We start from the raw sequence: 72,089 nt of genomic DNA, 5'->3' as shown, positions 1-72,089 counted from the left end.
TCAAAGACATAGGATTTGGTTGGAAAAGCCACAAATGCACTTCAGGATGAACTGAGGATGAACCCCTACTGGAGAAACCATCATTCTCTGTCATCTCAGAAGTGTTGGTCATCATTCTATAATTTCCTCTGCTCAAGTAATTATTTACATCTTGGTTAAAAAGAGCTACAGAGGGAAAATATAGGAAATAATCAAATATATTAGGCTGGACTGTGACATACATGTTAATTATGGGAGTTTAACACTTTCTAGATCTTTGTAGCATTATTTTTTCATTGTTCATGGAATAATTTAAAATGTTGTTTTCTCCATGAAAGAATAATCATAATTACTAAACACACATTTTTTTGAGAATATATCTTACTCTTAAATCATGACTTATTTTTGTTATCACCAGGATTATCACAGACACTGCCACTCCTGGTAGCCATTTCTTTTCTTTCTTTTTAATAAAGACAGAGAGATATTGAGAAGGATAGAGTAAGAAAGGGAGAGGAGAGACACTTGTAGCACTTCTCCACCTCTCATGAAGCTTTCTTCTTGCAGGAGATGACCTAGGGCTTGAACCTTGTTCCTTGTGATAGTATCTAGTATCTTTCTGTCTTTCCATCTTGAGAAAAAAAAGCCTGGAGTTATGGAGGCCCAGTGACTACGAAAAGAAAAAAAGGCATCCAAGAAGAGATGTGTGAATATTATTTAGGCCACTAAATTCAGATGGGAGATAACATGTAGAGTGTTCACATATGTGTGTAACTCCAGAAGCTGCAAAACCCGGTGTGCCTTGCATCTCCACAAGAACCTTGGGGCTAGGGCCTCCTGAGGCAAAAAAAGACCCAAGGCTAGGGGGTTCGGGCACAGTCCTTTGGTAGTGGGAATGGTGTTGACCTTTGTTAGCCGTGGACTTGAGTAAGTGCATGTAGGTGAAACCACTCTACCTCCTCTGCTGTTGGGGAGCTTACAAAGAAATCTTGTGGGGATAATGGATTGTTTTTGTCCAATGGCAACAAAAGAACCAACAAAAAAGAAAGAAGGCCCCTTATAGTGGGAAACAGCTATTTGCCAGTTGTCTCCATGACTCTGAATGTAAGCTCTGGGGTAATGTGATGTGATCCTTGTGTATGTTTCATGGCGGTTTCATGGAGGCCATGGGGTTAGGGAAAACTACCCAGATTATGTTTCTGTGTGAGTGTTTGAGCATGTTTGGATTATGTGGCTGGGTGGACCCACAGGCCCCAAGAGATAGAACTTCATGACCAGGGAAGCCCTCTGGACAAGGCTGCCAGTAGCAGTGCCTTCTGCTGAACATAAGGGAAATTTTCATTCTTCATGGTGTCAGCTGAGATCATTGAAATGATAATTTCTCAACATAAATCCTGCTAGGTATAAATGACCTACAAAAGCCTTTTCTTCTAGATTCTCCTCTCTCTCTCTCTCTCTCTCTCTCTCTCTCTCCCTCTCTCCCTCTCTCTCTCCCTCTCTCTCTCCCTCTCTCTCTCCCTCTCTCTCTCCTTCTCTCTTAGGAAGTAGAGTTTCTATGGTACTTATAGACCATTAGCATATTATTGTCTTTGAAAATACTCCTGTTTATTCAGGTTGTATGGCTTTTTTCTCCTTCTTCAGGTATATCAGTCTATAGTTTTCTTTTTTAGTTATTTCCCTGTCTTATTTTGGTATCAGAGTGATGTTGACTTCATAGAAGGTGTTAGGGAGTATTCTTGTGTCTTTAATACTTTGGAAGAGCTTGAGGAGTATAAGTATGGGCTCCAGATCAAATCGATGGGGTTTACAGTCAACAATATTTATAAACCTTTCCCTAATTTGGGAACTACTCTCTTCCCTGATCCAGCTTTATAGCTACTATACCAGCCATGACATCATCTCCCCAGACAATAACTTGGATCCACCTGCATATCAGACTTCAGGCTCAGGAAAAAAAAACTAGTATAGTCATGGGATCTTGGAATATAACTAAAATAGGACTTCTATCTACAAAACAGAGGACCCCCCAACTCTTCATCTGAACTATTCCAGCCTTTAGGTTCATGATTAGTCAACAACTTGTTTGGCTCTATATGCTAACTCTTTTTTCAGCCACCAGGTTCCAGATGCTACCATGATGCCAACCAGACTTCCCTGGGCAGACAACCCCACCAATATGTCCTGGAGCCCCACTTCCCCAGAACCCCGCCCACTAGGGAAAGAGAGAGACAGGCTGGGAGTATGGATCAACCTGTCAATGCCCATGTTCAGTGGGGAAGCAATTACAGAAGCCAGACCTTCCACCTTCTGCATCCCATAATGACTCTGGATCCATGCTCCCAGAGGGATAAAGAATAGGAAAGCTATCAGGGGAGGGGATGGGATATGGAGTTTTGGTGGTGGGAATTGTATAGAGTTGTACCCCTCTTATCCTATGTTTTTTGTCAGTGTTTCCTTTTTGTAAATAAAATTTTTTTAAGTTTTTTAAAATTCATTTATATAACCACCTGGGATGAACTTCTGTTACTGGGAGGTTTTTGATTACTATTTTCATTTCTTTATCTGTAATCAGTCTATTCATGCTTTGCAGTTCCTCCTGGTTTAGTCCCAGAATGGTGTATGTTTCTAAAAATTTGTCTCCTCTAGGTCCTCCAGTTTGGTGGCATATACTTATTCATAGAACCTAGCATGATACTTTGGATTTATATGCTATCTGTTGTGATCTTTCCCCTTTCATTTATGGTATGATTTATGTGGGTCATATCCCCTTTTCTTTTAGTGAGTCTGGTTCAGCAGACTGTCAATTTTGTTTACCACAAAGGATATTTTTCTATAACTTAAGATTTTTATGCAGCACTAGGGAATGAACCTAGGGCTTCTCATATGTCCTCTGTGCTGGGCTACCTCCCTGGTTCAATTTTCTCTTACTGTTTAGGAAGGACGAAGGAGTTACAGACCCATAGAGTTGCCCCACCATCCATAAATCTCCCTTACTTTCACCCATGTTGCCTTATAGGGCTTGAACCCAGGGCCTCACACACAACAGGTACATGCTGTACCAGGTGAGTGATCTCCCAGACTTTATAACTCTAGGTATTATTGTTTTCTGGGGATAAGTGCAAAAATTTAGCAATTTATTGTGTTTGCTTTCTTGTATACTTAGCAATCACTTTATAACAATTATGATGTGATAAAACAGGTCTAAAAGACTAATACTAACTCATTTCATCCTCTCAAGAATCTGTGAGAAAGGAGTTAGTATCATCACCCCTATTTTTCATTTTTACTTTTGATTTATTTAATAATGATTGACAAGACCATAGGATAAGAAGGGTACAATTCCACACAATTCTTACCACCAGAGTTCTGTATCCCCCAGCCCCTCCATTGGAAATTTCCAACCTTATTTTAAATAACACATGGATCCAGTCTATAGTAGTCTAATTACCTTCCTCTGTTATGCTCTTAGCTTCTTCTGGTTGTTTCCCAATATCTGAGATGCTCCTGTTGTCTTTGGTAACATCAAAATTTCCTATTTGGCAGGTCTGTGGCACTATTCTTTTAAAATATTCTATTTATTAGTTAAAGATAAAGAGAAATTAAGAGTGATGGGAGATACAGAGAGGGAGAGAAAGAGAGACCTGCAGCACTGCTTCACCACTTGTAAAGCTTGCCCCTTGCAAATGGGAACCTGGTGCTTGAACTCAGATCCTCATACATAGCAACATGTTTACTCTACTGGGTGAAGCAGCACCCAACTCCCATCTAGAGCTTCACATGAGTGCTGACTACATTATCCAGTCAGAATGATCTGCTGCCATTATACCACTTGTGAGCCTCCAGGGTGATGTTTTCAAGAGCTGAAGAAGTAGGTCTTTAGTTACATGTGTAAGCTATTGACTTCTGAGACCATCTGTCCCCAGACATTTGAAGAAGAGGTAAACATTTACAAATGGCATGAGCTTCTTTGGCAGTCAGAGGAAGAAAAGCATCTCCTGCTAAGGGTTTCTATCTGGGAAGAGGATGAGAACATCTCACAGAAACAAGGAACAACTAGTACAAGCTCAGGGCCATAAGACACATTACTGACCCCAGGAGAAAGCCTCATGTGACTAGTCAAGGTGTGTGTGTGTGTGTGTGTGTTCACACAGACAGACATATGGGGATACATTATAATTATGTTCTGCCTCAGGGTTCAATTTTAGGCAATTTTTAATTATGGCTAAACACATCTTAACTAAGATATACTACTTAATAGTATATTTATATTTGGTATAACTGATTTTCAGAACTTTTCCAATTTTTTAGTTTTTACATATATATATATATATATATATACAAATATATATATATGTATGTATGTATGCATGCAGAGCAATGTTCAGCTCTGGCTTGTGGTGGGGCAGGAGATTAAACCTGTTAATCCTGGGACCTTGAGGCCTCAGGCATTAAAGTCTTTTTGCATATTCATCATGCCATCTTCTCTACCCCTCCCTTTTTAAAAACTGAATCCCTATACCCAAAAACAAAACAAATAAAAAAAAAACACACCAGCAATTATTCATTTCCCACTCCACTCAGTTCCTGGTAACCACCATTCAGCTTTCTGTTCACATGAGATTATTTTTTACTATTCTAGGTACTGTATGTGATGTCTTCTCTTGACTGGCTTGTTTCACTTAGCATAATGTCCTCTGGGTTTATCCATGGATTAGTATGTATCAGAATATTAAAAATATTTGTTTATTTATTATGGGAAAGAGAAAGAGAGAGCAGACACCGGAGGATCACTCTGGCACTTGTTATACTGAGAAATTCAGAACTTCATGCTTCTAAATCTAGCTATCTAGTGACCATACTACCTTCTAGGCCACAACACCCATCCTTTAAAGGCTGAAAAATACTTCACTGTGTGTGTAAATTATGTTTTATTTATGTATTCAGACATTAATGGATTGGGGGCTTCCATCTTCTAACTATTGTGAATAATATTGCCATGAGTATGGGCATACAAATATATCCTTAAGGATTTGCTTTAAATTATTACTATTATTTTTAGACATTTTATTTATTTTCTCTTTTGTTCCCCTTGTTGTTTAACATTGTTGTGGTTATTTATGTTGTTGTTGCTGGATAGGACAGAGAGAAATAGAGAGAGGAGGGGAAGACAGAGAGGAGGAGAGAAAGATAGACACCTGCAGACCTGCTTCACCGATTGTGAAGCGACTCCCCTGCAGGTGTGGAGCCTGGGGCTCGAACCAGGATCCTTTAAGCTGGACCTTGCACTTTGCACCACGTGCGCTTAACACACTGCACCACCGCCCAACTCCCTGCTTTAAATTATTTTAGTGCAGTTACTGGATCATATTTTAATACCATTTGTAATTTATAGAGATGCTGTTATACTGATTTCCATAGTAGTTATAATGTTTTACAGTACTATCAAAGTTGCACAAGGCTTTTAATTTTTCCCTATCCTTGCTAACATTTCCTTTCTTTTTAAAAAAAATAATATTTGTGGGGGTCAGGTGGTAGTGCAGTGGGTTATGCACACATGGCGCAAAGCACAGGGACTGGCAGAGATCCTGGTTTGAGCCCCCAGCTCCCCACCTGCAGGGGAGTTCTTTCACAGGCGGTGAAATGGGTCTGCAGGCGTCTCTTTCTATTGTTTTTTTATAGTAAGTTTTGAAATCAAGAAGTTGAAACTTACAGATTTGTTCTCCATTTTCAAGACTTTTTTGAATTTTGGTGCCTCCAGTATGAAAGTCTTTTAGCATGAACTTTATGCTATCTCCCTGGGCCCGGCAAACTTTTAAAACAAAGATGAGATTGCTCACATCTTAAAAGCATTCAGATGACATGTAAAACCCAAAATGTGTGCCGAGAAGATCTATAGCCTCCACAACTCACTATGTCTCACTATGTCTCACCTTGCCTATAGTTCCCCAGTCACACTGAAAGCCTGTTGACTTTCCAGGCTTATTTTTCTGCTCCCAGTGTGTTATGCTTACTTGTCCATTCACTCTTTATGCACATATTTACAATGGTCCTACTATGTGTTAGGTTCAGTTATAAGCACTGTGAGAGGTCTTATTCCGCTCCCTGTTTAAATTATTCCTCTCAGGGGCTTGGAGGTGGCACATCCGATTAAGTGTACACGACACCATGTGCAAGTACTAGGCTTGAGCCCATGCACCACATCTGCAGGGGTCTACTTCAGGAGCAGTGAAGCAGGTCTGCAGGTGTCTATCTTTCTCTCCCCATCACTATCTCCCCTCCCTTATCAATTTCTTTCTGTCCTGTCTTATAAAAATAGAAAGGAAGGAAGGAAGGAAGGAAGGAAGGAAGGAAGGAAGGAAGGAAGGAAGGAAGGGAGGGAAGGAGGAAGGAAGGGAGGGAGGAAAGGAGGAAGGAAGGGAGGGAGGGAAGGAGGGAGGGAGGAAGGGAGGGAGGGAAGGAGGAAGGAAGGGAGGGAGGGAAGGAGGTAGGGAGGAAGTAACAAAAAAGAAAAAATGGCTGCCAGGAGCAGTGGATTTGTAGTGCAGGCACCGAGCCCCAGTGATAACCCTGCTGGGGGAAAAAAGAATTCCTTTCTTCCCCACCGTAGTCTCCAACCAACTGCTTTCATAGACTTATCCTCAATTCTTCACTCTGTTTCCCTGTATGTTATGTGTCTCCCCAGCAGGTTTTTGTCCCAATAATCCAGAGAGCTAGAATACATATGTGGGAGAGGGCAGTCAGTACACATTTGTTGACGGGATAAACTGAGAGAAGTTGGCAATTTTCTGAGAGAACAGTCAAGCTAAGTAGCAAAGGCTTTATTTTATTTATTTAAGAACCTAGAATAGCACTTTGCCAATTATGGTGTTCACTTTTTTATCTTTTATTGTTCCTATGCAGTTCAGGGTAGAGGGACAGAGGCATAGGTTCTCCTTTATTTATTAAGAAAGGGGGAGAAGAAGGGAGAGAGAAGAAAGATACCAGGAGCACTGCTCCACCACTCATGAAGCTTTCCCCTTGTAGGTGGGGAGTGCAGGCTGGTCCTTACACATAGTAATGTGCCTGCTCCATCAGGTGTGCCACTCTCAACCCCATGACTCCCTTTTAGAAGACTGAGTGGTCCATCACCTTTCTAAGCCCTGAACCTTGTGTAAAATAGGACATCACCAACATACCACTTAGAAGTTTACTTTCAACATATAGTAGAAACAGAATAAGATAGTCATAATAATAATTTCAGTGTTTAAACTGAGAAAGACGTCTTTATTTTAATATTTTATGATTTATTGATTTATTTGTTTTGGATAGAGACAGAGAGAAATTGAGAGGGAAGAAGGAGATAGAGAAGAAGACAAAGAGATACCTTCAGCACTGCTTCACCACTTGTAAAGTTTCTTCCCTGCAGGTAGGGACTGGGGGGTTGAACCCAGGTCCTTGAGCAGTGTGTGTGTGTGTGTGTGTGTGTGTGTGTGTGTGTGTGTGTGTATTTAACCAGGTGTGCCAGAACTTGCCCTCGTAAGCAGAACTTTAAGGTCCCTTTACTTGTTTTTCTCATTTTCAGAGCTTTTTAAAAAAAATTATAGAAACAACACTTCCTTGTGTCACCTAGGAACAAGAATATTTTTGTTTGTTTGTTTTTGAAAAGAAAATAAATAGTTTCCTCTGAAGAACTAGTTTGCAGTATTTTTTAAATTGTGATGCTGAGGAGTGAACCCAGCAACTTGCACATACATGATACTGTTGAGTGACCTCCCTAATAGATTTTTCTCGGGCAGTAACACAATGAGTTAAGCGCAAAGCACAAAGATGGGTGTAAGGATCCCCCCAGCTCCCCACCTACAGGGGAGTTGCTTCACAGGCGTGAAGCAGGTCTGCAGGTGTCTATCTTTCTCTGCCCCTTTCTGTGTTCCTCTCCTCGCTCCATTTCTCTCTGTCCTATCCAACAATGTTGACATCAACAACAATAACTACAACAACAATAAAAAAGTGCAACAAAAGGGAAAATAAATAAATAAATAGAATTTTCTATAGTTTATTGTGTGTGTGTGAGAGAGAGAGACAGAGACACAGAGAAAGAAATAGAGGAGAGAAAGAAAGAGACAAAGAGGTACTCCCCCCAGTACTATCTATGGTGTTCACATGTGATGGCAGAGCTTAAACCCAGCAGTTCACACAGGTTAAGGCATCACTATCATTGTATAATCTATCTGATTTTTTTTAAAAATAATTTTATTAATTATTGGATAGAGACAGAGAGAAATCAAGAGGGGACTGGGGAGATAGAGAGGGAAAGAGACAGAGAGACACCTGCAGCCCTGCTTCACCACTTGTGAAGCTTTCCCAGGTGGAGACTATGAGCTTGAACTCCTAGTGCTGCAATGTGTGCACTTAACCAGGTGTGTTACCACCTGGCCTGATTTTTAAAATATGATTGATAGTGAGATAGATAGAAAAGGAAAGAATATGAATCAGAGTATCATTCTGGTACATGAGATGCCAGGAGTTGAACTTGGAACCTCATGCTTTAGAGTCTTTATCTATCGTGCCATATCCTGTAGTGTTTTTGTTTCTTGTTCATTTTCCGGTTAGTAATGGGCACGTACTGAATGATTCAAAAGTTACTGACTTGAAATAGAGAACTATTAGGTGCCTCCACTCTTCTGGACAAAAATGTATGATGAGAATGTGAGTCAATCTAGGTTTATCCAGAAAGAATTAGAATCTCCTTCCAAATAATCCCATTTCTGATGGTCATTTGCTCAAATGCTGCCACTAATATTAGAATGCCTTAAATTACCAATGGACCTCCATCACAGTTATGTTATCCCAATAAACTAAAATTCATGAGACCTTTTTACCCCTCTCTTCCTTTGGGTTCACAATCCAAACATATTTGCTCATAGTAGATGACTGTAACATGGACACATATTTGCAAGTTTACCTCATAGTTAACCACAGTGTAAATGGATCCTTCCCTATTATAAACCCCAAATACCATATTATAATTTCACACTGCTAAATCTGCCCGTATTCCATTTTATATCCTTCCTTAATATATAATACTACATTACTATTTCTTAAACAAAATGAGGAAGAATCTCAGACTTGGCTCTCCCATGTAAGACAAATCATCTGAATTCTATTATCCTATCAGACTTTGTTTTCATTCAGACAGTTTCAGTCTCCCACAACACATCCAAGCAATACTATTTGCTTAGGCCATTCTCCTGGACTATTACTCATGAAAGAATCAGATACTCTAGTGATTATCTTGTGGAGGCTCACTCATTGCTTTTGGAAAGAGGTCACAGATGAAGTAACAATTACCACACTGACAGAGAGAGAGAGAGAGAGAGAGACCAGAAATATTGTATTATGACAACAGATCACATTTTGATTTGAAAAAGCAGAAGTGGCCTTCTGGCTTTTAGACTTTATATTCACATATCATTTCCCTTGACATTCTGACCTTATCTACCAACAATAAATCGTCATCCCAGAGAGATAGTGTAAATTTCCCCCCAAGGACCTTCAGGAATTGACTAGCTAAGTAAAGCTGCATGAGAAATTTCATTCCAAAACTAAATATTTCTATTGTACTTTCTGAAAGAAAACATAAGGTCAGAATAAGTTATAAACTTTTGCTTCACAGCATACTTTTTTTTATTGCCACCAGGTTTATCACTGGGGCTTGGGTTCCTGCCTGAGAAATCCACCATTCCTAGAATCCTTTTTTCTTCTCCTTCTTCTCCTTCTTCTTCTTCTTCTTCTTCTTCTTCTTCTTCTTCTTCTTCTTCTTCTTCTTCTTCTTCTCCTTCTCTTTCTCCTTCTCCTTCTCCTCCTTCTCCTTCTCCTCCTCCTTCTTCTCCTTCTCCTTCTTCTCCTCCTTCTCCTCCTTCTTATTTTTTGGAATCAGAGGCGACGGAAATTGAGTGGAAAGGGTGAGGCAGAGTGGGAGAAAGAAAGAGATAGGGCTGCATCACTGTTCCACTGCTTGTAAAGCTTCCCTCCTATAGCTGGGGACTTGAAACCAGCTTCTTGGACATGGTACTGTATGCACCCTACTGGATGTGTCACTATCTGGCCCATATAGCACACATTTCACCATCACTATTTCTTTTCCATAAACAGTTCAGAATCCTTGTAGTAATGCTTCTAACAAGATTTCCTAGAGTAACTAAAAGTGAAAAGCAATACAAACATCCAACACCAGGGAATTGGTTGACAAGAACAGGATCTATCCATATTAGCATAGTATGATGTAAAAATGTATTTACTAATGTGAAGTATTCATTCTACATTGTTCACTGAAAAGAACATATTTTATATTATTTATATTAAAATGTACATAAGGATATTAGAATTATTTTTATAACATGTGAAATCATTTTGTGTATTCTATTGTCTGAAACATATTTTTAATGTACAACTAGCATTATAACATACATTTATCAGGTTATTTCTTTAGGAATGTTTTTGTCTGACCCCACGCTACATTATGCCTTCTGATTAGGCATTCTCCTAGCATAATATATGCCCCTTAGTAGTTCTGATCAGAATTTCAAATAAACAATTAATTGCTTCACAGCTGTTTGATTCTGTCTTCCCACTAGAATATAATCTCCTTGAGGGATGCATCCCAGCCAGCAGAAAGGGAGAAGATACAATGGATATTTACAAGCAGTCCTTTTTAGATCTATGTTTGGATGCACCACTCTCAACATCTCATTTCCAGAACAAAAAACACAATGAAGTCTAGCTTCAAAGAGGGCTAAGACTTTGACTAGAGAAAAATTCTTTGTGCCCAAGAAAAATTCTAGTCCACTAGAAGGAGGAGATGGTGGAGGAGGAGATGGAGGAAGAGGAGGAGATGGAGGAGGAGAAGGAGAAGAGGAGGAGGATAGACACTGGGAGAAGTTGACTGTCACGTCATATATATATATATATCCCTGTAAAAACTCACTTTCTCTTAAATCTGTAAAACAATTGTTATTACTTTGGGGGGATTTTTTACCCAATACAATTTATTAAAAGGTTCTACAATGCAAATTTTCTTTTTTAACTTCCATGATGAAATAAACACTACTTTACCAAGGAGGTACTCCTAATACATGGAAGCCTTCAACGGAAGAGGTAGGGCCTGGACATAGCTCTGGAATGCTTCAGTGACATCTTCTAATTATTACTATTATTGTAATTATTATTGTCTTTTTATTCTAGTCCATTCCTGGATATGCCTGAGTACCAGATTGTAGGAACTTACAGACCCTGGAAAGGGTTTAGTTTTAGCTGAGTACTAACTCAATGTATTATCAAGCCAGGCTAAGTATATTAATAAGATTGATAAGAAAAAAGAAATATGGTGGGTGAGTCAGGCGGTAACCCAGTGGGTTAAGCGTAAGGACCAGTGTTAAGGACCCGGGTTTGAGCCTCGGCTCCCCACGTGAGGGGAGTTGCTTCACAAGTGGTGAAGCAGGTCTGCAGGTGTCTATTTTTCTCTCCTCCTCTCTGTCTTTTCCCCCTTCTCCATTCCTCTCTGTCCTATCCAATAACAACATCAATAACAACAATAATAACTACAACAACAATAAAAAACAAGGGCAACAAAAGGGAAAATAAATTTAAAAAAAGAAAAAAGAAATATGGGGAGTCTGGCAATAGCGCCGCGGGTTAAGCGCACATGGCGCAAAGTGCAAGGCCGACATAAGGATCCTAGTTCGAGCCCCCGCCACCTGCAGGAGAAGCAGGTCTGCAGGTGTTTATCTTTCTCTCCTCCTCTCTGTCTTCCCCATCTCTGTCCATTTCTCTCTGTCCTATCCAACAACAACAACAGCTATGACAACAATAACAACTACAACAAGCACAACAACAACAAGGGCAACAAAATGGGGAAAATAGCTTCTAGTAGCAGTGGATTCGTAGTGCAGGCACCGAGAAGAAAAATGACATACGAGCCTAGAAATATGCATTGTAGATCTCCTTCCATAAAATAAACAGAATTTATAACTTCATAGAATTACATGCTGGTGAGTACTGAGTTAATCTTATGCACTGCTGGCTGGAATAAAATTGTTTAACCCATAGGAAGAAAATCTGTGGGCCAGGTAGTGGTGTACCTGATTAAGAGCACACACTACAGTGTGCAAGGACCTGGGTTCAAGCCCCTGGTCCCCACCCACCTGCAGGGGGACAGCTTCACAGGCGGTGAAGTACTGTTATAGGTATCTCTCCCTCTCTGTCTCCCCTTCCCCTCTCAACTTCTCTCTGTCTAGACCAATAATAAATGAAAATATAAAAAAAGTAAAAAGAAGAAATAAAAACTCAGCAGAAGCTACGAAAGTTTAAAATTTCATATACCTTTTGTTTTACTGTATCTATCCCACAATGACAATCACATAAGAAATGTATTTCTTATGATAGTAGGGGTAGCCCCATTATCCAAAGGGAGAGTAGGGGTATGCTGCCCTGCCACTTAAAAAAGACTGGTCCTGAAATAAATGTAGCTTGCAATATCCCCAGTTGTGACCATGAGCTGTAAGCTCAGACCAGTAAGGACTTAGAGGTGACACAGGCTCTGGTGCTAAATATATATATATGCCCTGGAACAGATAGATGGAGGTAAATAGTTAATTTTATTCACAGAATTTTTTTTTCAAGAGCAGGAGCTACTCCCTGCCCTAATCCAACTTTCTAGCCCTTTTCTCTACTCTGACACCATTCCCTCAGACGATATTCTTATCCAACCTCAGGCCAGCTACCAAACTCAAGCAAAACTGCCATAGTTGTGTGCCCCTAGGAACATGCCTAAAATGGATTTCCTAGATTTCTTCATTAAAATCCCTAATCCCATCCACTATAATCCTACTTTTTGGTTCTTGTTCATTAACCATTTCATTTCAACTTAGGTCATGTCACCTTCCATACACCAAGTAACAGATGTTACCATGACTCCATCCTGAGTTCTCTGGGACGATAACTTCACCAATGTGTCCTGGACACTCGCATCTCCAGATCTCTGGTCCACTAGGGAAATATAGAAACAGGCTGAGGGTTTGGATCAACCTGTCAACACCCATGCTTAGTGGAGAAGCAATTACAGAAGCCAGAACTCCTACCTTTTGCTCCCCCAAAATAACCTTGATTCATACTTCCAGTGGGGGAGAAGTGATAGGATAAAGATAAGAGGGTTCTGAACTCCAGCTCCATCAGCACCCAGAGAGAGAGAAGAAACAGGAGAGGGACATATGGAGGTAGTTATATTGTCATGAGTGGCTTGGAGAGGAAGAGAAAATTGAATCAGAAAAAAGGGCAACTATGTATAAATGTGGACAGATAGTTGTAGAGATGATGGTTGGCCCATGTCTACAACCTTAGGGGAAATATGGTGGATTGCAGTGGGGAGGCTGAAGATTCAGAACTCTGGCAGTGAGAATGGTGTGGATTCAAACCCCTGTCAATTTGTAATTCTGTAATATAAAAATAAATAAATAATTTAAAAATATGCATTGCTTTAATATTACTTTTCTAAATTGCTAAAGGGGAGAAGAAAGAAAAACAACCTCTCTATCTTTGTTAAATACAATATATCAGCATAGTGAAATATTACAGTTTTAGTTGAAGATTCAATAGTAAATGATTTTTAATTATTTTAAATGAAAATAGTAAGGTCAGGTGAGATGTACTATTGGAAGCAGAATTTGCTTTCCGGGGATTTTGTCTCTATAGCTAAATCAGTAGAGGCCACCCAGGATTTCCCCAGATCTACATGGTTGGCTCTCACAATGTATGCAAAAGTGGAGTCTAGCTTGCAGTCCTCTGGATGTGAAGCTTCAAACTCCACCTGGTCACATACTGGAGCCACTATGAGGTGCCTTAAAATGGTTTCTGGCACAAGAGTGGCAAGAACAAGATGAACTAGCTTCCTTTCAGTCTGTGTTCAATCAGTGGTGAATCCTTATACTTGCTTACTGACTCACTCCTGTGTATCCTATAACCATATCAAAAAAATGTTGAAATTCTCTCTGAAGAGGGAACTTCTGAATGGATTTTATTATTTTTTTTACTACTAATTTACTTTACTTGGTAAGACAGAGGGAAATTAAGAGAAAAATTGCTCTAGGTCACTGATTGTCGAGAAATGCAAATGAAGACAACATTTAGATTCCACTTCACCCCTATGAGAATGGCATACATCAAAAATGACAGCAGCAACAAATGCTGGAGAGGTTGTGGGGGGGAAAGGAACCCTTCTGCACTGCTGGTAGGAATGTAAATTGGTCCAACATCTGTGGAGAGCAGTCTGGAGGACTCTCATAAGGCTAAACATGGGCCTTTCATAACCTAGTAATTCCTCTCCTAGGGATAAACCCCAAGGACACCATAACACCCAAACAAAAAAAAGATATCTGTACACTTAAGTTCATAGCAGCACAATTTGTAATAACTAAAACCTAAAGCAAACCAGGTGCCCAACAACAGATGAGTGGCTGAGAGAAGCTGTGGTATATATACACAATGGAATATTACGCAGCTATGAAGAACAATAAACCCACCTTCTCTGACCCATCTTGGATAGAACTAGAAGGAATTATGTTAAGTGAGCTAAGTCAGAAAGACAAAGATGAGTATGGGATGATCCCACTCATCAACAGAAGTCGAAAAAGAAGAACAGAAAGGGAAACTCAAAGTTGTACCCCTCTTTTCCTATGGTTTTGTCAGTGCTTCCTTATTTTAAATAAAAAATTTAAAAATGAAATAAATGGTGGTCTAGGAGATGGCTCAGTGGATAAAGCACTGAACTCTCAAGCATGAGGTCCTGAATTCAAACCCCAGCAGCACATGTACCAGGGTGATATCTGGTTATTTCCCTCTCCTCCTATCTTTCTCATTAATAAACAAAATCTTTAAAAACATGAAATAAATGCCTATTGTTTCCTACCTGCAGGGTGGATGCTTCACAAACATCAAAGTAGATCTGCAGAAGTCTATCTCTTTCCCTATCTCTAACTCTCTGTCCTATTAAATAAAAAATAAAAAATAGAATTGGAAGACCTAAACTTGCAAAAAAAAAAAAAAAAGGAGTCATCTTGTTTCTAAGACCTTAGGAGAACTATGGTGATTATCCTTGGGAGGTGGGTCGGTGGGTGGGGGTACAGAATACTGAACTGGTGGTGGTTTGTGGTGTGGAATTATACCCCAGTTATCTTACAATCTTGTAAGTCATCAATAAAAATTTTCACAAAAATAAGAGATCATTAAAAAAATAGAAAAAATGGACAAGTATATGAAAAGGATTTAATTTCCATTCTCATTGTGCCCTCAAGATCCACACTAGTGCCCAGGAGAAAAAAAATTCAATTTATTTATGTATTCCCTTTTGTTGCCCTTGTTGTAGTTATTATTATTGTTGTTATTGATGTCATCATGTTGGATAGGAAAGAGAGAAATGGAGATAGGAGGGTAAGACAGAGAGGAGGAGAGAAAGAAAGACATCTACAGACCTGCTTCACTGCTTGTGAGGTGACTCCCCTGCACGTGGAGAGCCGGAGGTTCGAACCGGGATCCTTATGCCAGTCCTTGTGCTTTGTGCCACATGTGCTTAATCTGCTGTGCTACTGCCTGACCCCTTCAATTAGTGTTTTTTTAATGAATAAATAAGGTACCATACAGGTAAGGAAATCAAGAAGGTGACTTGGTAAAGTCACTTATCCATTCACTCGTATTTTCTTTAAACAAACAACAACAACAACAAAAAAAAACACTACTATAGTCATGGGCCCTTTGGAATATAACTAAAATAGGTCTACTATCTATAAAATAGAGACCCCCAAATCTTCATCTGCACTATTCCAGCCTTTAGGTTCATGATTAGTCAACAGTTTGTTTGACTTTGTATGTTAACTCTTCTTTCAGCCACCAGGTTCCAGATGCTAATGATGCTGATCAGACTTCCCTGGACAGACAACCCCATCATGTGTCCTGAAGCCCCGCTTTCCCAGAGCCCCACCCCACTAGGGTAAGAGAGAGACAGGATGGGAGTATGGATGGACCTGTCAACACCCATATTCAGCAGGGAAGCAATTACAGAAGCCAGACCTTCCACCTTTTTCATTCCACAATGACCTTGGGTCCATACTCCCAGAGGGATAAAGAATAGGGAAGCTATCAGGGAGGGGATGGGATATGGAATTCTGGTGGTGTGTGTTGTGTGAAGTTGTACCCCTCTTATCCTATGGCTTTTGTCAGTGTTCCTTTTTATAAATAAAAATTATTTAAAAAATAAAAAATACTTCCATATGTACTGAATCTGTTAAAAAAATAGGAGTAAGAAGGAATCAAAAATAAATTGAAAACATGTAAAGAACTCAGCTTATAGTTGTTGTTCTGAGGTCCACAGTCCAGCTTTCTGACAAGCACAATGTTGTTCTGGGCTCTGACCAATTGTGTAAATGTGCAATCCGTGTTGACTGACAGAGGTTTATGTCTTATTTATTGTTTAGGTGACTTCAATCTTCAGGGCTGACCCATAATACACTTGGGGCAGCATGGTTTCCCACCAATATTTTGCTACAGACCCAGCCATGAGACCCATGGCATCTGTCCAGATAACCTCTCTAGTTACCACAATTGCACAATGAGGTAAATGCAGCATGCAAACAAAACAATTTCAAACACAAAGCCAAGGACAGAGAATGTACAGGCACATATAGCAGCAAGACACTTGAGTGAGCAAGTCCCCCGATGCTGTTCAGAGCAAGTGGATACATCCAGTGTCTTCCACTGGTGACCACTTGGCTCCTGAGAGTGGCTCCAAACACGACTTGACATTGTCCTTGGTCCTGGCGGTACCCGGCAGAGTGCCAGCCATCACCCTCTGCATCTGAGACAACAGGGCAAGGTGCCCAAGGGTTACAGACAAAAACATCTGCTGGAGTCACAGAGTTGCTGGTTGCATGAGTACACCCACAGAGAACACCGAGGGAGCCAGCTGCCAGACAGGACTTTTCCAGGATATGTCCTGTCCCTATGAAGGACACTGCAAGTCCAGAACTCTGGCCCAAAGGTCAGCCAACAAGGAAATGACAGCAAAAGCCTCCTAAAGCATCAGCAAGGGGCAAGAGTTGGGGTTAGAAGCCAAACCCCTCACAATTCAGGTTAAGATGAAGTCTTCTATAGGAAATACAGCCAAGCAACTAGTGGAAAACAAAGGAAAAATTCATCATAATGTCTTTTTGTTGTTGTTGTTGTTGTTGTTGGATAGGACAGAGAGAAACGGAGAGGAGGGGAAGACAGAGAGGAGGAGAGAAAGATAAGACACCTGCAGACCTGCTTCACCGCCTGTGAAGCGACCCCCCGGCAGGTGGAGAGCCAGGGGCTTGAACCAGGATCCTTACGCTGGTCCTTGCGCTTTGCGCCATGTGCACTTAATCCGCTGCACTACCACCCAACTCCCATGTGGCATCTTTCTTGACAAAAGAAAACATGCAAGTCCTGTTTGCTAACACAAAGTGTTACTATAGCCCCCCAGTACTTTCATCTGTGAGTGTGAATGTGTGTGTACATGTACCTGGCAGGGTAATGTCTTTCTAATTTAGTTTTTCTGCCCTTGCAAGAAAGCAAATAATGATTAGTGATTTCTTTCCAGAAAATACAAGCTCTAAGAGCAAGAATTTCCTATTTTGTTTTATCTTTCTGTTGTTTTGAGGATTTAGGATCTTCCAGGGACATGAGAGTCCCTGAATAACATCTCCTCCAATCCTCTGCCCCACAAAACAGCCTTGGTCTGGTTTATGTCCAGAATTCCCTGTTCTCCTTCATAATAGAGTCAGCTCCCCTCACTAGAAGGAACTAAAGGATCATAATCACAGTCCCAACCAGTGAACCATTCAAAAGCATTTCCAATCACTATGCCATTCATTGCATTATTTTACTTTTAAAATTTGAATTAATTCTCCTCTCACAGGATGTTTAGATTATGATCTGTGATAAAGAATGTGGTCATTTGGAAGTAATGGCTCTGACCAATTTATTTCCAAAATACAATAATTCTAAATACTTGATATTATGATCTGCCGTAGACTGTATTCTATGTCCAATCAAATAACCTAAATGTCTACTATATATGGAATGCTGTCTTGCTCATATTTGAACTGCTACAACAGGAAACTGACTAATAGGCTTATAAAACACAGAAGTTATATCTCACAGTACTGAGGCTGGGAAGTTCAAGATCAACATGTTGGAATATTCATTATCTAGTAAGAACCCACGTCCTCATTTATAGACAGTTGTTCTTAGACTCTGTCTTTACATGGCAGAAGAGGTAAAGGTGTTGTATAAGGGCATTAATCCTGTTCAAATGGGATCGACCCTCAAGGCCTAGACCTTCCAAAAGACCCCTACTACTATAATCACATTGGGGACTAGATTTCAGCATAGAATCTCAGGGAACACATTCAACCCAGAGTACCATGCCTTGCTCTAGTGACAAGGTGCTGAGTAAGAAGCAGCAAATAACAGACTCACAAAATGAAAGTTTTTGGTGACAGATTTATCATCCATCAAACCCTAATTGATTTCATGTGGAGAAGATACAGAAACCCTAATTGGATGAAATCTAAAGGTAGCAGAGTGGCCCCCATAACCATAGCTACACTGGCTTTCAAGAAAGTCCAACACCTACTTCAGATAAATCAGTTTTCTACTTTTCATCTCACTAATTCTCAACTGGACTATAAATTCTTGAAAATTAAAAGGGTTATCCATCAATCACAATGCAATAACTGGGTTTTACTTATTGGATAATTAAAAGTTGTAAACCATCTCAAAAGAAAAGTAACATATGCAAGGAACACCCTGACATAAGGAGCCAAGTCTGGACCATAAGCCTGAGGCAGGATGTAACTTGTAGTTGGTAGCAGCAAATGTTAATACTAGAACTGTGATGGGAGCCTAAAAAGAGATTCAGGTAGGTCAGACTTTTGAGTGCTTTCCAGTTCAGTGTCCTCTGTATGAGCTCCATAATACTTAGCAAATCTTTTTTCTCTTGTTTAAAAATACTATCAACAGTGTTTTCATTTATGAACATTCATCAGGGAATGATGCTCAAAGTCAGCGATATCATGTCTGACCATAAGTTGCTTGAGATTTCATTAATGAAACTAGAGTGGTGTTTCTCATTTTACTCTTAAAGGACAACAAATGATTTGGGGATAATGCTGCCCTATAGTGTCATCATAATTCACATTTTTAAAAATTCTTTTTATTGGGGATTAATATTTCACATTCAACAGTAAATATAGTTGTTGGTCCATAACTCGGAATTTTGTATATGGCACTTTTATTAATAAATTATGTCTACTGCTTTGTGGAAGTATAAAACTCTGAGGAACTAGTAGAAGAACATTGGTAGGTTTGACTGGAAAATATAACTCCATTTAACTTGGCACCATCATTTTCTATAGCATCAGGATATATTTTTGTAATGAGTGTTTTTTTGGCTGGGTAATACCTACATGCATAGCTAAAATGGTGAAAGTATGCTGGAAAGTCTACATGTAGGCTATGGGGATGTCCTACTCAGATCTAAGGGTTTCATAGGAAGCTAGCTGTTGTGTTAAGAAAACATATAGACTAAGCATACAATGACATCAGCCTTCCTTCTCTGACGCCAGCTGGACTTTGATGTGGTGATATTCTGAATCCATGTGATGCTAACTCCAATTGCATGATTCACATTGTTAACCTTTAGAAATGCTGAACATAAGTGAATGACCCTAAATTCTATCCAGCTGTATGAGAAGCATTACTTGTAAATACTATCCTCTCTGTTTAGTGTTCTGACTTGAAGACTATCATTTGGTAATTTAGGCAGTGAGTTCAATAGTCTATAAAATAATTATGGCCACACCATACAAGGGGTATTAGCTTCTTACCTCTTTTGCAACTAATGGACCACAAAAAAGCATCCATCCCAAAGTATTAGTACCCTCACATACCCCCTTCCCAGAGCACTGTTCATCTCTAGCTTATTGTGGATCTGGGGACTGAACCTGAGAATTTTGGCACCTCAGGCATGAAAGGATTTTTGCACTATCACTATAATATCTTTCCAGTCCACATATCTCTTAAAAATAGTGAATCAAGAGCAAACTATGAAGCAACAGCTTCATAGTTTGGATGCCAAGTTCCCTTTTTGTTATCAGCCTATCACCAAGCTCGAAGAAATCTTTAAGAGTCCATATAATTTGATATTTGAATTCTTATACACCCTGATCATGGACGATTACAACTAAAGAAAATATTTGTAAAGAGAGATCAGAATTATCCTGAAATCGTTTGTTGTCTTTTCAGAATAAAATACAAGAAACACTACCCAAGTTCCAATGCTGATTAGATTTCCGGTGTCCTGCATTCATAAGTCTCAAGATAGCACTTATATTGGAAGTGATTCTCTAGTGCAGATTTATAAAGTAAACTAGTGTTTCTAGTATGTATTTTAGTTTTATCCAGTAAAATAGAAAAAATTAATAGGCAAACAGCTATGCAACACTTCAAGAGTGTTCAATAAATCATTTTAACAGAAATGGCAGCAGGTCAACTTTTATAACAATTCTTTTGAGAGTCAACTTTTATAACAACTCTTTTGTGGTTTGATTCTATTAAACACCTCAAGTCACAGTTCCAGAACAAGCAATACAGTGATAACTTGCCCAAATTACATCTTTATTGCATTTACACATATTGTTCTCAAAAAAAAAAACCAAGTATTTGATACTTAATGTCTCCCACTCTGAGATGCTTTTAATCTCAGGTTTCAAAAGTATTTGCTTTAAGCATACAGTAAATTTCATATGCAGTTACAACAAAATAAGTAATCTCCTACACTGTGTGCTTTCTGTACCACTATGTGCTTAAAGAACTACCAGATCTTTTATTTTTTAATTTTAAACATCCACTTTATTTTATTAATTAGTAATTTAATAGTGACTAACAAACTGTAAGATGACAGGGGTATAATTTCATACAGTTCCCACCACCAGAGTTCTGTATCCCATCCCCTCCATTTTATTGGGTAGAACAGAGAAATTGAGAGAGGAGAAGGAGACAGAGAGGGAGAGAGAAAGACACCTGCAGATCTGTTTCACACTTGTGAAGCATTCTCCCTACAAGTGGGGAGCCAGAGGCTTGAACCCAGATCCTTGTGTGGGTCCTTGCACATCATATTATGTGAACTTAACTGGTATGCCACTGCCAGCCCCCGGACCAAAATTCTTTATGGGGTGAAGAAGGTGGAAGGTCTGGCTTCTGTAATTGCTTCTTTGCTGGACATGGACATTGGCAGGTTGACCCATACCATGGCCTGTTTCTATCTTTACTCGTGTGGTAGGACTCTGAGAAGGTGAGACTTCTGGACACATTACTACCAGATCTTCTAACCTCACACCTCTTTTAACTTCTTATTTTATATACTATTCTCTCACATATTATATTGTATTAGGTTGTTAATCTATTGACATTTGCTTCTCAGATAATGAAACTGAATCATTACTTTAATAAGTTCTTCACTGTCCAAGAGTAAAACTATGTGAATACCTAGTTTTAAGTAGTTGTGAAATGTCCAAACATTCAACCCTTGCTGTGTATGACCTGCTGGTCACACATTTATGACCCTCACATTTCTTCTGACGCAAAGAAAATCATGTACTATTTAATTTCTTTCATTTTGGCCCAGAGATTGCAATCTGATAGAGAAGAAAACAGTAGCTAATTGGACAGTGGCACCTTTAAATTGAGAAAGTTGAGCTGGTACTGCTTCCATGGTAACTGACCAAAAGAGCTTCCTGACATTTAAGAAATTACTGGAGCTAGAAAGAGGTCTCCTGCCCCTCCCCCCCCCCAGGGGTTAGCAGTCATGTTAAAATGAAGTGAGACCTTTTTTTAAAGTCACAGAGTTGTTATCACATCCTAAACAAAGACATGCTTCTCAATGTGTTTGAGAGTTTAATGTGTCCTGAATTTCATTACCTCATCCAGGAGGTAAACTGAGAGGTTATAGGAAACTAAATAATCAGTATGACTACATTTTTAAAGAGGCTATCTCTTATTATCCAGATAAGAAACAAGGAAGAAGAGTGTGGCAATAAATAGTGTTGACCAGTAAGTGTTGCAACATGGACGTAATTAACATATGTCTGACGTCAGCCTGATGAGCATACAATGAATTGACACAAACGCACAAGGGATTGTGGGTGTATAGGTAATTAATTAAGTGACTGTCTGGTGGAAATCATTTTCTGTTCCTACTGTCCTTGCCTGCTCTCTTTCTCCCTGGTACCTGCTATACTGCTTTCCCCAGGACCTGACAACAGCAACTAGCTTAAAGACTCATGGCTCCCTGCCAGCATGACTAGCTGATCTTTACCCCTTTACCTGTTTTGCTGCCATGGTTTTTATATACCTAAACACCCTGCATGTAATAAACCTTCTGTTTGTTAAGCCCCAGCCCAACCACATACAAGTCTTTTATTTTTTAATTATTATTTTTTAAATTTTATTTATTTATTTTCCCTTTTGTTGCCCTTATTGTCTTTTTGTTGTTGTTGTTGTTGTTGTTGTTGATGATGATGTCATCATTGTTAGGACAGAGAGAAATGGAGAGAGGAGGGGAAGACAGAGAGGGGGAGAGAAAGATAGACACCTGCAGACCTGTTTCACCACTTGTGAAGAAACTCCCCTGAAGGTGGGGAGCTGGGGGTATTTTTTAATTATTATAAGTAAAGGGTAACAAAGGCAACACTTAGGCCAAAAGACAGTTAATTATTTTAGGGAAATAAGGTCTTGAAACAGTGCTTTCTTGAGTCAAGGATCTTCCAAAAACACAACACCACTTCCCTAGCAATGTCACAACAGAACAGTTCCGAGTAATCTTTGCTCCCCCCAAAACAAGGAGAACAATGCAACATGGAAAATTTTCACCAGAGCACCTGGTTGACATGGAAGACACACTCTGAAGGTGTGAGAATGTGCAGAATGATGAGTGACTGGATAAACTGGTCCAACTGTATTAGTGTGGCATTCACCAGTCACCATTGTTGCCATTAGCAAGACCAGGTTCAGAAGAGAGTTTATACTGAGGACTATTGAGCACTAGCTTCACAAAACCTCCAAAGGAGGCAAAAGTACTGAATTGACATAAGGATTCATTTCTGAGGCTGCAAAGAAAGCTGGTAGCTGAGCCCCATAGAGTTAGTCTAACTAAGTTTCTTTACTCCAATGGAGAACCATTTGCATGAAAACATTCCAGATAGGAGGCTGGGTGGTGGTGCACCTGGTTAAGCTCATGTCATACTAAGCAAAAAGGCCCTATGTAAGAATCCATGTTTGAGCCCCCAGCTCCCTACCTTTAGCAGGGATGCTTCACAAGTGGTGAATCAGGTCTATAGGTGTCTATTTTCCTCTTTTCTATCTCCCCCTCCCCTCTCAATTTCTCTCTGTCTTATACAATAAAATGGAAAAAAAAAAAAAGGGCACCAGGAGCAGTGCATTCATAGGGCAGCCACTGAGACCAGTAATAACCTCAGTGGCAAAAGAAAAAAAAAAGGAAGAAAGGGAGAAAGAAAGAAAATAAGACAGTCCAGACAGACAGGTCTGAATGACTGCTAGCATACACAGTCATAAAATCATATATTATCAGCCAATGAGAAGCCATCTAAATATGTCAAACATCTACTGAAAGAGTTACATCAATGTATTATCAGCAACACAGTAATAGTAGGGGATTTCAACACCCTTTAGATGTTAGACTAGAAACTATCAAATACTTAGAGGAAAATATTGGCAGAACTCTTTTCCATCTAAATTTTAAGGGCATCTTCAATGAAACTAATCCAATCACAAAAAATAATAATAAAGTTGAACAATAAACAGAAAGCAGAACTCGGACTGGGTCTGATGTATTGCAGCAAAGTAAAGGACTCTAGGGTGTGGGGGTGGTTCAGATCCTGGAACAAGATGGCAGAGGAGGATCTAGATGGGGGGTTAATTGTTAAGTGGAAAATTGAGAAATGTGAACAGGGGTATATGGCATAATGTTATGCAGAGACTCTTTTCCTTACGCTCCAAAGCTTCAGGGTCATGGTAAATTCACCGTCTTTACCCCCTCTTGGATGGAGCTCGAAGATATTGTGTTAAGTGAGATAAGTCAGAAACACAAGGATGAATATGGGTTGATCTCACTCATAGACAGAAGTTGAAAAACAAGATCAGAAGGGAAAACTCTAAGCAGAATTTGAACTGGAGTTGGTGTATTGCACCAAAGTAGAAGACTCTGGGGTGGGGGGAGGGGGTTTTGGGTCCTGAAACATAATAGTAGAGGAGGACCTAGTGGGGGTTGTAGTATTGTTATGTGGAAATGTTATGCATGTACAAACTATTGTATTTTACTGTTGACTATAAACCATTAATCCGCAATAAAGAAAATTTTTTTAAAGTCATGCATTATCCTAAAGCTGAACTAAAAGGTAAGCAGAATAGTTCTAACAGCACAATCACTGGTGCAGAAATTGAATCAACAGTGAAAAATCTCCCCCTACAAACAAAATCCCAGATCTATATGAGTTCACTAATGAGTTCTACAAAACTTCATAGAAGAACTAGCATTTGCTCTACTCAAATTCTTCCCCCCAAATTGAAGGAATAGAGAGAAAAAGGGTTTTTTGTTTATTTGTTTGTTTTTGCCTCCAGAGTTATTGCTGGAGTAGAAGGAACATGCCTAAACATAATAAAGGACATAAATGGCAACCCAAGACTAGTTAGCATTATGTTCAATGGAGAAAAATTAAAGTTCTTTTCCCAAATCTGGAATAAAAAAAGATTCCTCTCAGCATGAATTCTCAACATAGTAGGATGTCCTACCCAGTGCAATTCAGCATAGAAAAAGAAAGGAATGTAAACTGGAAGAGAAGTTAAGCTATTATTATTTGCTACTGATATGACAATCTGCATAGCAAATCCTAAATGACTCCACCAAAAACTATTAGAAACAAACATTAAATTCATTAAAGTGGACAGATACAAAATAAATAAACAAAAATATGTTTACAAACAATGAATCTGAGGAGAGGGGAATCAACAAAACAATTTAATTTACAACTTCAACCAAAAAGATAAAATACCTTGGAATAAATCTAACCAAGGAGGTGAAAGACAAAGACCTTTGCAATGAAGACTATAGGACACTGTCAAAAGAAATAAAAAGAAATGGAAGTATATCCAACGTTAATATATTGAAGAGCAAATATTGTTAAGTGGGCCATCTTGTCTAAAGCTATTTGCAGATTCAATGAAATCCCTATCAAAATCTCTACAAAGGGCCCAGGTGGTAGCACACTGGGTTAAGCACAATGACAGTACAAGGATCCCAGTTCGAGCCCCTGGATCCCCACCTGCAAGGGAGTTGCTTCACACACAGTGAAGCAGGTCTGCAGGTCTCTCTATCTTTCTCTCCCACTCCCTGTCTTTCCCCCCTCTCTTGATTTCTCTATGTCTTACCCAACATCAGCATTAACAACAGTAATAGCAACAACAACTATGGAAAAAGAATGCCCGCCAGGAGCAATGGATTTGAAGTGCCAGCACTGAGACCCAGTGATATCCCTGGAGGCAAAAAAAAAGCCTCCACATTTTTCAAGGTAATAAAACAAGCAATACTAAACCACAAAAGACTATATATAGCCAGAGCAATTCTGAGATAAAAGGAAAAAAGGTGTATGTGGAAGGGGCGGGGTATCACACTCACCGATCTGCACTATATACACTACAAGGTAATTAAACATTTGAAAAAACAGAACAAAATAGGCTTTCAGACTAATGGAACAGAATACAGAACCCAGACATAAACCCACACTTATATAGATAGATATGTAATATGTGATGAAGGAGCTAAAGCCACAAAAGTGAAAATAATGTTGGAAAAATCAGACTATTTGTAAAATATGAAACTAGACTATCACTTAACACCACAAACAAAACTAACTCTAAATTAAGCACTTAAATAGTACCTCAAACCAAAAAATACTTAGAGGAAAGTGTTACTGATACACTCTGAACCTTAATATCAGAGATGTATTTGGAGACACTGTCCCACTGGCAAGGGCAAGTAAGGAAAAAAAAAAATAAACAAATAGCACTATATCAAATTTAAAAGCTTTTATATATCAAAAGGAACTACAACAAAGATTTTAAAAAAGGCAACAACAAAACAGGGAGATTTTTGCACATCACACATCTAACAAGAAATTGATAACTGAAATAGATAAAGAAATCACACAACTTGACAGTATATATTCTTATATTCAAAGGACACAGAAACACTAATTCAAAAGAACATATACCTCCAATGTTCATAGATATATTACTCATAATAGCAAAAATGTGGAATGATTCAAATCCCCACTGACAGATGACTAGATCAGGAAGTTATGGATACATACATATTTAGTGGAATACTGCTCTGCAACTAAAAGCAGATGACGTTGCATCTGTATCATTTGGGACAAAAATGGATGGAACTGGAGGTGATTTCTCACAATGAAATAAGATGTGAGATACAACTACTGGATGGCTTCACTCATATGTGTAGAATAAATAACTGAAGCAAATAAATTTGCAAAAAAAATACATGTAGAATACATAGTAACCAGTCTGTCTCTTAGACTTTGTGAATACTGCAGCTGTTATCAGATTGAAGGCCCTTGAGGGGTCACAGGAACTCTGGTGGGGGTGTGGTGAGTTGCATATTTACATATGTAAGTGTGAAACTATTACCTTGAAATTCTATATTTTTGTAAACCAGTGCTAATCAATACTACTAATTTAAAAAATAACAATAGTAAGTAAGGCCTAATAACCATTTGTGTGATTTTCCCCCCCCTATCATAGGGCTGCAGGGCTGTAAGTACACATTGCAGAGCATGTTTGAGAACTTCTTAGGGCTAAATATTCAAACCATCTGGAATTGATCATTCAACCATGTACTCACTTACCATCACCTGTGTTCAAGACTTGGTGCTAAATAGTGCAGGCGAAGTAGTGGACAGTACTGCACCGTCCTGGCCTTCAAGGAGTTCATATTTGGGGTAGAGGAAAGGAAAAGAGTCCAGTAAGTGTACATGTTGTCATGAAAGATGTTTTTTGTCTCTCTAGTGAAAGTAACATTTGACTTAGGATGATAAGACAGAGATAGGACAATACTCCTTCCTCTCTTTACCTCAAACATGCTCACCAGGTCCCAGCAATTTCATCGTTAAAGTTTAAATTCTTCCGGGTCCTGAAAATATTTTAGATTTTAAGAATTTTCTAGTAAAAGACAAACCAACCTGACTTCCCTGGGCAGATGACCCCACCAATGTGTCCTGGAGCTCAGCTTCCCCAGAGCCCTGCCCCACTAGGGAAAGAGAGAGACAGGCTGGGAGTATGAATCAACCTGACAATGCCCATGTTCAGCGGAGAAGCAATTACAGAAGCCAGACCTTCCAGCTTCTGCACCCCATTTATGACCCTGGGTTCACTCCCAGAAGGATAAAGAATAGGAAAGCTTCCAATTGAGGGGGTGGGATATGGTGGTGGGAATTGTGTGGAATTCTACCCCTCTTATCCTATGGTCTTGTCAATATTTCCATGTTATAAATAACAATTTAAAAAAAAAAGAAAAAGACAAGTTCTCTCCCCCCCAAAAAAAAACACCCTGAATTTTCAACCTTTGCCAATTACCTGAATCACTGAAATAGTGTGATAGAAGAGGTTGTGAGCGTACTGAATAGAGAAACTGAAATATGCTGAGAAGACATTTGAGCAACGACAAGTTCACTTCATTCTGACTCGGCAGGTAACCCTGAATCTGATCACTGGTAACAGCAGATGTATATATACTTAATTGTTTTCTCACCAGGTTTATCATGGGGGCTTAAGTGTCTGCATGACAGCTCAACAGATCTCAGAGGCCATTTTTCTCTTCTTTAAAAAATATTACTGGAGTCGGGCGGTAGCGCAGCAGGTTAAGTGCACGTGGCACAAAGCACAAGGACAGGCGCAAGGATCCCAGTTCGAGCCCCCGCTCCCCACCTGCAGGGGAGTTGCTTCACAGGCGGTGAAGGAGGTCTGCAGGTGTCTATCTTTCTCTCCCCCTCTCTGTCTCCCCTCCTCTCTCAATTTCTCTCTGACCTATCCAACAACAAGAACAGCAATAAAACAACAAGGGCAACAAAAAGGAATAAATAAATAAAATAAATATTTAAAAATATATATATTACATATATAATATATATATTATATAGGGGGTGATCAGTTAAGCACAATTAATATGATGTGCATGGACCTGCTCAAGAATCCAGGTTTGAGCCCCTGCTCCCCACTTATAGCAGGAATGCTTCACAAGTGGCAAAGCAGGTCTGCAGGTATCTTTCTCTCTCCCCATCTCCCCCTTCCTCTCAGTTTCTCTTTGTCCTATCATATAAATTGGGGGGGGGGGAGGAAAAATTGGCCAGCAGGAGTGGTGGATTTATTCTGTCACTGAGTCCCAGCAATAACCCTGGAGATTATATATATATAACTCTCAGTGATCATTTTTTCCTTTTTCTCTTTTATATTTGATAGGACATGGAGAAATTGGGGAGGCAGACAGAGAGAAATACACCTGTGGCACTACTCCACCACTCATTAAGTTTCCCCCTCTAGATGGGGAAGGGGTGGGCTGGAGGTGGGGGTGGGGCTTGAGCCCAGGTCCTCACACATGGTAATGTATGCTCTCTACTGGTCGAGCCACTTCCAGGCTCCAATTTTATTATAATATTTGTTTTAGAACAAAAGCAATACGTTGTCAAGGCTGCACATGAATGGATTTATATAACCAGTGTCTCACAGCTAGACATTTAGTGGTTTCCAGTTTTTCAATACTAACAAACAATACTGCTCAGAGTTTTGTTTTTGTATATTTGTTTGGCTTTACAATTGGACACATATCCACAATTGGATGGTGTTTTATACACTGCTTAAATCACTCATAGTATATTATAACTGTCCCTCCAAATTAGTGAGCGTGGTCTACAACATTGAGTTCAAATCTCTCACAGTTGCATTCACTAGCTGACATTGCACAAAGTTCACTGAAGTTGGGATTTTCAAGAAATCATGAAAGAACACAACTCAATATCAGGAATTAAGTGCAGTTTACTCTCAGATGAACTTAAGAATTAACATTAAACAATCTACAAGCAGAGCACTTAATTTAATTACAATGGAACACATTATTTTTTTTTAAGTATGTTTTATTTTAGTGAGAGAAAGAGATTGAAGGAGGAGACTATGACCAGAGCACTACTCATCGTTGGTTTATGGAGGAGGGTGGGTTTGAACCTGGGACCTTGGAACCTCAGGCATAAAAGTCTTTTTGTATAACCATTATGCTGTGTCTCCCCCTGCCCTCCCCACCTGCCCCCAACGCTCTTCTTTTTTTTTTTTTTTCTCTCCAGGGTTATTGCTGGGCTCGGTGCCTGCACCATGAATCCACCGCTCCTGGAGGCCATTTTTCCCCCTTTTGTTGCCCTTGTTGTTGTAGCCTCCTTGTGGGTATTATTATTACCATTGTTGATGTTGTTCATTGTTGGATAGGACAGAGAGAAATGGAGAGAGGAGGGGAAGAAAGAGAGGAGGAGAGAAAGATAGACACCTGCAGACCTGCTTCACCGCCTGTGAAGCGACTCCCCTGCAGGTGGGGAGCCGGGGGCTGGAACCGGGATCCTTATGCCGGTCCTTGCACTTTGCACCACGTGCGCTTAACCTACTGCGCCACCGCCAGATGCCCCCCAACTCTCTTCTTAGCCTAATATTTCCCCATGGAGAGAGGTGACCAGGAGGGAGCCCTAATTCTGGGTCTGTTTTTTGCTCCCATCTCCTGATCCTGTTTCCCTTCACTGGTCTATAAACCACACTGAACAATGACAAGTTTAAATGAATTTCTAGCATTTCTGCAATTAGTTCAAGGGTGATTTAAAAAAAGCACAGACTCTTGAGTTCCTAGATTCTAACCGTGTTTATTTTTATTTCCCACTTCCTTGATTCTAACCACATCATTTCCTTGGTTCTAACCACATCTGTTTTTATTTGCTGCTTCACAAATTTCAATTATATAATGAGATAAGCTACACAGAGCATCCACTACACACAGCAATTGCTTCATAAATGTTACTGGTTACTATTAACATACACATGCTGGAAACACAAGTTTCCTAGGGTCTAAAGAATAACTACACTAACAAAAAAAAAATGTCACAAAGCCTCTCTCTCCTAGCCCCTAGCTTTTTGGCAGCAAAGAATCAATCTCTGCTCTGTGTAGTTACTTCTTCAATTTGTTGATGGCAGTTACATGCATTTTTCATCAATCATATTATCACCTCCAGCATCTTTAATTATAGTTAAAAAGCAACCTTTTGGGAGTTGGGCATTAGCGCAGCAGGTTAAGCACATGTGGCCCCCGGCATCCCACCTGCAGGGGAGTCGTTTCACAGGCAATGAATCAGGTCTGCAGGTGTCTATCTTTCTACCCCTCTCTGTCTTCCCCTCCTCTCTCCATTTCTCTGTCCTATTCAACAACAACGACATCAATAACAACAACAATGATAACTACAACAATAATAAAAAGGACAACAAAAGGGAAAATAAATATAAAAAAAATTTTAAAAGTGAAAAGCAACCATTTATGCCCCACCACTACACTTTGGTGGAACACTAATTATCATGATATGCTCATGTTATCTGCATATCTGAACAGTAAGCTGGATTTCAGACCTATGGACATATGAGCAATGCCAGCTACACAGGCCATAATCCAGCTGAGCCTTCACTATCCCACTCATGACCTGGGAATTACAAATGATTGACATGGCAACCTGGGAAATATTGAGATAACAGTAATGAAGCTCTGTGAATAAAGAACCTTCAAAACCAAGTACTATAGTATGTGGGCCTCACCTATAAACATAGTGTGACTAAGTATTTAGAAACTACAGTTAAAATATAAAAAGGACTATCTCTGCAGAATAAGCTGTTTCTAAAACCCAATGTTTCTCTAGACTTAAGAGAAACCTGTTCAGATGAATGCATTTGTTCCCACAGGAGATATAATGTACACCTATGTTCTTAACAGTACAGTTTGTAGTAGCGCAAACCTGGAAGCAACACAAATGTCCGATGAAAGATAAGTGGCTAAGAAAGTTGTGATGTATACATTACTCAGCTGTTCACAATGATGAAGCCATCTCCTTCACTTCATTGGATAGAACTTGAAGGAATCATGTTCAGTGAAAAAGAGAAGGATCTTAGAATGAGCATGGGATGATCCCATTCATAAACAGAAGTTGAGAAAGAACGGAAAGGGAAACTCAAAGCATGATCTGAGTTTGGAGTAAGGCACCAAAGTAAAAATCTCTAGGTAGAGGGTGAGGGTAGATGTTCAGCTTCATGGGGAGGGGGGAAGGGACGGAGGGAAAGAGGGGAAGGGAGATCGGTGGGAATGGTGTTTATGTACACTCCTATTAACTTGTAATCTCAAAAATCACTATTTAATTAATATGAGAGAGGAAAAACTGATTGAATGTCTCAGACCATAGGCTGAGTATATGTTCCTTCAATCTAAGCACTTAAAACTTCAAATGTGGGATCAGACTGCATTTTAACAGTGGTCTCAAATTGTTAATACATTTCTTTTCTATTTTTTGCCTCCAGGGTTACTGCTGGGGCTCGGTGCCTGCACCACGAATCCACTGCTCCTGGAGGCCATTTTTTCCCCTTCTGTTGCCCTGGTTGCTTTTTTTTTATATAGTTGTTGTAGTTATTATCATTGTTATTGATGTCATTGTTGTTGTATAGAACAGAGAGAAATGGAGAGAGGAGGGGAAAACAGAGAGGGGGAGAGAAAGATAGACACCTGCAGACCTGCTTCACCACCTGTGAAGCGACTCCCCTGCAGGTGGGGAGCCAGGGGCTTGAACTGGGATCCTTACGCTGGTCCTTGCACTTTGCACCATGTGCACTTAACCCACTGTGCTACCACCTGAACCCCTGTTAATACATTTCTAATAATGACTTGTTCTTTGAAATGTTGACTCTTCTAAAAGCTTAGACCAGAGAGAACAGAAGCAACTGGGGGTGTTACTTTATAAGACACAGCTATATATAAATTCTGTCAAAAGACATAAATTATGGTGATGTTGGGTATGAAACAACAAATCAGACAATGGGATTTTCAAAGTTAAGCCAATTGCCAAATAATTTGATCATAGCAATAACTATCTATTGCCTTCTTAAACCCTAAGACAGCAGAAACCTCCCGCTTCCTCTATAAAATCTATATCCCCCCAGTCCTGGAACACCTAAGGTGGGGTTCACTTTCCTTCATGCTTCTCTCAATTCATACCAACTTACACTGCATCTCCAGATACCAACATAATCAATGCAATGCGTACCATCTCAGCATGCTTCACTTCAGACTGTGTCCAGAGATATCAGGCGTGGAATGTCAACCCTTCAGCCTCATTACTCTGGTGAGACCTTTCCTTTCACTATTCCATTTGAGTGGTTCACTTCCTAACAAAGTCCCAAAACCTAGATATAGATGAGGTCCCATAAGATAGGGCATATGTTCACATGTATCTATAAACTAGGGCAAAATATATACCTGAAAGCAAAAGTACACAATAGTCTGTAGTGAGTCAATATATGCAAATAGAAAGACCTAAAAAGACACCATAAAGTTACTAATGAAATATTGTCTACTTAGACATAGATACCCTCCTCACCTACTTCCTATTACACTTCCCTCAGTCACTCCAAAGCTTACCTTATCAAAATAAGGACTACAAAAGTTGAATAAGGGCAAGAGACTGGCATACTTTAATGATGACTCTTTAATCACTATCAGGTCACCCCATCAGCTGGGGCCCTAGTCGGGGAGTCCTGAGATTCCCAAACAGACATGATGGGCCTAGACCTCGAATAGATCCCTCCATTGTTACCAGTCATCTCTATCAGGAACAACATAATGGACCCCTTTGTGGGCTCCCATAGGACCTTGCCCTCAACTTGGAGTGACAATAGTAGAGAATGTTCCATCCTAAGGAAGATGGGTCCTGATATTGGGGCAGCTTGGGACGTTCCCTACTCATGACCACAGAATGTGAGCTCAGATCTACAGGGATGCAGATGTTACATAGGCTCCTAAGCAGAATGTTGGCCCCAGATCACATCAAATCAATGGGGTTTATAGTCAACAATATTTATACACCTTTCCCATATTTGGGAGCTTCTCTCTTCTCTAATCCAGTTTTCTGTCTGGTTCTTTTTCCAGCCATGACATCATCTTCCCAGACAATAACTTGGACCTATCTGCATATCAGATGTCAGGTTCAGGAAAAAAAAAAACAAAACACTAGTATAGTCATGAGACCTTTGGAATATAACTAAAATAGGCCTACTATCTATAAAACAGAGGCCCCCAAATCTTCATCTGCACTATTCCAGTCTTTAGGTTCATGATTAGTCAACAATTTGTTTGACTTTATATGTTAACTCTTCTTTCAGCCACCAGGTCCCAGATGCCAGCATGATGCCAACCAGACTTCCCTAGACAGACGACCCCACCAATGTGTCCTGGAGCCCCACTTCCCCAGAACCCCACCCACTAGGGAAAGAGAGAGACAGGCCAGGAGTATGGATCAACCTGTCAATGCCCATGTTCAATGGGGAAGCAATTAACAGAAGCCTTTTGGAATATAACTAAAATATGCCTACTAACTATCTACAAAATGCAGTAACCCCTAACTCTTCATCTGCACTATTCCAACCTTTAGGTCCATGATTGATCAACAATTTGTCTGGCCTTGTACGTTAACTCTCTTTTCAGCCACCAGGTTTCAGATGCTAGCATGATGCCAACCAGACTTCTCTGGGCAGAGGAACCCACCAATCTGTCCTAGAGCCCTGCCTCCCCAGAGCCCCACCCCACTAGGGAAAGAGAGGCAGGCTGGGAGTATGGATTTACCTGCCAATGCCCATGTTCAGCGGGGAAGCAATTACAGGAGCCAGACCTTCTACCTTCTGCACCCCATAATGACCCTGGGTCCATACTCTCAGAGGGATAAAGAATGGGAGGGCTATCCAGGAAGGGGAAGAGATGTGGGGTTCTGGTGGTGAGAATTGTGTAGAGTTGTACCCCTCTTATCCTATGTATTTTGTCAGTGTTTCTTTTTCTTTTTTTTTTTTTACTAGAGCACTGCTCAGCTCTGGTTTATGGTGGTGTAGGAATTGAACCTGGGACTTTGGAGCCTCAGGCATGGCAGTCTGTTTGCATAACCTTTATGCTATCTACCCCTGCCCCAGTGTTTCCTTTTTATAAATAAAATTTAAAAAAAAAAAAGAAAGAGGGAATGATGAATACCAGACATAGGTGAAACTTGACAAATAACAGAAAGAGAAAACACATAATAAAACTTGGACTGGGTTTGGTGCACTGCACCAACGCTAAGGGCTCTGGGGAAGGAAGATGGGAAGGTTGCAGGAGCGGGGGGGGAGGGTTGTTTTGGGATATTGGTGCATGATGGTGGAAAAAGACATAAGTTGGGAGTAAGAGTGTTTTGTGTTTTGCAGATACTTAACATGGGGAGACGAGAAGCTGTACCAATTGTGTTAATAACTGTATTAAACCATTAACTTCTCAATAAAATGATAGAAGGAATAAAAGAGAGAAAACTACTTCTTATCTGCTTGCTATAACACTGTCCATAGATATCCAAATTATCCATTCACCTAGGACTTCTACTGCTATCTGTTTTGTGTTTTTTGTCACCAGTCATCCTACCTGAAGCCAATTCCATCTCCACAGGTGATTAGTTATTTAAGTACCTGACCCTATCTGATGTCCCTTCCATTTCTACCATGCTCTTAGTTATTAAAAAAATAAAACATATTTATTTTTATTTGTGAGGGTGAAGTGATAGAGCCAGAGTACTACTCTGGCATTTATGATGCCAGGGATCAAACATGGGACCTTATGCTTGAGAGTCCAACACTCTTATCCACTGAGCCACCTCCCAGACCACACATTCCTAAGTCTTTCTGTGACCTACTTCACACAGTTCTTCATCTCAACTGTATGCTCAAACTTTGTATTTACCTAGACAATATGACAGAGTCTAATCACCTGTTTCAGGCTCAGACTGGGTGAGTGGTTTGCACATTGTTGATCTCACTGTCTGCTGAGGGCCACATAAAGGCCAACTGAATCCACTGCAGTTCTGTTCCTTCTGGTAGGAGAAGTTCCAGAGAAATGGAGGTCCCTAGAGAAATAGAGGCACATCTGAGCACTCTTAGCTGGTTAAGCCTATTCCTGGTCCTCAGGATAGCACAGGATTCTATTTTCCATTCTTAAAACTGATCACGTTCAGGCTGGTGAAATAACTCACTTGGATAATGTGCTGATTTGGCTCTCAGTTTCTAAAATAAATAAATAGCAATAAGAACAAGCAAACAAAACTGGCCAGTCATAGAGTAACCCTTCAGGGACCTGCTAAATCCATTCAAATTTTTTTTTTAAAAAAGAAAATGTATTTTTATTTATGAGGGTGAGGAGAGAGAGCCAGAGTATTATTTTGGCATATGTGATGCCAGGGATCAAACATGGGACCTTATGCTTGAGAGTCCAACACTCTACCCACTGTGCCACCTCCCAAATCACACGTTCCTAAAAAGGGATATTTTGTCCTATTCAGTAAAGATAAGTCCTTTTTTTTGCCTCCAGGGTTCTCTCTGGTGCTCAGTGCTGGCACTATACGAATCCACCACTCCTGGTGGCCATTTTTTTTCCATTTTTATTGGATAGGTCAGAAAGAAATTGAGAGAGGAATGAAAAAGAAAAATAATCCACCTGCAAACCTGCTTCTCCACTTGCAAAGGGTCCCCCGTGTAGGTGGGGAGTCAGGGACTCAAATCTGGATCCTTACACAGGTTCTTGGGCTTAGAACAATGTGTGCTTAACTGGGTGTGCCACTTCCCGGCCCCAGCATAAGCCCTTTAGACAAGTATGGAGAGAACACTGCAGCCCAAAGGAAAGCCTCTGAGGAAGAAACCATGAAACCAAAGAATTAGCATAGTTGCCACTTCATGCTTGTGAGCATGTCATTGTACTAAACGCAACAGATTGGTCTCACAGACCAGGTGGTCAGCACTCAATGGGACCCAAAGGCTATTTGAACATAACTTATGGCCATGGTTACCAACTGGCTGGATTGGACAGTGCACAGTTTTAAGTCCAAGACAGATATACAAGGGGAGTTGTATATACCAATCTACCCCCTACCAATCTCTGATATGTAATCCATTGCTGGACTAGGTCAGTCTCCCAGTGGTATGATAACCTCACCTTTTTCTTTGCACCTGCAGTAGGAATAGAAAATGTAGTGTGGCACGCTGAGGAACTGGCTTATTTCACTCAAAGGGCTCTTAATGATACTAGATGCAGCCTAGCTTTCATGAGTTCTGAAATGGCCCCAATGAGAAAGGAAATTTTACAGAATAGAAGGACTCTCAATATTTGCACAGCAGCCCAAGAAGATACATGCCCTTTCATCAAGACTGAATGTTGAATGTATATCCCTCACTACAGCTAAATTGTCTCTTCTTCAGGACATGAAGTCACAAGTACATGTCATGAGTGATGAGTAGACACCATTACAGTGTCAGATGCCTGAATGGCTATGGCCCTTCTTCTTATCCATATGGATTTGGATTGCTCCAATATTCATTCCAATAGTGTTCATCTTGCTCCTCTTGTGTTTGTGACCTTGCTTTTTTAATCTCCTAGCCTAGTTCCTTCACTCCTCAATTTCCAAAAGATGCTTCATCAGTACCATCCTAACTCTACTCCACCAAAATCTCAGGTCATGCTTCAGCCTGCTCCAGGGGACAGGTTAGGAACAGAATTAGGAGTGTGGATCCACAAGGCAATGATCCCCACCCAGCTTGAAATAGTTACAGAAGCATGAAATTCCCTCCTTCAGCGCCTCAAAAAGAAATTTGGTCTGTACTTCTAGAAAAGGAAATGTTGGGGACAGCACAGGGGTACATGAGATCCTGGAAAGAGGGACACTTTGTTGCATTGTGTGTGCACACGTAAAACATGAGAATTGGGGCACAAGGATATTACATGAGCACATGGAAAGTGGGAACTTGGAAACTTGAGCACAAAAAAATAATGCACACTGTGGGAGGAGTCTGGGTAAGATAACTAGACCTGGTACTTCCAGCTGGCAAAGAAGAGCTGGCAAGTGTGTGCCAGGTATGCCTCACTTGTCCCTTTAACAACCCTGGAGGACTTAATCCTAACCTAATAAATCCAGTTCAGAGAAGAGAAACATATCCAGGGAAAGACTGACAATTGGACTTTGTCCATATGCCTCCCTCGAGGGGGGTACAAGGTTTTACTGGTTTTTAGTGGACACTTTCATGGGATTGGTTGAATCCTTCCCAACCCAGACAGAAATAACTACTAAAGTTGCCAATATCTTTTTTTTTCAATATCTTTATTAAAAGAGATTATTCCTCCTTTTGGACTTTCCAGGAATTTACAAAGTGACAACAGTCTGTCCTTTATAGACTAGATCACTAGGGGAGTAGTCAAAGCATTAGGAATTAAAAACTATTTACATACAGCATGGCATTCACAGTCATCAGGCAAAGTAGAAAGAATGACTAGGACTTTAAAAACTCATCTGGCTAAGTTATGCCAGGAGACACAGGCTAAGTGGCTCAGTTTACTACCTGTAGCTCTTTTTAGGGTTTCCACTTTACATCACCTGAGGGTGCCTTATAGCCCTTTTGAGATGGTTTATGGCTGGTCATTTTTTACTTCAGATTTATGAAATGACAGCAATGACTAAATATGTTATCCATTTAACAAGAGTTCCAGCACCTCTTGCACCAATAGGGAAAGGGAAGTCAGGAGGGGAAAGGTCCTGGTTCTCTACTCATTTTGGCCAACAGGTTTTGATCAAGTCCTGGACTAAAGGAGAATCCAGTCCTTTAACTCCCAGGTGGTAGGGCCCTTTCTTTCCATCCCCACTGCAGTGAAGATTGTGGGAATCAACAGCTTGATCCATGTCTCCAGAGTGAAACTAACTCCTATGGGCTACACACCAGCCACTAGCAAGGCATCAGCTGGGACAGCCTCAGTTCAAATTCCTGCCAAGAAAACTTCATACACTGTGGAACTGCTGGAAGGACTTCATTTTCTTTTTAAATCAGATATGACTAAAACTACATGAACACTGAAACAACTTCTCTTCACTAGTGTCTATAGCCCTAGGTCTCATGGGCGCTCTGCTGCCGCGGACCACCACAGTGGATGAGCAGCAGGAGGGTCAGGGGTCTTGAAGGCAACCTCCCCGGTGGGTCAGGAGTCGGCTCAAGGAGAACAGATAGACACCACACTCTATTGGAGGGTGAATCTGAACTCATTTTAGTAGTGAAACTGCATTAGCTTTTATACTTGTTTCAGGTTACATTCAGGTTGCCTAAACAACCAGCTCATAAGGAAGTAGGAATAAGCATCATAGTCTTGTGGCTTTGGCAGGCTATATGTTACTCCCCTTTTACTGTAAAGAATGGTACAATACTTAGTATCGCCCTGTTCTCAGGGGAGGTCATACCCAGAATTGTTTTTGACTTTTGCGGAGGGCTATTTCTATCATTAATCTTCTATGGGGCGCATACAGATCTTTGCCTAGTCGTGGACCACTGCTCATCTAGGTCTGGTATAGTTTAACTATTAATCTTTCTTTGTTTCAATACGTCAACTTGTACCAGGGAGGCCTCAATCTCTGCATTCTTTCTTTGAGGGGCAGGTCATAACATGACTTGTTTTGTCCATCTATGTTGATCCACCTTCCCCACTTTCATAATGTAACTTTCAAATATGCCCCTGTGTAAGGGAGAGGGGGTGCTTCTGACTCTCACCAGGCACTGCCAAAGCACTGTTAATCAATTATGACAGTATAATTATTTGTAGCAATAACAGGGAGAGAATGCGTCGACCCATTCTCATCCTCCTGCCCAGCTTCCTTGAAGTCTGAATGCAGGTCCAGAGGAGATGACCCTGTCAGGATCCCTGGCATTCGTGACGGGGCAGCGCACTCCACTATCACCTTCTTTGCTTTATCCTAGGGATATCTTCTATAATGAGACAGCTTGTTAATCCTGGCCATTAGTCTCACTTTTACATGCCTGCTCTGGTGGGAGGCTGGCCCAGGTGTAATGTGTGTAAAGTTTTTTTCACATGGAGAGGCCTTTTGGAAACCTTCCAAGGCCCCCAGGAGCCTGCCCTGAGCTTTCTCTTTTCTCTCATTTCACTTCTGCATGACTTAATAAAAAGAACTTAATAAAAAGAAGATTGGAGACTACATACCTATCATGTGTGTTCCCTTGTAATTCATCCAAGAGACTGTATTAAACCTACAGGAAGGAAACTGGTAAAAAAGAAACTGGTATTGAACTCCTTCAATACCCTGCATGCCATGTGGGTTGACCTGGAGAGTGTTATCTTAAGCACATTTGGCTGAAGTGGACAAAATAATCAGTAATTATCTGATTCACTTTACTGTTACATTAAAATTCAGCTATGAACTAATCCCCATGCTCAGAATTCCTAGGCACCATATTAGTAATCCTGAGCTCACCACTCCTCCTCCCCACAGCTCAATATTTTACTGTTCTTACTACTCAGCTATCAGAAATGATGAGATCCACCTATTTTCCAGATCTCGGATAGAACTTGAAGGGTTACCACTTAGGAAGAATGTTAGGAATATTAATGAAGTATCTAAAAAATACAACAACATCCATCCAAGAGAGCTATGCATACCTGTGCTTATAGCAGCAGTGCTCATAATAGCTTGAATTTAAAAACTATACAAATGTCTAACAACAGATGAGTAATTAAGAATGTTCTGGTTGATATACACAATGGAATACTACTCGGTAATAAGAAATGTTAGAATTCTCCTTTGTCTTATCATGGGTGGAACTTGAAGGAACCATGTTAAAGCAAAATAAGACCAAAGGAGAAGGACAAATACCAGATGGCCTCACTTACATGTAGATGTTAAGAAACAGAAAAGGGAAAAGGGGGGCAGAGGAGATAGAATAATGGTTATGTAAAAAGACTCTTAAGCCTCAGGCTCTGAGATCCCAGGTTCAAAACTCTGCACCATCATTAGCCAGAGCTGAGCAGTGCTCTCATGAAAGAAGGGGGGAGGGGGAGAGGAGGTAACTTACACTGTGTGTAGTTTATTGTAACAGAGCCAAGAAACCGGGGGTGGGGGGGGAACAGGTGGGAGGGGTTGGTAAGATGAGGCAACCCAGTAAGCAGCTGGGAAAGGAAGGTTGCATTTGGTGGTGGCAATGGCACACAGACACCTAACATGGAGAGACAAGAAATTTAAGTGTCTTGTAAACTGCTACTTCCCTCAGTATCTATATGCAGACATAGAGAAGGAAGGAAGATGAAAGAAAAATGCCACAAAGTATTGACTTCCTTGGATTACACAAACTGGCAAAAGATGAGTCCAAAAGGACTTTGTTTCTTCCATTCTCTTTCTCTTACCCTCCTTTCTTTTTCTTCCTCTTTTTTATTTTTATCAGGGGGGGGGAAGAGAGAGAGGGAGAGAGAGAGAGAGACCAACCATGACATTGCAGTGCCAGGACAGAATTCCAGGTCTCACTCATGGATGGCCTATGCTTTGCCACTGAACCACCTCCCAACCCAAAGAGAGATCTTTAAAAAATAAAAGTGCACAAGTAAAACAACACTTATATGGACACAAATGTCCTTTTGCCCTTGGATTCAAAGGTAAGAGGAGGTACAGTCATGATATGGCAGAGGAAATAAAATTATGTAAAAAAAAATCCCCTGAGGGAACTTGAATAACTTGGCTACAGGCTCCCTCCTCATTGGTTTTTCATGTGTAAGAGTCAAGTAAACTAAATCACATTCAGTCCTATTGGTTTCTCTGGTTTCACAAACTAGCTTGAGCAATAGCATAGCGACTGAATGTCAAGTTTAGAGAAGCATGTTCTAACTGTGATCAGGCATGACAATGGCTTTCCTTCTCTATGAGCCTCAGTTTCCCCACAACCCATCTGTAAAACACCAGGATTGGGAGTCAGGCAGTGGCGCAGCGAGTTAAGTGCATGTGGCACAAAGCTCAAGGACCAGAGTAAGGATCCTGGTGTGAGCCCGGCTCCCCACCTGCAGGGGAGTCACTTCTTCACAAGCGGTGAAGCAGGTCTGCAGGTGTCTGTCTTTCTCTCCCCCTCTCTGTCTTCCCCTCCTCTCTCCATTTCTCTCTGTACTATTCAAAAACGACAACATTAATAACCACAACAATGTTAAACAACAAGAGCAACAAAAAGGGAAAATAAATAAATAAATAAATAAAAACACAAATTTAAAAAACCCACCAGGATTAATCTAGTGACTCCTGTCACTTTACCTTCTCATAACAACAACAAGATTTTTCTGTAGATTTAGAGGCAGAATTCAGGGGGAGCCCAATTACCAAATAATGTGATGATAACATTAACTATCGATTGTCTTTTTGAACCCTAAGACAGCAGGAACCTCACATCTCCACTATAGAGCCTCTACTTCCCCCAGTCCTGGAACCATTGGATAGGGTCCACTTTCCCGTATGCCTCTCCCAATCCATATCAAATAATATTGCATCTGCCGATCACAACCTAACCAACGCAACGATTGCCACATCAACATGCTTCACTTCAGACTGTATCCAGAGACTTCACATGTGGAATGACAACCCTTCAACTTCATTACTCGGGTGAGACTTTTCCTTTCATAGTATACTCTAATTTCATCTCAGGTGGTTCACTTTCTAACAAAGTCCCAAAACCTAGATATACACCAGTTTCTGTGAGAGTGAGCATATGTTCACATGTATCCGTAAACTACTGCAAAATATATACCTGAAAGCAGAAGTACACTAGAGTTTGCAGTGACTACCTCCCTAACACTTCCTCTCCACTATTCCAAGCTTTGGGTCCATGATTTCTCAACAATTTGTTTGGCTTTGTATGTTAACTCTCTTTTCAGTCACCGGGTTCCAGATGTCATCAGGATGCCGGCCAGGCTTCCCTAGACTGAAGACCCCACCAATGTGTCCTGGAGCTCCGCTTCCCCAGAGACCCACCCTACTAGGGAAAGAGAGAGGCAGACTGGGAGTAAGGACCGACCAGTCAATGCCCATGTTCAGCGGGGAAGCAATTATAGAAGCCAGACCTTCTACCTTCTGCAACCCACAATGACCCTGGGTCCATGCTCCCAGAGGGATACAGAATGGGAAAACTATCAGGGGAGGGGGTGGGAAATGGAGATTGCGTGGTGGGAATTATGTGGAATTGTACCCCTCCTGCCCTATGGTTTTGTTCATTAATCCTTTCTTAAATTAAAAAAAAAAATTCAGGGGGAGATAATGACATTTGGGAGATGAGACCCCTTACCTGTATTGGGCCCTCCCTAGTCCTTAGTAAGTTCAAAGGATCACGTGTTTATGTAAAATTGGCTAAAGTTGTTATTTTTCTATTCTTGTCCTTACAGAGAGGATCCTCAACATTGGCCAAACTTAAAGCTCCACAAAACCTGAATCTGCCCCTGCAGAAGCTATATTTCTTGCTAGACCCATTTTAAAAAGTTCAGAGTTCATGGAGAGGCCTGGGAAGTGGCACACCCAGTAAAGGACACACATCACCATGCACAAGGATCCAGGTTCAAGACCCTGACCACCACATGAGAGCACCCACAGGAGGGTAAGCTTCTTGAGCAGTGCTGTGGTATCTTGTTTCTTCTTTATCTCCTCTACCTCTCAGTCTCTCACCTTCTGTCTAAAAAAAAAAAAAAAAAAAAAAAACAAGGAAATAATAACATGGTGACCAGGAGTGTTAGAAACAGAAACATGCAGTCACCAAGCCCCAACCATAATCCTGGTGTCCTGGTGGCGGGGGGAACAGTTCATGGAAAGTAGATAGAATGATCAAACAAACAAGAAAAGTCCAGAAGCCTGTTAAGAAAAATAAACTCAACTCCATCTTGTTTTCTACTTTGTTTGTTCATTTATTTTTTTTCTTTTTGAACAAGGAGTTGATAGCTGGAGAAGTAAGATTGCCCCAAATGTATAACCAGGTTTCAAGTCACAGAATGGGACTTTGGTTATTTGGACTCTATTCTATGCCCCAGGACTCAGGGGGCATGGGGAACACATGTTGATCTGACTTATAACAAGAAATCACAGACTGCATAGTGGACCCAGCAGAGAAGTCGCATCAGCTCATGGCCAGTTGTCACACTCACTTTGTGTTTTCCTGCTGCATCTAAAATAGAGGGGCTGGTTTTTTAGGCACAGCAGATATTATTTTTTACTTGAAATTACAGGGACTGAAATAGCAGTGACTGTGCTGGAACTACAGGATGAACTGGAGTTTGCTTAACTGGTTTTCAAGGCAGATTCCATCTTCATAAAATTTAAGGTATGTATGTGTGTGTGTTGGGGGGGGGCATTAATAGTTGCCCCCAGTTGCTTCAGGTTCCTTGGAGCATGCTACTTAACATGGCATCTACAAAACCCCAATAAAGCCTGGTTTGCAAGGGAGTGCACTCCTGCCAGAGTCTCAGAAGTCATCTAGAAGGTTATTATGTTTGTACCCTGGACTGTCTGAAGTGACCACAAGACTCAACCAGTCTGTTTTTAGGGTTCTCTCCTCATGGGAGCACAGGAGTGGGACATCCAATTTCCAGAGGGAGCCCTTCTAGAGAAGGTTACTAAACTCCAGTGCTGCTTCCAGTTGTGAAGAGCCAGAAGTAGTATTCTTAGGGGGTGTAGAGGGGATGAACCACACACACACTTATTCAACTCGTTGGGAATATGAGCTACTAAGTGCTAATTCACAAGCTACTTGTGCAATGGTCAGCCTGCTTCCCAAAACCTATCCTACTGGTGCGCGGGCTGGAGAGAAATATCATGGAAATTGTTCTAAACCAACAGTAATTACATAAGTAGTTAATTCTACATTCCTGTGTCTTGCAAATGGTTTTTACTTCTTTTTTTTTTGGTAAATATTTATTTATTCCCTTTTGTTGCCCTTTTTGTTGTTGTTGTTATTATTGTTGTCATCATTGTTGAATAGGACAGAGAGAAATGGAGAGAGGAGGGGAAGACAGAGAGGGAGAGAAAGATAGACACCTGCAGACCTGCTTCACCACCTGTGAAGCGACTCCTGCAGGTGGGGAGCCGGGGGCTCGAACCAGGATTCTTCTGCTGGTCCTTGCTTAACCCGCTGCACTACCACCTGAATCCCATGGTTTTTACTTCTATCTTGTCCCTTGCTGTGCCTCTGGCCCCTTCTGCTGCTGCCTTTGCCCATAGCCAGTAATATCTTCTAGGGACATTAGTTATCATGTACATTTGGTATTTATTTTAAAAAGTGTCTACTATCCAGTGCTTCTTTTTTTTTACTGCCACCAGGGTTATCATTGGGGTGATGTGTACCTGCACAATGACTACAACACTTGGTATTTATTTATTTATTTATTTTAGAGAGACAAAGAGAACAAAGAGAAAGGGAAGGGGGAGGTAGAGAGGGAAAGACACAGATAGACACCTACAGCACTACTTCACTCATGAAGCTTCCCGCCTACATGTGGAGACTGGGGATTTTTATCTGGGTCATTGCACACTGTATTCAACCAGGTGCACCACTGTCTGGCCCCTCAAACACCTATCTTATGTTAGCACAGGCTGTAGAGAAGTCTCCCCAGGGAACCTAGTCCCTGTACTGCAGTGCACTTGTGTGTTTGCTTTTCACCCCACTGCTGGCTTTTACCTGCTCACAAGAGCAGTTTTTTCTCCTCCAGAGAAAGCTATGCTATAAGGTAAAAGCTATAAGGTAGGCATTTGAGGGGCAGCAATAGTAGAGATTGCTATCCTCTGTGAAGGGAGGCTGGGCCATCCTACTCTGACACTCTAGGATGACTGATCTTGTAATTTGTGCAGCCTAGAACACCCCCAGCTGTGACCATAGACATCTCTGTGGTGAGATGTGGAGGGCAGAGCATTAAGGGTAACTCCATGTCCCAGATTATGCTCAGACAGAACCCTTCTCCAGAAACATCAGCTAGCAGGGGTTTATAGGTGAGTCTTCTTCCCACTTCAAAACAACATGTCCACTTGGAAAAACCAAAATCACAGAGTGATTTTATTCCAGGGACTCACCTGAAGACTACAAAAACATTCATTTGAAAATATATACATGCCCCATATTCATCGCAGCACTCTTCTCAATAGACAAGATAAGGAAGTGACTTAAGTACAGCAAACAGATGACTGGGTAAAAGGAGATGTAGTGAGTAACATAGGTGCACACACATATATGGGGGGAGGGTAAAAACCAATACTGTATAGTTTACTCATAATGTGAACTTTAAAAAAATATCAAGGGAACAACAACAAAAAAGTCTTAGATACAGGTAACAATTAGAAGTTACTAGAGGGGGAGGAGTGGGAGAGGGGAAGTCAAAGGTGACATGAATAAATGGGCTCGCTCAATGGTATGATGATGAATGAGAACTAGAGTTTTCCTGGTGATCATGATGTATAGTATAAAAATGGCCAATTCCACCCCACTAGTTGGGGCCCTAGTCGGGGAGTCCTGAGATTCCCAAACATACATGATGGGCCTAGGCCTCGAATAAATCCCTCTCTCCATTGTTACCCATTATCTATATCAGGAACAACAAAACAGACCCCTTTGTGGACCTCACCCTCAACTTGGATCAATAATGGTAGAGAATGTTCCATCCTCTGAAGGGAGGCTGGACAACATACTCTATGCTACACCTGAGGAAGATGAGTTCTGTTATTGGGGCAGCTTGGAAGGTTCCTACTGATGACCTCAGAATGTGAGCTCAGATCTACAGGGATGCAGAGGTCACATAGGCTCCTAAGCAGAATATGGGCCCCAGATCACATAAGGTTAATGGGGTTTACAGTCAACAATGTCTATACACCTTTCCCATATTAAGGAGCTACTCTCTTCCCAGATCCAGCTTTCTGTTCCTTTTCCAGCCATGGCATCATCTCCCCAGACAATAACTAGGATCCACCTGCATATGAGATGTCAGGCTCAGGGGAAAAAAAAAACTAGTACAGCCACAGGCCCTTTGTAATATAACTAAAATATGCCTACTAGCTATCTACAGAATGGAGGACCCTCCCCCCAACTCTTCATCCGCACTACTCCAACCTTCAGGTTCATGATTAGTCAACAACTTGTTTGGCTTTATATGTTAACTCTCTTTTCAGCCACCAGGTTCCAGATGCTAGCATGATGCCAACCAGACTTCCCTGGACAGAAAACCCCACCAATGTGTCCTGGAGCTCTGATTCCCCAGAACCCTGCCACACTAGGGAAAGAGAGAGGCAGGCTGGGAGTATGGGTCAACCAGTCAATGCCCATGTTCAGCAGGGAAGCAATTACAGAAGCTGGACCTTCCACCTTCTGCATCCCACAATGACCTTGGGTCCATACTTCCAGAGGGCTAAAGAATAGGAAAGCTATCAAGGGAGGGGATGGGAAACAGAGTTCTGGTGGTGGGAATTGTATGGAGTTGTACCCCTCTTATCCTATGGTTTTGTCAGTGTTTCCTTTTTTATAAATAAATAATAAAATATGGCCAAGTATAGGGAGATAGAGTAATGATTATTAAAAGGGTTTTTTCCCATTTGTTTTTGCCAACAGGGATATCTTTGGGGCCTGGTACATAAACAAGAAACTAACTTTTCCAGATGACCCTTTATTTCTCCTTCCTCTTTATATTTGATAGTGACAGAGAAAAATAATGAGGGAGAGAAAAAGAGAGACAACTGCAGCACTACTCCACTAGTTGTAAAGCTTTCCCTGATGCAGTGGGGAGTGGGGGCTTGAATTCACAAAAAAAGGATATTCTTCCCAGAGACACCAAAGGTTCCTGGTTCAATTCCCAGAACCACCATAAACCAGAGGTAAGCAGTGCTCTAGGAGAGAAAAGTCAAATTATAATGATGGACTCTTGAAACTTGTATTATGTAAATCAGTATTAGCTCAAAACCAATTTATTAATAAAGAAAAAAGATATTTGTGGCTATTCATTATATGAATATAGTCATTTCCAGTTACCTTTTCATCTTGTCTTCTGATGGAGAAACCTACTTGTTTAATGCTTCCTCACAGGAAATGGGGTTGCTCTGTGCTTAGAAGTGGTGGGACTCAGGGGCTAGACCATCTAGATTTGAATCTCGAGTGCTATACTGCTGGATTACAGACTTAGCATTTCTGAGACTCATTTGTAATATGGGAAGCATAAGAATAACTCCTATCGATTGTATTGTGATAGCCAAATACACAAAATCCTGTGTCCTGAGATTCAGTAAGTCCTCAATAAATCTTAGTTATCATCAATTTCCATTTAAAATCATTTTGTTTTTATTTTGTACTTCTTGTGTTAAAATTACATATGATATACTTACATCTGCATGAATCAATTTTTACTTTATTTTATTGTTTAAATGGTGTGATTTACCCCTATTGCAGGGAGGAAGCTTCCTGAGCAGTGAAGCAGTGCTACAGGTATATCAATCTACCTATCTATCATCTATCTATCCATCTATATCTCGCTGTCCCCCCTTTCTCATTTCTCTCTGACTCAATCTAAAAGGAAAGTCTTAAAAAATGGCCACTGGGAGCAGTGGATTTGCCATGCAGACACCAGCAATAACCCTGGTAGCAATAACTTATCAAAAATGAAATAGATGTGATTTAGAAATGTTTGTTATGGGGGCTGGGCGATAGTGCAGCAGATTAAGTGCACATGGCTCCAAAGCACAAGGACCAACATAAGAATCCTGGTTGAGCTCCCAGCTCTCTACCTGCAGAGGGGTCGCTTCGCAAGTGGTGAAGTAGGTCTGCAGCTGTCTGCCTTTCTTCCCCCCTCCCTTCCCCTCCTCTCTCCACTTCTCTCTGTCCTATTCAACAACAACACCTATAATAACAATTACAATAAGAACCATAACAAGGGCAGCAAAATGGGAAAAATAGCCTCCAGGAGCAGTGGATTCATAGTGCTGGCACTGAGCCCCAGGGATAACCCTGGAGGCAAAAAAAATAGAAGTAGAAATAAAAAGGATATATATGTGAAATACATACACACACACATATATATATATATATATATATATATATATATATATATATATGAAATGTTCATTATCTAATAATGATCTGGGCTGACACAACAAGGGATTGTCTTGGATTTTACGTTTTGTACTGCATGTTCATTTTCATAAAAATTCAGCTTCCTTTTGAATTTTCAGGATACCTGGTATCACACAAACCTCTCCTTTTCTTAAGTCAACTTTTCCCAGTAGTTTTCCTGGAGATTTTTTTGTCCCAGCCTAGTTGGGAAATAGCCGTAGCATTAAAATGTGCAAAATTTGTTAAATTCCATTCACAAGAGAAAAATCTGTAGAAGACTAAAAAAAATTAAGTTCTACACTTTAAATCTATCAGGATATAAAATAACAAAAATAGGGGGCACCGGGTTAAGTGCACATAGGATGAAGTGCAAGGATCTGCGCAAGGATCCTGGTTCAAGCCCCCAGCTCCCCACCTTCAGGGAGATCACTTCACAAGCAGTGTAGCAGATCTTCAGGTGTCTATTTTTCTCTCCCCCTCTCTGTCTTCCCCTCCTCTCTCAATTTCTCTCTGTCCTATCCAACAACAATGGAAAAAGATGGCCTCCAGGAGTAGTGGATTTATAGTGCAGCCACTGAGTCCTAGCAATAACCCTGGAGACAAAAGAGAGAGAGAGAGAATATTGAAAACATTTTGGATAGAGTATGGAAAAATTTGAACCTGTGTGTAGTATTAATGGGATGATAAAATAGTGCAGCCATTGGCAATATGGATCAACCTGCTAACACCCATGTTCAGTGGGGAAGCAATTACAGAAGTCAGACCTTCCACCTTCTGCACCCCATAATGACCTTGGATCCATACTCCCAGAGGGATAAATAGGAAATCTTTCAAGAGAGGGGATGGGATAGGGAGTTCTGGTGGTGGGAATTTTGTGGAATTGTACCCCTCTTATCCTATGGTCTTGTCAATATTTCCATTTTATAAATAAAAATTTAGAAAACAACACACTCAAAACCAAAAAAGAAAAAAGTGCAGCCACTATGAAAGAAAATATAGAGTTACTTCAAAGGATAAGAATAGAATCACTGTATCATTCAGCAAATCCATCCACGGGTAACTATGCAAAAGAATGAGTTAGAAAGGAACAATCACCTTCATAGTGACACTATTCGCAACAGAAGTAGCCTAAATATTCATCAAAGAATAGTCAGACAAAGATATGGTGTGGCCAGGAGGTGGCGCAGTGGAGAAGGCCTTGTATGCTCAAGCATGAAGTGAGTTCAATCCCCAACATTGTATAAGAGAAGTGATGCTCTAGTCCTCTTTTATAGATAGATAGATAGATAGAGGGATAAATAATAGGAAAACTATCAGGGGAGAGGGTGGAATACAGAGAGCTGGTGGTGGGAATTGTGTGGAGTTGTACCCCTCTTATCCTATGGTTCTATCAATGTTTCCTTTTTATAAATAAAAATAAATAAATAAAAATATTAGACAAACAAGATAGTTCATCTTAATAGTGCACTTTAAGCCACTGTGTATCAATGGAGTTAACTTTGATGCTGTGGCATCATTTCTTCTCTTCCTCTATCTCTGTCATGGGGTGCAAAAACTCAAACCCGGGACTTTATGTATAGAATCCAAATAATGTGACAATAACAATAATTATACATTGTCTTCTTGAACCCTAACACAACAGGAACCTCACATTTCCACTATAGATCCTATACTTCACCCAGTCCTGGAACCTTAGAGTGGGACCCACTTTTCTGCATGCTGCTCTCAATTCAGTGAAGCAGGTCTGCAGGTGTCTATCTTTCTCTCCCCTCTCTCTCTGTCTTCCCCTCCTCTCTCCATTTCTCTCTGTCCTATCCAACAACAAAGCAACGTCAACAATGGCAATAACCGCTATGAGGCTGCAACAACTAGGGCAACAAAAAGGGGGGAAAAATGGCCTCCAGGAGCGGTGGATTCATGGTGCAGGCACCGAGCCCAGCAATAACCCTGGAGGAAAAAAAAAAAAAAAAAAAATTCAAATCAAATAATATTGCATCCGCAGATTGCAAACAACGCAACGAGTGCCACCCCAGCATGCTTCACTTCAAACTGTGACCAGAGACTTCAGGTGTGGAATGACAACCCTTCAGCTTCATCACTCGGGTGAGACCTTTCCTTTCATAGTATTCTCTAATTCCATTCCAGGTGGTCCACTCCCCAATAAAGTCCCCAAACCTAGGTATAGATCAGGTCCCCTGAGATAGAGCATAGGTTCACACGTACCCATAAACTAGGGGGGAAATATATATCTGAAAGCAGAAGCATACAAGAGCATGCAGGGAATACCCCCCAACACTTCATCTGCACTATTCCAGTCTTTAGGTCCATGATTGTTCAACAATTTGTTTGGCTTTGTATGTTAACTCTCTTTTCAGCCACCAGGTTCCGGATGCCAGCAAGATGCTGACCAGACTTCCCTGGACAGACGACCCCATCAGTGTGTACTGGAGCGCCACTTCCTCAGAGCCCCACCCTACTAGGGAAAGAGAGAGGAAGACTGGGAGTATGGATCAACCAGTCATTGCCCATGTTCAGCAGGGAAGCAATTACAGAAGCCAGACCTTCCACCCTCTGCAACCCACAATGACCCTGGATCCATACTCCCAGAGAGATAGAGAATGGGAAGGCTATCAGGGGAGGGGAGGGGATATGGAGATCACGTTATGGGAATTGTGTGGAATTGTACCCCTCTTATTCTATGGTTTTGTTAATGTCTCCTTTCTTAAATAATAAATAAATAAATAAATAAATAAATAAATAAATAAATAAATAAATAAATAGAAAGGTATGTGTTGTACTGGAGAACTCTCTCCCGGCCCCATCATGATTTCATATACAGAAACTCTAGAGATTCACATAGAAACCATTAGAACTGGGTTCCCGGAAGATGGCGAACTGAGAAGCTGCTAGTGGCTTGAGCTCTGACCACATCTTCTGCAAATGGTAGGATTTTCTGCCTTTAGTAGGCCAGTCAATAAGGGGTCCTAGTGGTGACACCAAGGAGATGACTATAACTTAATTTGGGTTCAAAAATAGAGTAGAAAGAAAGGGAAAAAATTTTTTCTTTTAAATTATTAATCCCAAAGTGCACCTCCTTCCCCTTCCCCCCCCCCATAACCAGTCCCTGGGGACCAGTTCCTAGCAGGCTCCCCTGCTGAGCTTCTTTCTTTACCAAGATTCCTGTCCCACCAGGGAGTATCATTCATTCTAAGTCTATTCTCTTCTGAAACCTCTATCCTTTTTTCTTTCTAAGTAGCCAACCCCCCCACCCCCACATAGCTAATTAAATAATTAAAAATAAATAAATAAATAACTCTTTCCTTTCACCGCTCTTTTATTACTATTCTTTTTCTTATCTTTTTCTTTTTTCTCTCTTTCTTTTTTATTTCTTTTTCTCCTTCTTGTCATCCTTTCTTCCTTAATCCTACAGCTTCCAAAGCCACAGGCCCCATCCCCCATACCACCAAACAGTGTGCTTTCACTGAATCACTAATAATACACCTTTGGGAATTATTTTGGGAAAGAATTCTGACTCAGAGTGGATTCTCACTGCGAGTATCTCTGCTCAACTTCCCTTCCTCCTTTAGCTACCCCTAGAATATACAGTGGATAGTAGATTTGCATAACTGTCTATTTCAGCTATCCTTGTCTATTCCTGAGGTTGTTTTTTTTTAATTTTTTTAATTTTTTTTTCTTTCTTAACAATCAGCTGCCTCTGATCACAAGGTTTGTTTTGAGGTAATCTGGGACAGGGTTTTTTTTGTACCCTGCTCTATTTTATTATTAATATTATATAAAGGCATATATCTTCCCCCCCTTTAGGTTGATCAGAATTAACTCTTAGGGTATCTTTCATTGCTAGGGTAGTGGGAATCTTATCTATTGTGGGAGGAACTTTTCTCGTTACTCCTACCTCCCCTACAGACTCTCCCCTTCCTCGTCCTCCTAGCTAATTAAAAAAATTAAATTAAAATTAAATTAAACTAAAAATAAAGTAATTAAAAAAATTTTCCTTTCAAAGCTCTTTAATTACAACTCTTTTTCTTATCTTTTCTCTTTTCTCTCTCTTGTTTCTTTTTTTGTGTTTTCTTTTTTTTTTATCTTGTCATACACTTCTTCCTTCTTCTTTGCCTTTCTGAATTTGTGAATTATTTTGGGGAAGAAATCTGACTCAGAGTGAACTCTCTATGTGTGTATCTCTGCTCTACTTCCCTTTCCCCTCTTGTTATCCCTAGAATATACAGTGCATAGTAGATTTGGATAACTGTCTATTCTTGCTATCCCTTCTTTATTTTCTCTTTCTTCTTCACTGGGATTTGGTTACTATTTTTTCACAGACTGGAGAAATTGTTTGGCTAACTGGTAGTGATTAAACGGCTTCAATACTTGCTTCAGTTGCTATTGTAATTCCTGAGGTTGGTGAATGCAATTGTCATAAAGGTATTTAGTACAATGTTGCTTGTACTCAAGACACAACAGCTGAGGAACAACAGAGCATAAAAAAAGAAACACATAGGGAATAGAAGAACCACCGGAAGATGGCGGACTGAGAAGCTGCTAACAGCGTGTTCTCTGATCACTTCTTCTGGAAACGGTAGGATTTTCTGCCTTTAGCATGACAGTCAATAAGGGGTGACACAAAAGAGGTGATTATAATTTAATTTGGGTTAAGAATTAGAGTAAAGGTGACACAGACTAGCGGGGCTCCAGACATCCCAGGCGGCGCCGGGCAAGGCAAGTGTGCCGGGCATTGTCCTCTGCCTGGGAAGGTGGCTCCTCCGCCAGTTGCAGAGCGCTGCTGGGTGGCGGGCAGAGGCACTTTAGCTCGGGGGCTTTCTCTTGGGAGTCTCCAGGGACCACCGCGACCCTGAGGGCGGATCCAAAGACTTCTTGAATATAGCTCTCATTGGATCAAAGGACTTGGAGCTAATTTTCATTTTCGAGAAATCCTTTAAAAAAGTCTGGAGGGGGGGTTTCCCGGAAGATGGCGGACTGAGAAGCTGCTAGCCGCTGAACTCCGGACACATCTCGTGGAAACAATAGGATTTTCTGCATTTAGCAGGCCAGCCAATAAGGGGCCATAGTGGTGACACCAAGGAGGTGACTATAACTTAATTTGGGTTAAGAATTAGAGTAGGGGAAAAAATTCTTTTTTCTTCCTTTTAATTTTCAAGCATACATCCTTCCCGCCCCCCCCCCATAAGCAATCCCTGGGGACCAGCTCCTAGCAGGATACCCCATACCACCAAACAGGGTGTTTTTTTTTTTTTTAATTCACTGATACACATTTGGGAAGTTCCTTGCACTGCTCTTTAATTACAACTCTTTTTTTTATCTTCTCCTTTTTCTCTCTCTTGTCTCTCTCTCTCTTTTTTTTTTAATCTTGTCATACACCTCTTCTTTCTTCTTTGCCTTTCTGAATTTGTGAATTACTTTGGGGAAGAAATCTGACTCAGAGTGAACTCTCTATGTGTGTATCTCTGCTCTAGTTCCCTTTCCCCTCTTGTTACCCCTAGAATATACAGTGGATAGTAGATTTGCATAATTGCCTATTCTTGCTATCCTCTCTTTCTCTTCTCTTTCTTCACTGAGATTTGGTTACTATTTTTTCACGGACTGGAGAAATTGTTTGGCTAACTGGTAACGATTAAACTACTTCAATACTTACTTCAGTTGCTACTGTAATTCCGGAGGTTGGTGAGTGCAATTGTCATAAAGGTATTTAGTACAGTGTTACTTGTACTCAAGACACAACAACTGAGGAACAACAGAGCATAAAAAAAAGAGAAACACATAAATAAAAAAAATGGGTAGATCAAAAACAAATAAAACTGCTACTCCAATGAATGAAGACAAGAACCCAGAAGAAACTACAAATCAGCCAGAAGTAACCATAGATAAGAAAAGTATGCAAGCAATAATAAACTTATTAATCACAGAAATGAAAACAACATTGGAGGAAAGGAATGGCAGTATTGGGAAACAACAGTTGAGACCCCCAAGGAAAATACTGATTATCTTGAGGCAATTAGAGAACTGAAAGCTGAAATAGCTGTAATGAAGAAAGAAGCTGAGGCAAGGGAAAGCAGACTAACAGAAGCAGAAAACAGAATTAGTCAGACAGAGGATGAGTTAGAGAAAACTAAGAAAGAGGTGAAAGAGCTTAAAAAGAGATTGAGAGACACTGAAAACAACAACAGAGACGTATGGGATGATCTCAAAAGAAGTAACATTCGTATAATTGGCCTGCCAGAGGAAGAAAGAGAGGAAGGGGAAGCAAACATTCTACAGGAAATAATACAAGAAAACTTCCCAGACCTGAATAACAGAAAGGATATCAAGGTTCAAGAGGCCCAGAGAGTACCAAACAGAATCAACCCAGACCTGAAGACGCCAAGACACATCATAGTCACAATGAGAAGAAGTAAGGATAAAGAAAGGATCCTAAAGGCTACAAGAGAGAAACAAAAAGTCTAATACAAGGGAAAACCCATAAGATTATCTGCAGACTTCTCCACTCAAACTCTAAAAGCCAGAAGGGAGTGGCAAGATATCTATCGAGCCCTGAATGAAAAGGGGTTTCAACCAAAGATAATATATCCTGCTAGACTTTCATTCAAGCTAGATGGAGGGATCAAAACCTTCTTAGACAAACAACAGTTAAAGGAGGCAAACGTCACCAAGCCATCCCTGAAAGAGGTACTAAAAGACCTCTTATAAACAAGAACATCACTATAATACTTGCAATATATCAGAGTAAACAAAATTTTTTAGAACAATGGCACTACAATACATTAAATCCATAATATCAATAAATGTCAATGGCTTAAACTCACCCATCAAAAGGCACAGGGTGGGGGGATGGATCAGAAAACATAACCCAACCATATGCTGCTTGCAAGAATCCCATCTGTCACAACAAGATAAACACAGACTTAAAGTGAAAGGATGGAAAACTATCATACAGGCTAACAGTCCACAAAAAAGGGCAGGAATAGTCATTCTCATCTCAGACATGATAGATTTTAAATTAAATAAAGTAATAAAAGATAGGCAAGGACATTACATAATGATTAGAGAGGATCAATCAGCAAAGAAGACTTAACAATTATTAACATCTATGCACCCAATGAGGGACCATCTAAATACATTAAGCATCTACTGAAAGAATTTCAAAAATACATCAATATTAATACAATAATAGTGGGAGACTTCAATACCCCATTCTCACACTTAGACAGCTCAACAAAGCAGAGAACCAACAAAGATACAAGAGAATTGAATGAAGAGATTGACAGACTAGACCTCTTGGACATTTTCAGACTCCTCCACCCCAAAAAACTGGAATATACCTTCTTTTCAAATCCACATAACACATACTCAAGGATAGACCACATGTTAGGCCACAAAGACAGCATCAATAAATTCAAGAGCATCAAAATCATCCCAAGTATCTTCTCAGACCACAGTGGAGTAAAACTAACATTTAACAACAAACGGAAAATTATTAAAAGACATAGAATTTGGAAACTAAACAACATGCTCCTTAAGAACCACTGGGTCAGAGACTCACTCAAACAGGAAATTCAAATGTTCCTGGAAACAAATGAAAATGAAGACACAACCTATCAAAATATTTGGGACACAGCTAAAGCAGTACTGAGAGGGAAACTTATAACCATACAATCACATATTAAACACCAAGAAGAAGCCCAAATGAACAACCTTACTGCACACCTCAAGGACTTAGAGGAAGAGGAACAAAGGAACCCTAAAGCAACCAGAAGGACAGAAAATACTAAAGTTAGAGCAGAAATAAACAACATCGAAAATAAAAGAACCATACAAAAGATCAATGAAGCCAAATGTTGGTTCTTTGAAAGATTAAACAAAATTGACAAACCCCTAGCTGTTGTTTTTGACAGGTTATGTTGTTTTCGCCGGGCTAGCTTCACCGGCGGGTAACAGACGACCAGGGACTCATGGTTGAGCTGTAGGCAGTATCTCTTTATTCATGCAGGACGCAACACAATCTAAGACGAACTAAGTTAAACTCAAAGTACATTACTGTAAAACTCACAATGCTGTCTTTATATATACTTGCCAAGTAAGGTGGAAACAGGATATGACATAGAGAGGGTAGAGAGAAAAGTGACTGGTGAAAATCAGAGTATGACAAAGAGGGGGCAGATTAGGCAAGAATCCTATCACTGAACCACAAATGCCCTGGAGGGAGGGTGGAACTTGTTAACAGTGGTTATGTAAATAGAATGAAGTGGTTACGTAAATAGAATAGTGTTAAGCAGGAGGGATTTAAACCAAATGAAACAGAAGGGGTCTCATGCATACCAACACCTAGTCAGACTCATCAAACAAAAAAGAGAGAAGACTCAAATTAATAGAATTGTAAATGATGCAGGAGATATCACAAATGACACCACAGAAATCCAGAGAATCCTGCGAAACTTGTATAAAGAACTATACGCCACCAAGCTAGAGAATCTGGAAGAAATGGAACAATTCATAGAAGCATATGCCCTTCCAAAACTGAACCAAGAAGAACTACAAAATCTAAATGCACCAATCACAGACAAAGAAATTGAAACCATTATTAAGAATCTCCCCAACAACAAAAGTCCTGGACCAGATGGCTTCACAAACGAATTCTATAAAACTTTCAGGAAACAGTTAGTACCCATACTTCTTAAGCTTTTCCATAAGATTGAAGAAACAGGAATACTCCCTTCAACCTTCTATGAAGCCAACATCACCCTGATACCAAAAGCTGATAGGGACAGAACAAAAAAGGAAAACTACAGACCAATATCTCTGATGAACATAGATGCCAAAATACGAAACAAGATCTTGGCCAACTGGATACAGCAGCATATCAAAAAGATTGTTCATCACGACCAAGTGTGATTCATCCCAGGAATGCAAGGCTGGTTCAACATCCATAAGTCAATCAATGTCATTCATCACATCAATAAATGCAAAGCCAAAAACCACATGATTATCTCAATAGATGCTGAGAAAGCCTTTGACAAAATCCAACACACATTCATGCTCAAAACTCTACAAAATATGGGAATAGATGGGAAATTCCTCAAGATAGTGGAGTCTATATATAGCAAACGTACAGCCAACATCATACTCAATGAATAGAAGCTGAAAGCATTCCCCCTCAGATCGGGGACTAGACAGGGCTGTCCACTGTCACCGTTACTCTTCAACATAGTATTGGAAGTTCTTGCCATAGCAATCAGGCAAGAGAAAGAAATTAAAGGGATACAGATTGGAAGGGAAGAAGTCAAGCTCTCACTGTCTGCAGATGATATGATAGTATACATAGAAAACCCTAAAGAATCCAGCAGAAAACTACTGGAATTTATTAGCCAATATAGTAAGGTATCAAGCTACAAAATCAATGCACAAAAATCAGTGGCATTTCTTTATGCAAACACTAAATCTGAAGAAGAAGACATCCAGAAATCACTCCCATTTACTGTTTCAGCAAAATCAATCAAATACCTAGGAATAAAGTTGACCAAAGAAGTGAAAGACTTGTATACTGAAAACTATGAGTTGCTATTCAAGGAAATAGAAACAGATACCAAGAAATGGAAAGATATTCCATGCTCATGGATTGGAAGAATAAATATCATCAAAATGAAAATTCTCCTCAGAGCCATATACAAATTTAATGCAATACCCATCAAAGTTCCACCAAACTTCTTTAAGAGAATAGAACAAACACTACAATCATTTATCTGGAACCTGAAAACACCTAGAATTTCCAAAACCATCTTGAGGAAAAGAAACAGAAATGGAGGCATCACACTCCCAGACCTTAAACTATATTATAAAGCCATCATCATCAAAACAGCATGGTACTGGAACAAAAATAGGCACACAGACCAGTGGAACAGAATTGAAAGCCCAGAAATAAATCCCCACACCTATGGACATCTAATCTTTGATAAGGGTGCCCAAAGGACTAAATGGAAAAAGGAGGCTCTCTTCAATAAATGGTGCTAGGAAAACTGGGTTGTAACATGCAGAAGAATGAAACTGAACCACTTTATCTCACCAGAAACAAAAATCAACTCCAAATGGATCAAAGACCTGGATGTCAGACCAGAAACAATCAAATACTTAGAGGAAAACATTGGTAAAACACTTTCCCACCTACACCTCAAGGACATCATTGATGAATCAAACTCAATTACAAGGATGACTAAAGCAGAAACAAATCAATGGGACTACATCAAATTGAAAAGCTTCTGCACATCCAAAGAAACTATTAAACAAACAGAGAGACCCTTTACAGAATGGGAGAAGATCTTCACATGCCAGACATCAGACAAGAAACTAATCACCAAAATATATAAAGAGCTCAGCAAACTTAGTAACAAAAAAGCAAATGACCCCATCCAAAAATGGGCAGAGGATATGAACAAAACATTCACTACAGAGGAGATCCAAAAGGCTAACAAACATATGAAAAAGTGCTCTAGGTCACTGATTGTCAGAGAAATGCAAATTAAGACAACACTAAGATACCACCTCACTCCTGTAAGAATGGCATACATCAAAAAGGACAGCAGCAACAAATGCTGGAGAGGATGTGGGGAGAGAAATGCTTTTACATTGCTGGTGGGAATGTAAACTGGTACAGCCTCTGTGGAGAGCAGTCTGGAAAACTCTCACAAGGCTAGACATGGACCTTCCATATGATCCAGTAATTCCTCTCCTGGGGTTATACCCCAAGGACTCCATAACACCCATCCAAAAAGAGGTGTGTACTCCTATGTTCATAGCAGCACAATTCATAATAGCTAAAACCTGGAAGCAACCCAGGTGCCCAACAACAGATGAGTGGCTGAGAAAGCTGTGGTATATATACACAATGGAATACTATGCAGCTATCAAGAACAATGAACCCACCTTCTCTGACCCATCTTGGACAGAGCTAGAAGGAATTATGTTAAGTGAACTAAGTCAGAAAGACAAAGATGAGTATGGGATGATCCCACTCATCAACAGAAGCTGACTAAGAAGATCTGAAAGGGAAACTAAAAGCAGGACCTGACCAAATTGTAAGTAGGGCACCAAAGTAAAAACCCAATGGTGAGGTGTAGACATGCAGCTTCCTGGGCCAGTGGGGGGTGGGAGTGGGCAGGAGGGATGGGTCACAGTCTTTTGGTGGTGGGAATGGTGTTTATGTACACTCTTAGTAAAATGTAGTCATATAAATCACTAGTTAATTAATATGAGAGGGGGAAAATTAATTGTATGTCTTGAAGTTTTTTAAAACACAGACTGAAGATTTTTAATATATAGGCTGTGTAATTGATATTCAGACTCTCTCAAAAGCCTAGACCAAGTAGATCAGAAGAAACCAGTAGCACAGCTATATACAAGATACTGGGTACTGTACAGCAAGCCCTAACAAAAGGACTTTTCAAAGTTAACCCAATTACCAAATAATGTGATGATAACATTAACTATTGATTGTCTTTTTGAACCCTAATACAGCAGGAACCTCTCATCTAACTATATAGCTTCTACTTCCCCCAGTCCTGGAACCATTGGATAGGGCCCACTTTCCTGTATGCCTCTCCCAATCCATTTCAAATAATATTGCATTGCCGATCACAACCTAACCAACACAACGATTGCCACCTCAACATGCTTCACTTCAGACTGTGTCCAGAGACTTCACGTGTGGAATGACAACCCTTCAGTTTCATTACTCGGGTGAGACCTTTCCTTTCATAGTATACTCTAATTCCATCCCAGGTGGTTCACTTACTAACAAAGTCCCAAAACCTAGGTTCTGTGAGAGAGAGCATATGTTCACACGTATCCATAAAAACTACCGCAAAATATATACCTGAAAGCAGAAGTACACTAGAGTATGCAGTGAGTATCCCCCTAACACTTCCTCTCCACTATTCCAAGTTTTGTGACCATGATTGCTCAACAATTTGTTTGGCTTTGTATGTTAATTCTCTTTTCAGTCACCAGATTCCAGATGTCATCAGGATGCCGGCCAGGCTTCCCTGGACTGAAGACCCCACCAATGTGTCCTGGAGCTCCACTTCCCCAGATACCCACCCTACTAGGGAAAGAGAGAGGCAGACTGGGAGTAAGGACCGACCATTCAACGCCCATGTTCAGTGGGGAAGCAATTACAGAAGCCAGACCTTCCACCTTTTACAACCCACAATGATCCTGTGTCCATGCTCCCAGAGGGATAGAGAGTGGGAAAGCTAAAGCTATCAGGGGAGGGGGTGGGATATGGAGATTTGGTGGTGGGAATTGTGTGGAGTTGTACCCCTCCTACCTTATGGTTTTGTTAATTAATCCTTTCTTAAATAAAAGAAAAAAAAAACATTAGAACTGGTTTTAAATTCCAGTTAAGTTTCCGGATATAAAATCAAATACAGTTGCATTTCTATGATATAATAATGATCAACCAGAAAAGAATTATAAAGATAATTAGATTCTCAATAGCATCAAAAAGAATGAAATGTACGTATAGATCCAAGTAACATGGAGAAAGGCCTGTATGGGCTTGGGTAATAACATAATGGTTACACAAAAAGACTTTCATGTCCGAGGTTGTGAGATTTCAGATTCAATCTCCAGTACCACCACAAGTTAGAGTTAAGCGTACTCTTATTTTTTAAAAAGAAAATCTGTACAAATAAGCACTATTGAGAGAGATTAAGATAGCACACACACAAGTGTTCGTGAACTGAAATGTTTCATATTGCTACAATGTCAATATTACCCCAAGTTCTCTAAAGCCTCACTGTAATCTTTTTTTAAAATTTCTTTATTGGGGAATTAATGTTTTACATTTGACAGTAAATACAATAGTTTGTACATGCATAACATTTCTCAGTTTTCCATATAACAGTACAATTCCCTTAGGTCCTCTGTCATCCTTCTTGGATCTATATTCTCCCACCCACCCACCCCAGAGTCTTTTACTTTGGTGCAATACACCAATTCCAGTTCAGGTTCTACTTGTGTTTTCTCTTCTGATCTTGTTTTTCAACTTCTCCCTGAAACCCTCACTGCAATCTTTATCAAAACATATTCTAGGAATGATAGACATTACCCTAAAATCCATATAAAATCTCAAGGAACCCAAAATAAAAAAATTTGTGCAAAAGCATAACAAAATCAATAATAAATCAGTTTTAAAAGGAAAGAAGTTGAATACTCACATTTCTTGCTTTCTAAAGATAGGGAGGAGCTTTATAACATTGCTTTTATTAATGATTTCCTGAACACCAAAAGCATAGGTAACCAAAGCAAAAATAGACAGATGTATATCAAACTAAAAAAAAAAACAACTTTTATTCACCAAGAGCCATAATCAGCAATGTAAATTCATTCTCATTAATTCTAATCACATTGTACTCAAGTATCTATGCAAAGTTGAGCATATATTTCAAGGAATCATATCTTCCTCAGTTATAGGATTTTTTTTTCATACATTATCACCTAAACTAAACTACTGTTCCTCAAGCATTTGGCTCAATCTCTTCCTCTAGAATTCCTATACATATATTTGAGGCCATTAATCTACTAAATATATGCTATATTTCTTCATCTCTCTTTTTATTCTATTTCCTAGGTGAGTTCTTCATATCTTATTTATTTATTGGGGAATTAATGTTTTACAGTCAACAGTAACTACAATAGTTTGTACATGCATAACATTTCCCATTTCCACATAACAATACAACCCTTCACTAGGTCCTCATCTGCCAACATGTTCCAGGACCTGAAACCCCCACCCCCCACCCCAGAGTCTTTTATTTTGGTGCAACACATCAACTCCACTTCAAGTTCTACTTAGTGCTTTCTCTTCTGACCTTGTTTTTCAACTTCTGCCTGTGAGTGAGATCAGCCCATAGTCACCCTTCTCTTTTTGACTTACTTCACTTAATATGATTTCTTCAAGCTCCATCCAAGATGGGCTGAAAATAGTGAAATCACCCTTTTTAATACCTGAGCAGTGTTCCAATGTGTATATATACCACAACTTACTCAACTACTCATCTGTTTTTGTACACCTGGGTTGCTTCTAGGTTTTGGCTAATACAAATTATGCTGCTATGAACATCAGTATATAAAGATCATTTTGAATGGGTATGTATGGTTCCTTAGGATGTATCACCAGGAGAGGAATTGCAGGGTCATAGGATAGATGCACTTCTAGACTTCTGAGAGTTCTCCAGACTCTCCACAGAGGTTGGACCAATTTACATTCCAACCAGCAGTACTAGAGGGTTACTTTGTCCCCACAACCTCTCCAACCTTTGTAGCTACTACCTTTTCTGATGTATGTCATTCTCACAGGAGTGAAGTGGTATCTCACTGTTGTCTTCATTTGCATGTCTCTGACAATCAATATCTTGGAGCATTTTTTATATGTTTATTGGCCTTTTGGATCTCTTCTATGGAGATTATTCTGTTCATATCCTTTCCCCATTTTTTGGATGGGATCGTTTGTTTTCTTGTTGCTGAGTTTGGTGAGCTCTTTATATATTTTGGTTATTATTCTTTTCTCTGATCTTATCCCATTCAGTGGGAAAGCTTTTTGTTTGTGGCAGTTTCTTTAGCTGTGCAGAAGATTTTTAATTTGATGTATCCCCATTGGTTTATTCTTGCCTTAGTCTTCTTTGTAACTGGATTCATTTCATTGAAGATGCCTTTAAAATTTAGATGGAAAAGGGTTCTGTCAATATATCCCTCTAAGTATTTGATAGTTTCTGGTCTAACATCCAAGTCCTTGATCCACTTGGAATTTACTTTTGTGTTTGGTGAAATATAGTGATTTAGTTTCATTCTTCTGCATGTTTCAACTCAATTTGTCCAACACCATGTGTTGAAGAGACTCTCCTTTCCCCATTTAATATTAGTCTGGGAACCTTTGTCAAAGACTAGGTGTCCATAGATGTGAGGGCTTACTTCTGAGCTCTTAATCCTATTCCACTGGTCAGTGTGTATATTTATGTTTCAGTACCAAGTAGTTTTGATTACAATAAAAAAAAATGCCCTATGCCCATCACAGCTAATGAAATTGAAACAGTTATCAAAAACCTTCCGAAGAATAAAAGTCCTGGAACAGATGGTTTTACAAATGAATTCTACAAAACCTTCAAAGAAGAACTAATACCTCTACTTTTAAAAGTCTTCCAGAAGATTGAAGACATTGAAATACTCCCTTCCAACTTCTATGAAGCCAACATCACTTTGATACCTAAAGCAGACAGGAACACAACCAAAAAAGAAAATTACAGACCAATATCTCTGATGAACACTGATGCTAAAATAATGAACAAAATTTTAGCCAACCAGATACAGCAGCATATTAAAAAGATTGTTCATCATGTGGGGTTTATCCCAGGCATTCAAAGTTGGTTTAATATATGTAAATCAATCAATGTCATCCACCACATCAATAAAAGCAAGACCAAAAGCCACATGGTCATATCAATTGATGCAGAAAAAGCCTTTGACAAAATACAACATCCCTTTATGATCAAAACACTACAAAAATGGGAATATATGGAAAATTACACAAGATAGTAGAGTCTATATTTAGCAAACCTACATCCAACATCATACTCAATGGTGAAAACTGGAAGCATTTCCCCTCAGATCAGGTACTAGACAGGGCTGCCCACTATCACCATTACTATTCAACATAGTGTTGGAAGTTCTTGACATAGCAATCAGACAGGAGCAAGGAATTAAAGGCATACAGATTGGAAGAGAAGAAGTCAAACTCTCCCTATTTGCAGATGACATGATAGTATACATAGAAAAGCAAAAGGAATACAACAAGAAGCTTTTGGGAATCATCAGGCAATACAGTAAGGTGTCAGGCTACAAAATTAACATTCAAAAGTCAGTGGCATTCCTCCATACAAACACTAAGGTAGAAGAAGTTGAAATCCAGAAATCAATTCCTTTTACTATAGCAACAAAAATAATAAAAATATCTAGGAATAAACCTAACCAAATAAGTGAAAGACTTGTATACTGAAAATTATGAGTCACTACTCAAGGAAATTGAAAAAGACACAAAGAAGTGGAAAGATTTTTCTATGTTCATGGGTTGGAAGAATTAAAATCATCAAAATGAATATACTGCCCTGTCAGTCAACGTTCAGGGTGCCAGTATGCCAGGCTAGCTTTGCGGGTGGGAGACAGACGACCAGGGACACATGGCTGAGCGGAGAAACAGTATTTCTTTATTCACGAGTGAACTGTTCAAAAAACTAATCTAATCACAACCCAATTCTGTCCTGCCTCTCTCTCCTTCAGCGGAAGAGTCAGGAACCAAGGAAGTAAGTAGGTTAGGGGGCGGGGAGAAGGAAGAAGCGCAAATTAGCAAGGACTAAACCAAAATCTCCCGGAGGCAGGGGGAGTGAGACCAAACCAATGTAACAGAATGACCATGTAAATAGACCACAACGTCAAGCAATGTAACAGAAGGGATCTCAGAAGTAGAACTAGAAGCATACAAACACTACCAAGAGCCATATACATATTTAATGCTGTCCCCATCAAGATCCCAACCACATTTTTAGGAGAATAGAACAAATGCTACAAATGTTTACCTGTAACCAGAAAAGACCTTGAATTGCCAAAACAATCTTGAGAAGAATGAACAGAACTGGAGGCATCACATTCCCAGATCTCAAATTGTATTACAGGGGTGTTGTCATCAAAACTGCTTGCTACCAAAACATGAAAAAACACACTGACCAGTAGAATAGAATTGAGAGCCCAAAGGTAAGCCCCCACACCTATGGGCATCTAATCTTTGACAAAGGGGCCCAGACTATTAAATGGGGAAAGCAGAGTCTCTTCAACAAATGATGTTAGAAAAAATGGGTTGAAACATGCAGAAGAATGAAACTGAACCACTCTGTTTCACCAAATACAAAAGTAAAGTCCAAGTAGATCAAGGACTTGGATGTTAGGCCCAAAACTATCAGATACTTAGAGGAAAATATTGGCAGAACTCTTTTCCGCATACATTTTAAAGACATCTTCAATGAAATAAATCCAATTACAAAGAAGACTAAAACAAGCATAAACCTATGAAACTACATCAAATTAAAAAGCTTCTGCACAAAAGAAAACCACTACCGAAACCAAGAGACCCCTCACAGAATGGGAGAAGATCTTTACATGCCACACATAAGACAAGAGGCTAATACCCAGGATATATAAAAAGCTTGCCAAACTCAACAACAAGAAAACCAATAACCCCATCCAAAAATGGGGGGAGGACATGGACAGAATATTCACCACAGAAGAGATCCAAAAGGCTGAGAAACACATGAAGAAATGCTCCAAGTCTCTGATTGTCAGAGATATGCAAATAAAGACAACAATGAGATACCACTTCACTCCTGTGAGAATGTCATACATCAGAAAAGGTAACAGCAACAAATGCTGGAGAGGTTGTGGGGTCAAAGGAACACTCCTGCACTGCTGGTTGGAATGTCAATTGGTCCAACCTCTGTGGAGAACAGTCTGGAGAACTCTCAATAGGCTAGATATGGACCTACCCATTGATCCTGCAATTCCTCTCCTAGTGATATGTCGTTAGGAACCCAACACACCCATCCAAAAAGATCTGGGTATACATATGTTCTTAGCAGCACAATTTGTAATAGCCAAAACCTGGAAGCAACCCAGGTGTCCAACAACAGATGAGTGGCTGAGCAAGTCATGGTATATATACACAATGGAATACTACTCAACTGTAAAAAAAAAAAATGATGACTTCCCCATTTTCAGCCGATCTTGGATGGACCTTGAAAAATTCATGTTAAGTGAAAGAAGTCAGAAACAGAAGGATGAATATGGGATGATCTCACTCTCAGGCAGAAGTTGAAAAACAGGATCAGAAGAGAAAACACAAGTAGAACCTGAACTGGAATTGTGTATTGCACCAAAGTAAAAGACTGGGTGTGTGTGTGGGGGGAGAATACAGTTCCAAGAAGGATGACAGAGGACCTAGTGGGGGTTGTATTGTTATATGGAAAACTGAGAAATGTTATGCGTGTACAAACTAGTGTATTTACTGTCAACTGTAAAACATTAATTCCCCAATAAAGAAATTAAAATTTAAAAATGCCCTATAATACAATTTAAAAAACAGAAGTGTGTTGCCTCCAGTTTTGTTCTTTCTTCTCAAGATTGTTTTGGCAATATTTTCTTGTTCCAGATAAACATTTGTAGCTTTTTATTCTTTTCTCCTAAAAAATTGGGTTGGATCTTGATGAGGATTGCATTAAATTTGTATAAGGCTCTGGGTAGTATATTCATTTTGATGATGTTAATTCTTCCAACCTATGAACATGGAGTATCTTTTCACTCCTTTGTGTCTTTTTCAAATAGACTTCCTAGCTTCTTTCCACACTAAGGTCCCTATTTTTACCTGCTCTATTTCTACTTTTTGATTCCTGTTTATTAAACATTTTATCCTGCTTTATATCTCACTGCATTTCAGCCACCAAGTTGCAGATGCTACTATGATTCCATCCTGACTTCTCTGAGCAGATGACCTCACCAATGTGTCCTGGAACCCCACCTCTACAGATCCCTATCCCACTAGAGAAATATAGAAACAGGCTATGTATTATAGAACTACCTGCTAATGTCTATGTCCAGTGAAGAAGCAATTACAGAATCCAGAACTTCTACCTTCTGGACCCCATAAAGAAATTTGGTTCATACTCTCAAAATAGAATTGAGAGATGAGGGGGAAATAGAGAGGGAGAGAGAAAAATAGACAACTGCAGACCTGCTTCACCACTCATGAGGAATCCTCCCTGCAGATGGGGAGCAGGAGCTCAAACCCCAGTCCTTGAGCAGGTCTTTGTGCATAGCACTATGAGTGCTTAACTGGGTGTACCACTGCTCTGACCCCTAGTTTCTTTCTTTTTTTTTTTTATTGGGGGGGGATTAATGGTTTATAGTCAACAGTAAAATATAGTAACAAGAATAAAATGCATTACAGTCAACAATCTTTATACACTTTTCCCATATTTGGGAGCTACTCTCTTCCCTGATTCAGCTTTCTAGCCCTTTTTCCAGTCATGACATCTTTTCCCCAGACAATAACTTGGGTTCACCTATATATCAGATGTCAGGCTCAGGCAAAAACTAGTAAAGTCATGGGCCCCTTGGAATATACCTAAAATAGACATACTGACTTTTTAAAAAATGGAGACCCCCAAATCTTCATCTGCAATATTCCAGCCTTTAAGTTGATGATTAATCAACAATTTTATATGCTTTATATATTTTTATTATTTATTTATCTATTTATAAAATGGAAGTAGTGAAAATATCATAGGATAAAAGAAGTACAACATACAATTCTCACCACCAGAATTCCATATCCAGTCCCCTCCCTTGAAAGCTTTCCTATTCTTTCTCCTTCTGGGATTATGAACCCAGGGTCATTATGGGGTGCAGAAGGTGGGAGGCCTGGTTTCTGTAATTTCTTCCCTGTTTTACATGGACATTGGCAGGTTGATCCATACCCCCAGCCTATCTCTCTCTTTCCCTAGTGGGGCAGGGACCTGGGAAGGTGGGGCTCCAGGACACATTGGTCGGGGTCATCTGCCCAGGGAAGTCAGGTAGGCATCATGATTGCATCTGGAACCTGGTGGCTGAAAAAGAGTTAAGATATAAGGCAGAAAAAAATGTTGATTAATCATGAACCTAAAGACAAGAATATTGCAGATGAAGATTTGAGGTCTCCATTTTGCAAAAAGCTAATAAGTCTATTTTAGGTATATTCCAAGTGGCCCATGACTTTACTAGTTTTTGTCTGAGCTTGACATCTAATATGCAGTTGACCTAAGTTGTTGTCTGGGTAGATGGTGTCATAGTTGGAAAAAAAGGACTATAAAGCTGGATCAGGGAGAAAGTAGGTCCCAAATATGGGAAAAGTATATAAATATTGTTAACTGTAAACCTTTATATCTTAACTCTTTTTCAGCCACTAGGTTCCAGATGCTACCATGGTGCCAACCAAACTTCCCAGGGCAGATGACCCCACCAATGTGTTCTGGAGCCCCACTTCCCCAGAGCTCTGCCCCACTAGGGAAAGAGACAGCTGGGAGTATGGATCGGCCTGCCAATGTCCATGTTCAGTGGGGAAGCAATTACAGAAGCCAGACCTTCCACCTTCTGCACCCCATTAATGATCCTTGGTCCATATTCCCAGAAGAATAAAGAATAGGAAAGCTATCAGGGGAAGGGATAGAATATGTAGTTCTGGTGGTGGGAACTGTGTGAAATTGTACCCTTTTTATCCTATGGTTTTTGTCAGTGTTTCCATTTTATAAATAAAAATTATAAAAAACCAAAATACAGTAGTTTGTACATATATAACATTTCTCAGTTTTCCACATAACAATTCAACCCCCTCTAGGTCCTCTGACAACTTGTTCTAGGACCTGAACCCTCCCCCACTACAGAGTCCTTTACTTTGGTGCAATACATCGATCCCAGTCCAAGTTTTGCTTTGTGTTTTCTTATTTTTAAACTATTTTTTAAAATTTATTACTGGTGATTTAATAATGATTGACAAGATTATGGGATGAAAGGAGTACAATTCATACAATTCCCACCAGCAGCATGCCATATCCAATCCCTTCTTTGGAGGGCTCCCTATTCTTTATCCCTCTGTGAGTAGGGACCAAAGATCTCTATGGGGTGCAGAAAGTGGGTGGTCTGGCTTCTGTAATTGCTTCTCTGCCGAACATGGATGTTGATAGGTCAATCCATACCCCCAGCCTATCTCTATCTTTCCCTAGTGGGATAGGGCTCTGGGGAGGTGAGGTTCCTGGACACATTGGTGATGTCCTCTACCCAGAAAAGGCAGACCAGCTTGACCCCTAGTTTCTAACCTTTCATACCTGAAGCTCTAAAGTCCCACATTTAATACCCTCTCTACCTTAATCCAGAGCTGATCAGTGCTCTGGGGAGAAGAAGAGAAAAAAAAAAGTCATCCTATGGATTTCTAACTGTAAGAATTTGGCACTATTTAAAACACCCTTCTATTCTGAACTCGCCCCCAGTTTTCAATAATAGTACTCCCTCTATTCCTCCATCTTTTCTGCTCCTTCCTCTTTTCCTTTTCAACTTTTCTCATGGTTCTACTTGTCCTGGCACTTCATTCACATGCTGGATAAAATACAATTCCATTATTCATCAGGCAAGAAAGAGTTCACAATGTGTTTTTAAGGATAATAGAATATTTTAAAAATTTATGCAGAATGGATTTTTGACAACCTATATAGGATCTCTTTGCAACATTCAAGTGTGGCTATTCCGTGTATGCATGTACATCTAGATATATGAAGAAATACAAACACAGGAAAATTGTTCTATCTGGAGTACTAATCACTCTCCCCCAGTGTAGAATCAGCACCGCAAATTATCTCACACTGATGTAGATTCCTTTTCCATAGCAACTGCAGTTCACCTTGGAGATTTGACATGATGGAAGGCAAGTGCTGTGTCACACTGGCAACTGGCAGAAATTAAATATAAGACTGTGCTGAAAGGCAGATGCTGTCTTTTTGATGCAAGATTGGTGCTCTAGATTGGAAAGCTGCCCAATAGCCAATACTGTAACCGAATAACAGCAGCTGTATAGCTGCTTTGGAAAAGAAGGTATCTGGTCTCTGCTTTTTCTACCTTTCCAATCATAGAAGTAAAATTAATTTCAGAAAAATCCAAAGGATAAAACTAAAGACCATGATGCACCTAGTTGCCTTGGAGTGATGTCCTAAGAAAAGTAATAACAACTAAAATTGACAGTAGTACCAAGTTTTTGTTTTTTAAAGAGGAGTAAGGTCATTGTTATTAAAATGCAAACTGTGGTTGCACAGGTGTAACTTATTGGCCAGTATAAACGCTGATCTTGGAATAAAATTCAATTCATAGTCTCCTCTTACACCTAGGTCTTAGCTCAGGCACTGTCCTCTCTGTAGAAGACCCCACTTTGCTGTTTGTCACCTTTGGGAGTTGGGAGCAGAATCAAAGGGGGTGTAATATAAGGGAGAGGTTTCCCTACTTGCCAGTAAAATTAATACAGGGGTTGTTAGCTAGGGGTTATAGTGTAATAGGGGTCATTACTATAGAAAGAGGGGGTTATAATGACTCATTTTCTCTATTAGTAATAATAATAATATGAACTGCACTAATGCTCACTGAGTACTTATTGTATACTAGCTTATTTCTTACCTCCTACTAACAGCTTATTCTTCACAACTAGTGAAACATGTAGCATTATTACAGCTAGACAATATAAGTGTTAGATAAAATAAGAACTGCCTAGTTACATGTGAATTTCAAATAAATTGTAAATGTTTGATATTGTGCACAATATTTATATATAAATATATTCATTTGTTTCTTTGAAATTCACATGTAATAAAGCAGTCTCGTGTGTGTGTGTGTGTGTGTGTGTGTGTGTGTGTGTGTGTGTGTGTGTATCATATAGGGGGCTATATGATACGTTCAAAATAACCCAACTGGAAGAGATCAAGCAAAGATTCAAACTCAGCTTGGTTCCATAAGTTTAAAAAATTCATCTCGGCATCTCCCTGCCTCTCCAATAGATAATGCGTTCCAAGTAGCAAAACAATTAGAATGTGTAACCAGGTATTTTTGAGCATTGTATGTTTATATTACTTTCATCCTCATAACCTACCGCTAAGGTATTATTATTTCCATTTGCATACAAAAAAAACTCAGAAAGAGACACTAAATTACCATGGATACAATATATTTTAGAGCTACCCAAACTGGCTTTTCTTTTTCTCTCTCCTTCAAGAATTAACTTCCAAGGACTAGATGGTGGCACAACTGGTTGAGCGAACACTTTATCAAGTGCAAGGAACTAGGTTCAAGCCCACATTCCCCACCTATAGGGGGGAATGCATCATAGTGGTGAAGCAGGTCTGCAGGTGAATATCTTTCTCTCCCCCTCTCCTCTCAATCTCTCTATAATATCAAAGAAAAAAAAGTTAAAAGGAAAAAAAAGGGAGGGTGACTGCCAGGAGTAGTATTTGTAGTGCTTGCACCAAGCTCCAATGATAACCCTGGCAGAGTTTAGTAATAATAATAATAATTAATAATAATAATAATAATAATAATTAGCTTTCAATTCTCAATCATCCAGAGAAAAGGTTGGCGGATAAAATATAAGGTATACAAAATATGTGTGTGTGTGTGTGTGTGTGTGTTTGTGTGTGTGTGTGTGTGTGTGTGTGTTATACAGTTAATTTTGAAGCTTTTATAAAAATCAAATAACTTTTTAAACCCAGTATGTCCTATTCAATACTTGGAACTTACTATCATTCTGCATTTTTATTTGGTAAAATAATTAACCAAGAGCTTTCTGCTCTTTCTACTTTATTAAAATCTCTCTTACTGCTCTTCCACAGGGATATACCCATGACTTAATGCCTGCACTATTCCATCACACCAACAAGTCATTTTCTTTTTCCTCTATATAATAAGTGAGAGATAGAGGCAAAGAGAGAGACCTCGTACCACTCCACTGTTTGTGAAGCTTCTTTGCTGCAGGTTTTCCATGTGGCGGCCTGTTTGAGCCAGGATCCTTGCACACAGTAGCA

Source organism: Erinaceus europaeus, chromosome 7 (assembly GCF_950295315.1).
Source record: "Erinaceus europaeus chromosome 7, mEriEur2.1, whole genome shotgun sequence".
NCBI classification, from domain to species: domain Eukaryota; kingdom Metazoa; phylum Chordata; class Mammalia; order Eulipotyphla; family Erinaceidae; genus Erinaceus; species Erinaceus europaeus.
This window is presented reverse-complemented; position numbering follows the sequence as displayed.